Below are 72089 nucleotides of genomic sequence, written 5' to 3'. Positions count from 1 at the left end.
ATGAAGTTAAATTATTAGAAAGAGGTGAAAGTGGGTGGGAAAGTATTAAACCAATGTGGAACAGCGAGGGTAAAATGTCCCTAATGGGAATTGCACGGAGACCGCCAGACAGAACAATGATGCGTCCTAAAACAACAACGTGTGATAGAAAATGCATGTCAAGTGGGCAATGTTACAATAAGTAAGGAGGGACTTCAATAGGAAGATAGATTGGGAAAATCAGGTTGGTACTGGATTCCAGCTGGGTGATCTTGTAGAGTCCCTGCGAGCTGGTGTTTCAGGGCAGCTGGTCGTTGACCCAAGTAGAGGATTATCTAGTCTGGATTTGGTGTTGAGCAAAGATGCAGAATTGAACAGAGACCTTTAGGGAAAAGAAAACAAAGAACGTCGGAAAAGTGTTTATAACGTGATCGAATTCACCCTGAAAATTGTGAAGGAGAAGCTGAAGTCTTATGTGTCAGTATCACAATGGGGTCAATCGAATTACAGACCCGTGGGACGGGAGTTGACCAGAGCTGTTTGGATAGGAGTCGATCATTGAGGATGAGGTCTCGGGGGGCATGGGGGCACGTGATAATATAGGCTGCAGTCAGCATGCTTCCCTCAGGGGGAAATCTTGCCTGACAAATCTGCTGGAATCGTTTGAAGAATTAACAGGCAGGATAGACAAAGGATAACCGGTCGATGTTGTGTTCGGGAATTTTCAGAAGGCCATGACAAGGTGCCATACATGATACTAAAGTAGGAGGTGTTGAGGATAATGAGGTGGGTTTTCAAAGCTTGCAGGGAGATTTATGCCGGTTAGAAGAATGGGCTGAACGTTTGCAGATGGAGTTTAATGCTGAGAAGTGTGAGGTTCTACATTTTGGCAGGAATAATCCAAATAGAAAATACAGGGTAAATGGTAGGGCATTGAGGGATGCAGTGGAACTGAGAGATCTAGGAATAACAGGGCATAGTTCCCTAAAGGTGGAGTCTCATGTAGATAGGGTGGTGAAGAAGGCTTTTGGAACGCTGGCCTTTATAAATCAAAGCATTGAGTACAGAAGTTGGGATGTAATGTTAAAATTGTACAAGGCATTGGTAAGGACAAATTTGGAATATTGTGTACAGTTCTGGTCACCGAATTATAGGAAAGATATCAATAAATTAGAGAGAGTGCGGAGACGATTTACTAGGATGCTACCTGGGTTTCAGCACTTAAGTTACAGAGAAAGGTTGAACAAGTTAGGTCTCTATTTATTGGAGCATAGAAGGTTGAGGGGGGATTTGATCGAGGTATTTAAAATTTTGAGAGGGATAGATAGAGTTGACGTGAATAGGCTGTTTCCATTGAGAGTAGGGGAGATTCAAACGAGAGGACATGATTTGAGAGTTAGGGGGCATAAGTTTAAGGGAAACACGAGGGGGTATTTCTTTACTCAGAGAGTGATAGCTGTGTGGAATGAGCTTCTTGTAGAAGTAGTAGAGGCCAGTTCAGTTGTGTCATTTAAGGTAAAATTGGATAGGTATATGGACAGGAAAGGAGTGGAGGGTTATGGGCTGAGTGCGGGTAGGTGGGACTAGCTGAGGTTAAGAGTTCGGCACGGACTAGGAGGGCAGGGATGGCCTGTTTCCCTGCTGTGATTGTTATATGGTTATATGGTTAGATGGTTATATAAATGAGGCTGTTTTACAAGCTTCGAGTTAATAGTATTACAGAAAAGATTTAGCATGGATAAAGTAGTGGCAGATTGGCGAAAGCCAAAGCGTGAGCTTTCTCTGCCTGTCTGCCAGTGACCGGTGGTGTTCCCCGGTGGTCCGTGTTGTGGCCGATTATTTTCCTGTCACATGTCAATGATTTGGACGATGGAATTGATTGCCCTCTTGTAAAGTTTGCAGACGGCATGAATACACGTGTGAGGGCCACTTCGCATTGAGGAATTAGAGAAGCAGGTGTCGTAGATCTGTCGTCCACTTTGTTTGAATAAATGGGAGATAAAACAGTGGAGGGAAAACACAAAGTATTGAAGTGCATTTGGACTTGGGAGTCCTTGTGCAAGATCCAGTAAAGGTTAATGATCATGTTGATTTTGTGGTGAGGAGGGAAATGCAAAATTAGCATTCATTTCAAATGGACGAGATCATAAAAACAACGGAGTAATCTTTCAAATTTTTAAGCACCAGTGAGGTATCACCCTGAGTACTGTGAGCAGAGTTAGGCCATTTTTCTTGGAAATTCACTCATATGAGTCTATCATTGAATGATTTTCGTATAAAGAGCATTTGATGGCTTTGCGTCTGTTTTCACTGGAAATCAGAAGAAAGAGGGGCGACCTGAAAGAAAACTATCGAGAGGTGAGAGGCCTTGTTGGAGTCTACGTGGAGAGGACTATGGCCTCAGACTAACCATCCTCCTAACTTCTAAAAAAACAACACAGAGTGGATGTGGAGAGAAAGCTTCCTATAGTGGGGGAGTCTAGGACCAGTGGACACAGAAAGAGTGGATGTGGAGAGGAGTTTTCCGATAATGGGGGAGTCTAGGACCAGACGACACAGTTAGAGTGGATGTGGAGAGGATGTTTCCTGTAGAGGGGGAGTCTAGGACCAGACGACACAGATAGAGTGGATGTGGATAGGATGTTTCCTGTAGAGGGGGAGTCCAGGACCAGAGAACACAAATTCTGTGGATGTGGAGAGGATGTTTCCAATAGTGGGGAACCTGGGAACGGACGACAAAGAGAAAGGAGATGTAGAGAGTATATTTCCTATAGTGGGGGTCTAGGAGCAGGGGACACAGATAGAGTGGATGTCGAGATGGTGTTTCCTATATTGGGGGGGTCTAGGTCCAGAGGACACAGAGAGAGTGGACGTGGAGAGGATGTTTACTACAGTGAGGGAGACTCGGAATAGAGGACACAGATGAAGTGGATGTGGAGAGGGTGTTTCCTATAGTGGGGGAGTCTAGGACCAGAGCACACAGATAGAGTGGTTATCAAGAGGATGTTTCCTATAGTGGGGGAGACTAGGACGAGAGGACGCAGATAGAGTGGATGTGGAGAGGATGTTTCCTATAGTGGGGGAGTCTAGGACCAGAGGACACAAATAGAGTGGATGTGGAGAGGGTGTTTCCTATAGTGGGGGTGTCTAGGACCAGAAGACACAGATAGAGTGGATGTGGAGAGGATGTTTCCTATAGTGGGGGAGTCTAGGCCCAGAGGACTCAGATAGAGTGGATGTGAAGAGGATGTTTCCGATCGTGGATTAATATGTATCTATAGTTTCCTATAGAGAGGATGATTCCTGTGGTGGGATAGTCAACGTCAAGGTGACACAGCTGAAAATAGAGAAACCTCATTTCTGAACGGAGCTGAAACGGTATTTCTTCAGAAGAGTTAGCAAATCCGTGGAATTTTTTGCCAGAAGCAGGGGTGGAGACCAAGTCTTTAAGTTTATTTCACTCAGAGGTTGATAGATTTTCTATTGGTCTGGGCATCAAGGAATACGGGGAGAAGGCGGTGTGAGCATTCATTTCATGTGGACGGGATTGTAAAAGCAAAGACGTGACCTTTCAACTGTTTAAGCACCAGTGAGGCCTCGCCTGGAGTATTGTGAGCAGATTTGGGTCACTGTTCTTGGAAAGGATGTGTTGAAACTGAAGGGCTTCAAAGGAAGTTCACTCACATGAGTCTATTGTTTTCATATGACGAGCATTTGATGCTTTGGGTCTGTATTCACTGGAATCAGAAGAATGAGGGGTGAACTGATAACAGTTTCCTTCCTCTCAGCTCTTCTGGCTTCCAGTGAATACAGGCTCAGAGACATTAAAGGCTCATATTATGACAATTCCTTCAATCCTGGAATCATTTTCGTTAAAACCCTTTGAGCCCTCTCCAATTTCAGCACATCCATTCTCGGGTAAGGGGCCAAAAACTGCTCACAATACTCCAAGCGAGGCCTCGCCAGTGCTTTATAAACTTTCAATATCACATGGTTACTTTTGTAGTCTTGTCCTTTTGAAATGAATGCTAACATCGCATTTTCCTTCCTCACAACAGACTCAACCTCTAAATTAACCTTCAGACAATCCTACACAAAGGACTGACAAGTCCCTTTGCACGTAATTATTTTTTGTTGTTTTTTCTCCATTTAAAATATAATCAGTGTTGGACATATATACAGTGTACAGTGATACTGGCGGTAAACGTTCAGTCGATGTGGTGCTCACGGTAATCGTAACGTCAGAGCTAACTGTCCTGCTTTTCATTAACCACGAATAGGAAGACTGTCACCCTCTTGCCGTGTAATCCAAACTGTCATTCTGTTCTATTGAGTCAGCGTTATTCGATGTGTATTAGGCGTAGATACGGCTTCTGTAAAAACAGGACGTGTACGGCTTCTGTAAAAATACCACAGATCATGAATCACGTGTAACGTAATGTGCTGAAATGATGGCTCCAAGGAGATATATTCTGCTTAAAGCAAATTCCTACAGATGCACAGATCAGAGATAAAACTTCAGAATGCTGTCAATATTCTGGTCGCTTCACTGCAGGAAGGATGTGGAAGCCATAGAAAGGGTGCAGAGGAGATTTACAAGGTTGTTTCCTGGATTAGGGAGCATGCCTAATGAAAACAGGTTCAGTGAACTCGGCCTTTTCTCCTTGGAGGGACGGAGTATGAGAGGTGACCTGATAGAGGTGTACAAGATGACGAGAAGTATTGATTGTGTGGATAGTCAGAGGCATTTTCCCAGGGCTGAAATGGTTGTCATAGTAGGACACAGTTTTAAGGTGCCGGGGAGAACGGACAGAGGAGATGTCGGGGTAAGTCCATTGGGCAGAGAGTGCTGAGTGCGTGGAATGGGCTGCCGGCAACGATGGTGGAGGCGGATACGATAGGGACTATAAAGAGACTTTTGGATAGGTAATTGGAGATTAGAAAAATGGAGGATATATGTAAGCCTAGTAATTTCTACGGCAGGGAGATGTTCGGCACAGACTTGTGGACCGAAGGGCCTGTATTGTGCTGTGGGTTTTCTATGTTTCTATACTGTCATAGACATGTGGGCGGTACTGGGGAGGGGAACATCGTTAAACTTTCCGCTAGATGATTTAGAACTAATAATTTCCAGCTGACTTGAGAAACAGTCCGTTTTCAACAAAAGAGTAAAATACAGCACAAGTGATTACTTGATGGCCTTGAAGACGGAACTGAGATCCGGCACGGGCAAGTGCGAGCAGCCTGCAAACAGAAATGGCGATACACAGCCACGCACAACAGTGAGAACTGAACAGTCCGAGAGCAGGTCTGGCAGAGTTCACTGGAGTCCAGGTTCTGCGACCACCGTAAAGGTTGTATAGTATTCTTTCACCACAGGAATAAAATGAAACTTATAGTCCGATATCACAGGACTCCGTCTCACTTACCAGTGACACGCAGAGTGACGGTCGCTGATGTCATGGAGCCGCTGTTCGGAACCATATTCACACGGTATTCCCCGCTGTCAGCGCTGTTCACCGACTTCAGCAGAAGCGACCGGTTGGAGGTGAATAACTCTGCCCGCGATGTGTACTCAGGATCTAGAATCTCGGTCTGACCGATCCACTGGGCGATTATTATCCCATTTAAAGTCCAGCTTCCACTGCTGTCGTTGCCCGACGGCCGGACTGAAAGAAGCGCCTCACCTCCAGCGGTGACATTTATCTGGCTGTGCTTAACGATAATAGTAAACTGCTGGGACTCACCTGAGAAAGAGAAAATCATATGAGGGAAAAGCGACAGACGCGGAAAGACTTGGGAACTGCACTTAACTCAATCTGTACAGATACCAGGGATCTGTTCTTAGCTTAGTAAGGTCGATAATTATAACCTGATCTTCATGCCTCCTACCACCCGCCACTCTGATGGTTATCCGCCACTGAGGGTTGGAGAGAGTGACCCTCACCCGCCGTTACGTGGAGACAAAGAACGAGAGCTGCGAAGGCCAGTCCCGACATCCCGAGAGAGCAGCGCCGATCTCTGTTACACTCGGAGACTGAGCCGCACTTCCTGGTTTGCGGGTCAGATATCTGGATTCTGACGTCACAAGCGGCAGCGCTGATTGGATCAGAGAGTCTGTACTTTGCTCGAATCTACATCAAATCCTGTGTGTTGTTCTACAACTATCTGCTGCTGTGTGGAATCCGATAATGATCTCAAAGAGAGTTTCTCTCATCCACCGACATGAAGAGAAAGGGAGAGAGTAAAGTGAACGTCATCCACGCGATCCCGAGAGAGCGGCGCCTGTCTCTGTTACATTCGGAGAGTGAGCCTCATTTCCTGGTCTACATGAGAGATCCCGAGAGCCCGTTATCTGAAAAGCCGGAGCTGACTGGAGCGCAGAGCGAGAGGGCGGAGAATGAACGAACCTAAAATGCTAGAGAAGCAGAAGGGTATTCGGCCCTCGATACTCTGGTGTTGTCCTGTACCAGATCATGTGGCATTTTCCTCAAAACAACTTCCCTCCTGGATAGGTAGACTGTGTGAGTACTGTTGCCACAATAATCTTGCAGACGGAGACAGCAAGACCAAGGATGTGACTGTGAACGCCGCGAAGGAGAAGTCGGGAGATCACTCACCAGTCCTCATTGAAGGGTCGGCGGTGGTGAGGGTGAGCAGGTTTAAGCTCCTTCTGAGAGAATCTCTGCTTGGCCTCACACAGTTATACATTCACAAAGAAAGGCACGTCAGCGGCTGTATTCCATCAGGTGATAGAAACATAGAAACAGAGAAAGCCCACAGCACAATAAAGACCCTTCGGCCCACAAAGCTTGAAGAGATCTGGTATGGGTATGTCCCCAAAAACTGGGAAATGTTCGCACATGCAAGGCGGAGAGTATTCTGACTGTTTCCATCACCGTCTGGTGTGCAGGCTGCAATGCACAGGATCGACACAGATTGCAGAGGCTTGTGTACAACAATCACATTCATCACAGTGCAAGTCTCTTCATAATCGAGAAAATCTTCAAAAGGTGGTTCCTCAGGAATACCAGGTCCACAATTAAGGGCGATCACCGTCAGGTATATGCTCTTGTCTCATTACTAACATTCGGGATATACACCCTTCCTGTTAGTACAATCCGGAATATGCTCCGGTCCAATTACTACCATCCGGGATATTTGTGTCCATACCACAATCCGGAAGGAGGTACATGACCTGGAAGACCCACGCTCAGAGATTTTCTAAATCTTCTGCAATCAGATGTGTGAGATTTGTGTGAGATTTAGAGAAACTGAGTAACCACCTGTATCCCGCATAAATACATTTGCACAATGTGCATCGGGTGCAGCTCCCGAGGAAGCATGTTAAGGAACGGGAGCTGCTGTTCCATGAGCTTCGATACACAGGGGCCAATGAGGAAGTGATAGGTAGAAGCTACAGGGAGGGAGCCACCCAGAGATGAAGAGGGCAGTATCACGGGTGACCGTCAGGAGAAGCAAAGGAGATTGACAGCCCTAGCTTTGTCCCCTTGTGGCCGTACCCCTCAATAACATGTGTACCGCTTCAGGTGCATTTGGTGTGTTGCCGGGCGTGGACATTACCCGCAGGAAGTACATGATGAAGGTACTGAGATAGGGGAATCAAGGGATATGGGGACAAGGCAGGGACTGGGTATTGATAGTGAATGATCAGCCATGATCTCAGAATGGCGGTGCAGACTCGAGGGGCCGAATGGTCTACTTCTGCACCTATTGTCTATTGTCTGAGAAGGGCTCTGTGGCCCAGAGGGGATGGTGAAAGGGGAGGGCAATAGCGATTGGGGATCGTCAATTAGAGGATCGGAACGCAGATTCAGTGGACATGGAAGAGACACCCAGTTGCGCTGCGAATCCATGGTTTATCATGAAGGAGCCGCCGCTGCTCTGTTCTTATCTGATGCAGCCTATCGGTCTGCCTGGAGGACTGAGAACCCTTTGGACTGGAGAGCGACATTCAGAGTGTGGCAGTGAGCCGTTTTCGTGAAAGAGGACTCAGAAATCATTTGTTTCCCTTCGAAACAACAATCTTGCCCCTAGGCCCTGCGCTCTGCTCTCTAATGAATGTACATTAGCCAGGAAGACGCGATGGAACAGTGGTCGTGTTCCCGTAGCTTCACACTGGCCAGATACCCGCCGCACCCCGTCCTCCCCTGGTCGACCTCGTTTCTCTGGCAGAATTCCGCTCACTTTCTGGTGCAGTACTTGCATTGCTGGGAGTCATCTTTGACGAGGCGTTACTGTTTATGTGGAGTTCGCATGATCGCTGGTGCCTGTACAGAATTCATGTGTTTTTTTTTGTGCTTCAATGACAGAAGACTGCGGGATAACAGCTCAGAAAATATACATCTTGTAGATTTGTGCCTGCCGGAAATTGTCTCTGTATATCGCCAGTGGCATTTGAATTATTATAATTGCTCTTTGCAATGTTTTCAAATCCAACTGGGCGAGGGTAACGAGACAGAAAAGATCCTGGAGACAGAAGGAGACGAGGTGCGAGATCAGACTGCTAGTTTTGAGCGGCTCAGGGACCGTGTGACCATTGCTCCCATTCTGAGCTCGTCTCCGCATTCCGACACTGCCCCCTTGTGGTGACACTGTGCCACCTGCTTTCTGTGCTGTTTCTCTTTCAACTTTGCCAATGGAAGTACAACCGTCACTGTATTGCCACCGGCGTCAGTTATCACAGTGTGCAGTTGTGCCTCTTCTTTTGTCATACCCAGTCACTGAAATTCCTGCGTGAAGCTGCCTTATACAGAAATACCTTTCTCATACGTCGGGAATAATATTTGGGGGATGAATGAGAGACACCTCTGCATTATCGCGTCTTTAAATTGATTCCCCTTGTTCAGAAAAGGTAATGGGGATAGTCCAGGTAATTATATACCAGTGAGCCTTACGTCTGTGGTGGGAAAGCTATTGGAAAAGATTCTTAGAGATAGGATCTATGGGCATTTAGAGAATCATGGTCTGATCAGGGACAGTCAGCATGGCGTTCAGAATGTCAGACCGTGCCTAACAAGCCTGATAGAGATCGTTGAGGAGGTGACCATGCATATAGCTGAGGGTAGTGCAGTGGATGTGATCTACATGGATTTTAGTAAAGCATTTGACAAGGTGCCACATGGTAGGCTTATTCAGAAAGTCAAAAGGGATGGGATCCAGGGAAGTTTGGCCAGGTGGATTCAGAATTGGCTTACCTGCAGAAGACAGAGGTTCGTGTGGAGGGAGTACAATCGGATTGGAGGGTTGTGACTAGTGGTGTCCCACAAGGAACTGTTCTGGTACCTCTACTTTTTGTGATTTTTATTAACGACCTGGATGTGGGGGTAGAAGGGTGGGTTGGAATGTTTGCAGATGACACAAAGGTTGGTGGTGTTGTAGATAGTGTAGAGGATTGTCGAAGATTGCAGAGAGACATTGATAGTATGCAGAAGTGGGTTGGGAAGTGGCAGATTGAGTTCAACCCGGAGAAGCGTGAGGTGGTACACTTTGGAAGGATAAACTCCAAAGCAGAGTACAAAGTAAATGGCAGGATACTTGGTAGTGTGGAGGATCAGAGGGATCTGGGGGTACATGTCCACAGATCCCTGAAAGTTGCCTCCCAGGTAGATAGGGTAGTTCAGAAAGCTTATGGGGTGATAGCTTTCATAAGTCGAGGGATAGAGTTTAAGAGTCGCGATGTAATGATTCAGCTCTATAAAACTCCAGTTAGGCCACACTTGGAGTACTCTGTCCAGTTCTGGTCGCCTCACTATAGGAAGGATGTGGAAGCATTGGAAAGGGTACAGAGGAGATTTACCAGGATGCTTCCTGGTTCAGAGAGTATGGATTATGATCAGAGATTAAGGGAGCAAGGGCTTTACTCTTTGGAGAGAAGGAGGATGAAAGTAGACATGATAGAGATGTGCACGGTATTAAGAGGAATAGACAAAGTGGACATCCATCGCCTCTTCCCCACGGCACCACTGCTCAGAACAAGAGAACATGGATTTAAGGTAAGAGGAGGGAAGTTCAAAGAGGATATTAGAAGAAGATGTTTCACTCAGAGAGTGGATGGTGCGTGGAATGCACAGCCTGGGTCAGTGGTGGAGGCAGATACACTGGTGAAGTTTAAGAGACCACTGGACAGGTATATGGAGGAATATTAGTTAGGGGGTTATATGGGGGGCAGGGTCTAAGGGTCGGCACAACATTCTGGGCCGGAGGGCCTGTAATCTGCTGCATTGTCCTATGCTCCATGTTCTATGTCTGATAGATCTCCACCCCGCTGTTTATCAAGCATCTTCAATATAATCAAAAAAATCTTTACTTCCACCGGCCACCGAGATGGGATCCAAACAATTACAATCTACCCGAACAGAATAAAAGAAACAGATATATATGGATGTATTCACCTGAAGTGACGTATTTTAAAAATGGTGCAGGCTAATGCTGTACAGCCCTCGCATGAAACGTGTATTGCTGATTCTGGAACAGTTCTTAATCTTAATATAAGGTGTGGAAAAATCCCAGCATGTAAACACAACCTCAGGGATACAAACACCAGCATGGCGAGAAGAAGTTTATCACTGAGCTAATGAATTCTTGATCACTGATCCAACCCGCAGGCTATAGTCTGGTTGAAAATGAAAAGCCGGAAAAATATTAACAATGTTCTATTTCCTTGTGGGCATATTTCCAAGTAATGGCCTTCGCCCTTCATTTCAAACAACGAGCAGAGGAATATTTGGCTGGTTTCGGAGTTGTGGGTTAGGAATAAGGTTAATTCCTGATGAAAGGACTCGGCTCGAAATGTCGACTGTTTACTGTTTTGTGCTGTTCTGTGCTTCTTCTGTGTTTTGTGTGTGTTGCTCTGGGTTTCAGAATCAGAAGATCTTCCTAAGTGCAGGACGTCGCCGGTTGCGTTTCTGTGAAACTCAGAGCTCCTTGTCTCTGTGCAAGCGGCAGCCTTGTATGTGGCCAGGTTCCCCCACGTACGCATTTCTCAGAACAGGTTGCGGCCTTTCTGCTGAAATCAGGTTCAACCGGTTGGGCAGTCGCCGCCCACCTGCAGATGTGAGCAAAGATGTTATGTTTAACCATCTCTGTTTTCAGCAGACTCCATGACACAATAGAATATAAAATTTGATGCAAGGCAATTCTTACAGTTGCTTCCCAAATTTCTGCGAGTCTTACGCCATTTTTTCAAATAAATCAGTCGGAGACATTCTCCTTTCTAAACACCATGGTCATTCAGTGTCCGTTCCTCTTATAGAGAGAGTGATAGCGAACGGTGACGGGTCCCTGCCCCTGGCAATTTGAGAGCTGTGCAGACAAGATGGTTTACATGAACTGGAAGGGGTCTAATACACTAGTGGGAAAGTTTGCTTGTGGCGTACGGGATGGGTTGGGGGTTTAAACCGGAGTGGAAGGGGTTGATATTCGGAGAGCCAGAACTGATACTGGAGAGTTTTCGGAGCTGGATGTTGTTTAGATCTTTGGCAAATGGTTGAGCACAGTTCGACTAATGTTCGACTGGGCTGCGGATAGTTCGATGCTAGAAGCATAGTAGAAAAGTTTAGGAGGCACAGGAGGGGGTTTGAACTTGACTTACAGGGGGAGGGGAACAAGAGTGTCAGAGCAGATAGTGAGGTGGAGGAGGATTGTCATGCGAGTACTGCAAGTATAGTGCACGGAGTAAAGTCAGATCTAACATATAGAGAGGCATTCAGCAAAGAGAAGCAAAATAAAGGGTATAAAGGTAGTAATGTAGAAGGGCTAAAGTGTGTGTACTTCAATGCAAGAAGCATCAGCAACAAAGGTGATGAACCGAGAGCTTGGATACGTGCATGGAATTATGATGTAGTGGCCATTACGGAGACTTGGCTGGTACCAGGGCAGGAATGGATTCTCAATATTCCTGGATTTCAGTGCTTTCAAAGGGATAGAGAGGGGGGGGGAAGGGGGAGTACGGGTGTCATTACTGATCAGGGATACTATAACAGCTACAGAAAGGGTGGGCAATGTAGCAGCTTCCTCTTTTGAGTCAGTATGTGTGGAAATCAGGAACAGGACGGGAGCAGTTACAGGACCGGGGTTATTCTACAGGCCCCCTGGAGCGGCAGAGATACCGAGGAGCAGATTTTGGAAAGGTGCAAAAATAAGAGGGTGGTTATCATGGGTGACTTTAACTTACTTAATATTGATTGGCATCTGATTAGTTCCAATGATTTAGACGGAGCAGAGTTTGTTAAGTGTGTCCAGGGTGGATTGCTGTCACAGTATGTTGACAGGGCGACCTAGGGTAAAGCCATACCAGATCTAGTATTATGTAACGAACCGGGTCAGGTCACAGATCTGTCAGTGGGTGAGCATCTGGGGGACAGTGATCACCGTTCCCTGGCCTTTAGAATTATAATGGAAAAAGGATAGAATCAAACAGGACAGGAACATTTTTAGTTGGGGAAGGGCAAATTATGAGGCTATGTCTAGTGCTTGCGGCTGTGAATTGGGATGATTTTTATTTGCAGGGAAATATACAATGGACATGTGGTCGATGTTTAGAGATCTCTTGCAGGATGTTAAGGATAAACCTGTCCCAGTGAGGAAGATAAAGAATGGTAGGGTGAAGGAACCACAGGTGCAATTGAGGTGGAGAATCTACTCAGATGGAAGAAGGCAGCATACGTCAGGTTTAGGAAGCAAGGATCAGATGACTCTATTGAGGAATATAGGGTAGCTGGAAAGGAGATTAAGAAGGAGCTGAGGAGAGGAACAAGGGGCATGAGAAGGCCTTGGCGAGTAGGGTAAAGAAAAACACCAAGGGATTCATCAATTATGTGAAGAACCAAAGGTTGACAGGTGTGAAGATAGGACCGATTAGAGATAAAGGTGGGAAGATGTGCTTGGAGGCTGTGGAAGTGAGCGAGGCCCTCAATGAATACTTATTTAACCAGATATCCATATAACAATCACAGCACGGAAACAGGACATCTCGGACCTTCCAGTTCGTGCCGAAAGCTTACTCTCACCTACTCCCACCGACCTGCATTCAGCCAATAACCTTCCATTCCTTTCCTGTCCATATACCTATCCAATTTTACTTCAAGTGACAATATAGAACCTGGCCTCTAACTCTTCTACTGGAAGCACGTTACACACAGTTACCACTCTTTGAGTAAAGAAGGTGCCGCTCGTGTTACCCCTAAACTTTTGTCCCTTATTTCTCAACTGATGTCGTCTTCTTTGAATCTCCCCGATTCTTAGTGGAAAAAGCCTATCCACGTCAACTCTATCTATACCCCCATAATTTTAAATACCTTTATCAATAGCCCCCTCAACCTTCTACACTCCAAATAATAAAGACCTTACTTTCTCCAAATTCGGCCTCACCAATTCCTTGTACAATTTTATCATTATATCCCAAATCCTATACTCAATGCAGGAATTTATAAGGCCAGCATACCAAAAGTTTACTCAACACCCTATCCACATGAGATTCCACCTTCATGGAACACTGCCCCATTATACCTAGATCACTCTGTTCGACTGCATTCTTCAATGTCCTACCATTTACCAAGCACGTCCTATTTGGATTATCGACTAACATTCGACTGGGCTGCGGATAGATCGATGCTAGAAGCATAGTAGAAAAGTTTAGGAGGCACAGAAGAGGGTTTGAACTAGATTTGCGGGGGGAGGAGAACCAGAGTGTCAGAGCAGATAGTGAGGTGGAGGAGGATAAAGTTCATGCGAGTACTGCAAGTATAGTGCACAGAGTAAAGTCAGATCTAACTTATAGAGAGGCTTTGAGCAAAGAGAAGCAGAATAAAGGGTACAAAGGTAGTAACGTAGAAGGGCTACAGTGTGTGTACTTCAATGCAAGAAGCTTCAGGAACAAAGGTGATGAACTGTGAGCTTGGATACGTGCATGGAATTATGATGTAGTGGCCATTACAGAGACTTGTCTGGAACCAGGGCAGGAATGGATTCTCAATATTTCTGGATTTCAGTGCGTTAAAAGTGATAGAGGGGGGGAATGGGGGAGGAGTGGTGGCATTACTGGTCAGGGATACTATTACAGATACAGAAAGGGTGGATAATGTAGTAGGATCCTCTCTTGAGTCAGTATGTGTGGAAATCAGGAACACGACGGGAGCAGTTACACGACTGGGGGTATTCTACAGGCACCCTGGTAGCGGCAGAGATACCGAGGAGCAGATTGGGAGGCAGATTTTGGCAAGGTGCAAAAATAACAAGTCATGGGTGACTTTAACTTACTAAATATTGCTTGGCATCTGGTTAGTTCCAATGCTTTAGACGGAGCAGAGTTTGATAAGTGTGTATAGGATGGATTCCTGTCACAGTATTTTGACAGGTCGACCTGGGGTAATGCCACACTAGATCTTGTATTAGGTAACGAACCTGGTCAGGTCACTGATCTGTCAGTGGGTGAACATCTGGGGACAGTGATCTCCGTTCCCTTGGCCATTACCATTATAATGGAAAAGGATAGAATCAAACAGGACAGGAAAATTTTTTAATTGGGGAAGGGCAAATTATGAGGCTATAAGACTAGAAATTACGGGTGTGAATTGGGATGATTTCTTTGCAGGGAAATGTACTATGGACCTTTGATCGATGTTTAGAGATCTCTTGCAGGATGTTAAGGATAAACTTGTCCCAGTGAGGAAGATAAAGAATGGTTGTGTGAAGGAACCACAGGTGCAATTGACGTGGAGAATCTACTCAGATGGAAGAAGGCAGCATACGTGAGGTTTCGGAAGCAAGGATCTGATAAGTCTATTGAGGAATATAGGGAAGCTGGAAAGGAGATTAAGAAGGAGCTGAGGAGAGGAATATGGGGCACGAGAAGGTCTTGGCGAGAAGGGTAAAGATAAACCCAAAGGCATTCTTCAATTATGTGAAGAACCAAAATTTGACAGGAGTGAAGATAGGACCGATTAGAGATAAAGGTGGGAAGATGTGCTTGGAGGCTGTGGAAGTGAGCGAGGCCCTCAATGAATACTTATTTAACCATATATCCAGATAACAATTACAGCACGGAAACAGGCCAACTCGGACCCTTCCAGTCCGTGCCGAAAGCTTACTCTCAGCTATTCCAACAGACCTGCATTCAGCAAATAACCTTCCTTTCCTTTCCTGTCCATATACCTATCCAATTTTACTTCAAGTGACAATATAGAACCTGCCTCTAACTCTTCTACTGGAAGCTCGTTGCACACAGTTACCAAGCTCAGATTAAAGAAGTTGCCCCTCGTGTTACCCCTGAACTTTTGTCCCTTAATTCTCAACTGATGTCGTCTTCTTTGAATCTCCCCGATTCTCAGTGGAAAAAAGCCTATTCACGTCAACTCTATCTATACACCCCATAATTTTAAATACCTTTATCAATAGCCCCCTCAACCTTCTACACTCTAAAGAATAAAGACCTTATTTACTCCAAATTCCAACTTACACCAATGCCTTGTTCAATTGTAACATTACATCCCAATTCCTATACTCAATGCTGCGATTTATAAGGCCAGCATACCTGACGCTTTCGTCACCACCCTATCCACATGAGATTCTACCTTCCGGGAACTATTCCCCATTATTCCTAGATCACTCAGTTCTAAAGTATTCCGCAATGCCCTACCATTTACCATATATGTCCTCTTTGGATTATTCCTACCAAAATGTAGCAACTCACACTTATCAGCATTAAACTCCATCTGCCATCTTTCAGCCCACTCGTCTAACTGGCCTAAATCTCTCTGCAAGCTTTCAAAACCTACTTCATTATCCACAACGCCACCTATCCGAGTACCAGTACTTACTAATCCTAATTTACTGATGGGATGCGAGCAGTAGGGAGGAGTTTGGGCCTCAAATAAAATGTTGAATCAGCCATGATGAACTGGCGGAGCAGACTCAATGAACCAAACAGCCTCACTCTGCTACTCTGTCGTTGGGTCTTATAGCTCTCCCCCCCCCCCCCCGGTGTTTATCAATCATCCAGACCTTCAATATCATCAAAACAATCTGTACTTCCACCGGCCTCCGAGCTGGGATCCAAACAATTACAATCTACCCGAACAGAATAAATGAAACAGATATATATCGATGTATTCACCTGAAGTAACAAATACGTTACTTGTGCAGGATAGGGCTGTAGAGCCGTCGCATGAAACGTTTATTGCTGATTCTAGAACAGTTCTTAAACTTGATATAAGGTGTGGGAAAATCCCAGCATGTGAACACAACCTCAGGGAAACAAACACAAGCATGGCGAGAAGAAGTTTATCACTGAGCTAATGAATTCTTGATCACTGATACAACCCGCAGGCTATAGTCTGGTTGGAAATGAAAAGCCGGAAAAATTATCAACTATGTTCGATTTCCTTGTGGGAATATTTCCAAGTAATGGCCTTCGCCCTTCTTTTCAAACAATGAGCTGAACAATATTTGGCCGGTTTAGGAGTTGTGGGTTAGGAATAATGTTAATTCCTGATGAAAGCTCTCGGCCCGAAATGTCGACTGTTTACTGTTTTGTGCTGTTCTGTGTTTCTTCAGAGTTTTGTGTTTGTTGCTCTGGGTTTCCGAATCAGAAGATCTTCCTAAGTGCAGGTCGTCGCCGGGTGCGTTTCTGTGAAACTCAGAGCTCCTTGTCTCTGTGCAAGCGGCGGCCCTGTATGTTGGCCAGGTTCCCCCACGTACGCATTTCTCAGGACAGGGTGCGGCCTTTCTGCTGAAATCAGGTTCAACCGGTTGGACAGTCGCCGCCCACCTGTAGATGTGAGCAAAGATAGCATGATGTTATGTTTAACCATTTCTGTTTTCAGAAGACTCCGTGACACAATGGAATATAAAATATGATGCAAGGCAATTCTTACAGTTGCTTCCCAACTTTCTGCGAGTCTTACACCATTTCTTCAAATAAATCAGTCGGAGACATTCTCCTTTCTAAACACCATGTTCATTCAGTGTTTTTTCTTGGTCATTCCTTTCTTCTTATAGAGAGAGTGATAGCGAACGGTGACGGGACCCTGCCCCTGGCAATTTGAGAGCTGAGTAGACAAGATGGTTTCCGATGAACTGGAAGGGGTCTAATACCCTAGTGGGAAAGTTTGCTTGTGGTGTACGGGATGGGGTTTGGGGTTTAAACCGGAGTGGAAGGGGGTTGATATTCGGAGAGCCAGAACTGATACTGGAGAGCTGACGCAGCTAGATGTTGTTTAGACCTTTGTCAAATGGTTGAGCACAGTTCGACTAATCTTCGACTGGGATGCGGATAGTTCGATGCCAGAAGCATAGTGGAAAAGTTTAGGAGGCACAGGAGCGGGCTTGAACTAGATTTGCAGGGGGAGGAGAACCAGAGTGTCAGAGCAGATAGTGATGTGGAGGAGGATAAAGTTCATGCGAGTACTGCAAGTGTAGTGCACGGAGTAAAGTCAGATCTAACATATAGAGAGCCTTTGAGCAAAGAGAAGCTGAATAAAGGGTATAAAGTTAGTAAGGTAGAAGGTGTAAAGTGTGTAATTCAATGCAAGAAGCATCAGGAACAAAGGTGATGAGCTGGGATCTTGGATATATACATTATGAGAATAGGTTGAGTGAACTCGGCTTTTAGTCCTTGGAGGATGGAGGATGAGTGGTGACTAGATAGAAGTGTATAAGATGATGAGAGACATTGATCGTGTGGATAGTCAGAGGCTTTTTTCCAGGGCTGAAATGGTTGCCACACGAGGACTTGTTTAAGGTGCTGGAGAGTAGGTACAGCGGAGATGTCAGGGGTAAGTTTTTTACTCAGAGATTGGGGAGTGCGTGAAATGGGCTGCAGGTGGCGGTGGTGGTGACACATCTCTGTGTCTTTTCGGAGACTTTTGGGTCTGTAAATGGAGCTTAGAAAAAATAGAGGGCTACGGGTAAGACCGGCTGAAGGTTATAAGGCTCTTGTTTTATTCGGATGTATTGGGGTGTTACACCTCCGCTTCAGGGGCTCTTCAGTCCCGACACTCAGCTTTTACCCGCGGCTCTGAGCTGTCTGCAGCTGACATTGGCCGGATCGCGGTGCACCGCTTCCACTGTCCAGCGACACCACGTGAGAGCAGTCACATGCCCGGTGACGTAGGGACGTGGCTGTCCTGACTTGCGAACTCAGCTTCGGCGGATGGGATCTGCAGGGAGAACTAACGGCCAGGAATGCGGTGAGGCAATTCCGTGGAGTGCTCAGGACGTGACAAGGCACAGAATACGCCCTGGTCATCCAGTGCGACGAAAGGGAAACGGAACATGTGGCAGTTGTTCGCACCACGGAACCCAGGGTCAACAAACTGCGTCTTACTAGGATGATACGAAAACTCCTCATTAACCACTTACACAGCAATGGAAAGACTGAATGCAAAGTAAAAATATCCCCCTAATACCCCCCTTCTCTCCTCTCTCTCTCTCTCTCTCTCTCTCTCTCTCTCTCTCTCTCTCTCTCTCTCTCTCTCTCTCTCTCTCTCTCTCTCTCTCTCTCTCTCTCTCTCTCTCTCTCTCTCTCTCTCTCTCTCTCTCTCTCTCTCTCTCCACCTGTATACATACTTTGGAACTCAGTGCCGCTCTCTCTCCCCACAGCCCCGAGTCAGGCCCCACTCCTCCGCTCTCACTCCCAGGAGCGGGTAAATCCTCAAGGGAAACGCCACTGCGCACGGTTCCTCCCCTCAGACCTGTGACGGCCCCGAAACAAATGCCACAATGCGCTCACCCCCACATCTCTGTGTCAGGCCTCACGCTAAACGCACGGCGCCTCGTCACTCACTAAAAATAGTCCCTATGTCCACTTTTTCCTCACAGCCCCGAGTCAGCAACCACCCTAAATCTCCCAGCCGTCCATCAGTCGCCAAACAAATCCCACTGTACCGCACTGTGGCCACAGGCGTGTGACAGTTATACCCCTGTCCTTCTCCCTTCCCGCAGCAGCGAGACCGTCTGCAAACTAATCACACTGTCCCACTACCTCCTTTTATCCCGTGTCAGTCTCCGAAATCATCACAGTCCAACACTCTCCTCACGGCCCGTGTCAGTCCCCGAACTAATCACACTGTCCAACTCTCTCCTCACGGCCCGTGTCAGTCCCTGAACTAGTCACACTGTCCAACTCTCTCCTCACGGCCCGTGTCAGTCCCCGAACTAATCACACTGTCCAACTCTCTCCCCAGAGACCCTGTCAGTCCCCGAACGAATCACACTGTCCCACTACCTCCTTTTATCCCGTGTCAGTCTCCGAAATCATCACAGTCCAACACTCTCCTCACGGCCCGTGTCAGTCCCCGAACTAATCACACTGTCCAACTCTCTCCCCAGAGACCCTGTCAGTCCCCGAACTAATCACATTTTCCCACTCTCATCACGGCCCGTCTCAGTCCCTGAACTAATCACACTGCCCAACTCTCTCCTCACGGCCCGTGTCAGTCCCCTGAACTAATCACATTGTCCACTCTCTCCTCACGGCCCGTGTCAGTCACCGAACTAATCACACTGCCCAACTCTCTCCTCACGGCCTGTGTCAGTCCCTGAACTAACCACATTGTCTACTCTCTCCTCAGGGCCCGTGTCAGTCACCGAACTAATCACACTGTCCAACTCTCTCCTCACGGCCCGTGTCAGTCACCGAACTAATCACACTGTCCAACTATCTCCTCACGGCCCGTGTCAGTCCCTGAACTAATCACATTGTCCACTCTCTCCCCACGGCCCGTATCAGTCACCGAACTAATCACACTGCCCAACTTTCTCCTCACGGCCCGTGTCAGTCCCTGAACTAATCACACTGTCCCACTCTCTCCTCACGGCCCGTGTCAGTCCCTGAACTAATCACATTGCCCAACTCTCACCTCAGGGCCCGTGTCAGTCCCCAGAACTAATCACACTGCCCAACTCTCTCCTCACGGCCCGTGTCAGTCCCTGAACTAATCACACTGCCCAACTCTCTCCTCACGGCCCGTGTCAGTCCCTGAACTAATCACAATGTCCCACTCTCTCCTCACGGCCCGTGTCAGTCACCGAACTAATCACACTGCCCAACTCTCTCCTCACGGCCTGTGTCAGTCCCTGAACTAATCACACTGTCCCACTCTCTCCTCACGGCCCGTGTCAGTCCCCGAACTAATCACATTTTCCCACTCTCCTCACGGCCCGTGTCAGTCCCTGAACTAATCACACTGCCCAACTCTCTCCTCACGGCCCGTGTCAGTCCCTGAACTAATCACATTGTCCAACTCTCTCCTCACGGCCCGTGTCAGTCCCTGAACTAATCACATTGTCCAACTATCTCCCCACGGCCCGTGTCAGTCCCTAAACTAATCACACTGTCCCACTCTCTCCTTACGGCCCGTGTCAGTCCCCGAACTAATCACATTTTCCCACTCTCATCACGGCCCGTCTCAGTCCCTGAACTAATCACACTGCCCAACTCTCTCCTCACGGCCCGTGTCAGTCCCTGAACTAATCACACTGCCCAACTCTCTCCTCACGGCCCGTGTCAGTCCCTGAACTAATCACACTGCCCAACTCTCTCCTCACGGCCCGTGTCAGTCCCTGAACTAATCACATTGTCCCACTCTCTCCTCACGGCCCGTGTCAGTCCCTGAACTAACCACATTGTCTACTCTCTCCTCAGGGCCCGTGTCAGTCACCGAACTAATCACACTGTCCAACTATCTCCTCACGGCCCGTGTCAGTCCCTGAACTAATCACATTGTCCACTCTCTCCCACGGCCCGTATCAGTCACCGAACTAATCACACTGCCCAACTTTCTCCTCACGGCCCGTGTCAGTCCCTGAACTAATCACACTGTCCCACTCTCTCCTCACGGCCCGTGTCAGTCCCTGAACTAATCACATTGCCCAACTCTCACCTCAGGGCCCGTGTCAGTCCCCGAACTAATCACACTGCCCAACTCTCTCCTCACGGCCCGTGTCAGTCCCTGAACTAATCACACTGCCCCACTCTCTCCTCACGGCCCGTGTCAGTCACCGAACTATTCACACTGCCCAACTCTCTCCTCTCGGCCCGTGTCAGTCCCTGAACTAATCACACTGCCCAACTCTCTCCTCACGGCCCGTGTCAGTCCCTGAACTAATCACAATGTCCCACTCTCTCCTCACGGCCCGTGTCAGTCACCGAACTAATCACACTGCCCAACTCTCTCCTCACGGCCTGTGTCAGTCCCTGAACTAATCACACTGTCCCACTCTCTCCTCACGGCCCGTGTCAGTCCCCGAACTAATCACATTTTCCCACTCTCCTCACGGCCCGTGTCAGTCCCTGAACTAATCACACTGCCCAACTCTCTCCTCACGGCCCGTGTCAGTCCCTGAACTAACCACATTGTCTACTCTCTCCTCACGGCCCGTGTCAGTCACCGAACTATTCACACTGCCCAACTCTCTCCCCAAGGCCCGTTCCCAGTTCTCCCCGTCTGTCCCTCTTCGTCCCTCTCTCTCTCCTGTCCTTCACACTCTCTTCCCACCCCCTTTTCGCCCCCACTTCCTTCCCACCCGCCGCCTCACCCCTCGCACCACCTGGACCACTCTCTCCCAGCACCGGTCGGGGGTGGATGTGGTGATGAACGGGACAAAATAACTCAACCAGGCAACCAATCAGATCGATGCAGTTTTATTGATCGAAGCTCGTGCAGTTGCGTGGCGGAAGCTTGGCAACGGCCTCAGCGAGCTGTAGCGGGGTTGGGGCGGGAAGGGGTGACGTTCATACCCAGGGGCCCTGCAAACCGTCGGTGAGTGGGCAGGTTGGGGAGGGTGTGCGTGGGGTGTGGACATAGAGGCTGGGATCTGTGCTCCATTATAACCACTAACTAGTTGTCACCGATCGCTCTCAGCGGGTTTGGGTGGTTTAGGGAGGGGCGGAAACACGGCGGATCGGTGAATTCCCTCAGACCAGGGGTACCATCGTATCACTAGCGTTGTGGTTTTCCTCGACCGCCAACAGTTTGGACGGGGAGCCCCAGGGCAGGAACACTTCCAGGTGGAGGAAGTTGGCGGGGATTCCGATGTCCACCTGTGGGTAGATTCAGTCGATGAGACAGGGGTACACACCCACCTCGCTCTTTCTCCAACCTCCGTGAACTAGTGTCTCCCCGACACCCCACTTTATTCCCCAATGTCTCCGCCTCTCTGTCAACCACTGTTTGCCCCACAACCTTCCGCATCTCCGTCACCCTCTCCCACCCTTGCATCCCTCACCATATCCGTCACTCCTCCCTTCCCTACACGCCGGCGGTCTCCGCAACTTACCCCTACAAGCCTTGATCACCTCATCCCTCCCGGGCTCAGCCCTCCCACCCCTACGTCACGTTTCCGTCACCCACTCTCGCCCCTCCACCCCTCCTGTTCTCCCTCCCCTAACTCCATCCCCTTCCCATCACTCCTGTCCTACTCGCACCTCTCCGCGTCTTTGTGACCCCCTCCTGTGTGGGGACATTACCTTGATCAGAAACATCTTCCCCGTCATGATAGTCTGTTCTTGCTTCCGGTAGAGGATCGCAGTATATTTTATCATTGGAACCTGGATCCTCTTCTGCGCAACGTCCTTCACCTGGACAAGCCCAGGACAGAGACATTTGAACCTCCCTGAAGGGCAGCATCGGGTGGTGAGGGGGACGAGGGGATTCAGCAAGGGAGCAGCGGCGCCTTTCCTTTCTCTCCACTTTCTGCACCTCCTGAGTTCTTCCTCCTCCTCTCTCTCATCTTTCTCTCTCTCTTCGCTCCCTCTACCTCCAGTGCCCTTCCTCGACCCATCAACAATTTCCGATCATTTCTCCTGTCCTTGCTTCCCGTCTCTCTCCCTTTCCCCTCTCACTGATTCCCCCGGTTTCTCCCTTGCCCGTATGTTTCCCATCCTTCCACTTACCCTCAGCGCAATTCTCCCGGATGCCCCCCGCTCCCATTTCCCACTCCCTTTTTCCACAAACCCCGTCTCCCCACTCCCCTCTTTCCGTTCTCTGTTCTCCCCCTCTCCCCAATCCTTCCTCCCCTCTCCCGTACACTCCTCTCTCCATCGCCCTCTCCGCTCTCAACTCTCAGCTCCTGAACTCTCACAGCTCCTACTCCCCCTTCACCTCTCCTTCTCCCCGCTTCGTCCCTCTCTCTTCCCTTCACCCCAATCCTGCCCTCCCCCCTCCGCACAATGCATCTTCCTCAAAATCGGGTATTCCAAGCCTGTGGTCCACGGATCACTCAGTTAATGGCAAGGCTCCGTGGTAGAAATAAAAGTTGGGACGCCCTGACCTAAATCGAGTTCCTCTCCTTCCCCTACCGTCTCTCCCCACATTTTCTCTCCACCCCGCCAGCCCTCCCCATTCCACCGTTCCGGCTCTCCATCCTCCCTCGAGGAAGGTAGGTTTAGTGGAGGCGCGGTAGGGAGGGCGCTGGTTCAGTAAGTTGGGCTCCTCACCTCATTGGCATACTCTTGGACCGCCGGGTCGGCTGTCTGGGGACCTGTCCAAGCTGGCATTTTTCTCTCTGTAGACTCGCTCCTTCACTGACTTTCTATTCCTCTCTCTCTCTCTCTCTCTCTCTCTCTCTCTCTCTCTCTCTCTCTCTCTCTCTCTCTCTCTCTCTCTCTCTCTCTCTCTCTCTCTCTCTCTCTCTCTCTCTCTCTCTCTCTCTCTCTCTCTCTCTCTCTCTCTCTCTCTCTCTCTCTCTCTCTCTCTGTCTCTCTCTGTCTCTCTCTCTCTCCCTCTCTCTCTCGCTCTGTCTTCCTTCACTCGGCAAGCCCCGCTTTTAAGGAACTTGCTCCTCCCTCCACGCTGCACCTTCTCTCACCCTTTCCCCTCCATGCCCCTCCCTCCCTCAGCCTCTCCCCTCCATGCCCCTCCCCCGCTCAGTACCTGTGTAGATTGATGGGTTGCACCTGAACTCGATGGGGAGCAATATCCTTGCTGGTAGATTTGTTAGCATGGCTCGGGAGGGTTTAAACTAATTTGCATGGGGAATGGGACCCGGAGCGAGAGAGCAGTGAAAGAAGTGAATGGAGTAAAGCCAAAACAAATATATAGAGAGGCTTTCAGGAAAGAGAAGCAGAATAAAGTGTATAAAGGTAGCAAGGTAGAAGTGCAAAAGTGTGTGTCCTTCAATGCAAGGAGCATGAGGAACAAAGGTGATGAATGAGAGCTTGGATACGTACATGGAATTATGATGTAGTGGCCATTACAGAGACTTGTCTGGCACCAGGGCAGGAATGGATTCTCAATATTCCTGGATTTCAGTGTTTTCAAAGGGATGGGGGGGGAAGGGGAGGAGGGGTGGCATTACTGGTCAGGGATACTATTACAGCTACAGAAAGGGTGGGTAATGTAGCAGGATCCTCATTTGAGTCAGTATGTGTGGAAATCAGTAACAGGACGGGAGCAGTTACACGACTGGGGGTTTTCTACAGGCCCCCTGCTAGCGGCAGAGATACCAAGGAGCAGATTGGGAGGCAGATTTTGGGAAGGTGCAAAAATAAGAGGGTGGTTATCATGGGTGACTTTAACTTACTAAATATTGATTGGCATCTGATTAGTTCCAATGATTTAGACGGAGCAGAGTTTGTATGTGTGTCCAGGATGGATTCCTGTCACAGTATGTTGACAGGGCGACCTCGGGTGATGCCCTACTAGATCTAGTATTAGTTAACGAACCGCGTCAGGTCACAGAACTGTATGTGGGTGAGCATCTGTGGGACAGTGATCACCGTTCCCTGGCCTTTAGCTTTATAATGGGAAAGGATAGAATCAAAAAGGACAGGAACATTTTTAGTTGGGGAAGGGCAAATTATGAGGCTATAAGTCTAGAACTTGCGGCTGTGAATTGGGATGATATTTTTTTACAGGGAAATGTACTAAGGACATGTGGTCGATGTTCAGAGATCGCTTGCAGGATGATAAGGATAAACGTGTTCCAGTGAGGAAGATAAAGATTGGTAGGGTGAAGGAACCACAGGTGCAATTGAGGTGGAGAATCTACTCAGATGGAAGAAGGCAGCATACGTGAGGTTTAGGAAGCAAGGATCAGATGACTCTATTGAGGAATATATCAGCCAAGATGAACTGCCGGAGTAGACTAAATGGACCAAACAGCCTCATTCTGCGACTACATATTTGGGTTTTATAGCTTTCCACCCCGGTGTATATCAAGCACACAGACCTTCAATATAATCAAAAAAATCTTGACTTCCACCGGCCACCGAGATGGGATCCAAACAATTACAAACTACTCGAACAGAATAAATGATACAGATATATATCGAAGTATTCACCTGAAGAAACGTAGTTTGAAAATCGGGCAGAATAGGGCTGTACAGCCCCCGCATGAAACGTTATTTGCTGTTCGGGAACAGTTCTTAATCTTGATATAAGGTGTGGAAAAATCCCAACATGTAAACACAACCTCAGTGATTCAAACACCAGCATGGCGAGAAGAAGTTTATAACTGAGCTACTGATTTCTTGATCACTGATACAAACCGCAGACAACAGTCTGGTTGGAAATGAAAAGCCAGAAAAATATGGTAACAATATTCTATTTCCTTGTGGGTATATTTCCAAGTAATGGCCTTCGCCCTTCATTTCAAACAATGAGCTGAGCAATATTTGGCTGGTTTAGGAGTTGTGGGTTAGGAATAAGGTTAATTCCTGATGAAAGCTCTCGGCCCGAATTGTCGACTGTTTACTGTTTTGTGCTGTTCTGTGTTTCTTCAGAGTTTTGTGAGTGTTGCTCTGGGTTTCCGAATCAGAAGATCTTCCTAAGTGCAGGACGTCGCCGGTTGCGTTTCTGTGAAACTCAGAGCTCCTTGTCTCTGTGCAAGCTGCGGCCCTGAATTTTGGCCAGGTTCCCACACGTACGCATTTCTCAGAACAGGGTGCGGCCTTTCTGCTGAAATCAGTTTCAACCGGTTGGACAGTCGCCGCTCACATGCAGATGTGAGCCAAGATAGCATGATATTATGTTTAACTATTTCTGTTTTCAGCAGACTCCATGACAGAATGGAATATAAAATATGATGCAAGGCAATTCTTACAGTTGCTTCCCAAATTTCTGCGAGTCTTACACCATTTCTTCAAATAAATCAGTCGGAGACATTCTCCCTTCTAAACACCATGATCATTCGGCGTCCGTTCTTCTTATAGAGAGAGTGACAGCGACCGGTGACGGGATCCTGCCCCTGGCAATTTGAGACCTGTGCAGACAAGATGGTTTGTGATGAACTGGAAGGGGTCTAATACCCTAGTGGGTACGTTTGCTTGTGTAGTACTGGATGGGGTTGGGGGTTTAAACCGGAGTGGAAGGGGGTTGATATTCGGAGAGCCAGAACTGATACTGGAGAGTTGTCGCAGCTAGATGTTGTTTAGATCTTTGTCAGATGGTTGAGCACCGTTCGACTAATGTTCGACTGGGCTGCGGATATTTCGATGCTAGAAGCATAGTGGAAACGTTTAGGAGGCACAGGAGGGGGCTTGAACTTGATTTGCAGGGGAGGGTATCAAGAGTGTTAGAGCAGATAGTGAGGTGGAGGAGGATTAAGGTCATGCGAGTACTGCAAGTATAGTGCATGGAGTAAAGTCATATCTAACAAATAGAGAGGCTTTGAGCAAAGCGAAGCAGAATAAACGGTATAAAGGTAGTCATGTAGAAGGGCTAAAGTGTGTGTACTTCAATGCAGGAAGCATCAGGAACAAAGGTGATGAATGAGAGCTTGGATACGTACATGGAAATTATGATGTAGTGGCCATTACAGAGACTTGTCTGGAACCAGCGCAGGAATGGATCCTCAATATTCCTGGATTTCATTGATTTCAAAGGGATGGAGAGGTGGGGAAAGGGGAGGACGGGTGGAATTACTGGTCAGGGATACTATTACAGCTACAAAAAGGGTGGGTAATGTAGCAGGATCCTCTTTTGAGTCAGTATGTGTGGAAATCAGGAACAGGACGGGAGCAGTTACACGACTGGGGGTATTCTACAGGCCCCCTTGTAGCGGCAGAGATACCGAGGAGCAGATTGGGAGGTAGATTTTGGAAAGGTGCAAAAATAAGAGGGTGGTTATCATGGGTGACTTTAACTTACTTAATATTGATTGTCATGTGATTAGTTCCAATTATTAGACGGAACAGTGTTTCGTAAGTGTGTCCAGGATGGATTCCTGTCACAGTATGTTGACAGGGTGACCTAGGGTAATGCCATACTAGATCTAGTATTAGGTAACGAACCGGGTCAGGTCACAGTTCTGTATGTGGGTGAGCATCTGGGGGACAGTGAACACCGTTCCCTGGCCTTTAGCATTATAATGGAAAAGGATAGAATCAAACAAGACAGGATCATTTTTAGTTGGGGAAGGGCAAATTATGAGGCTATAAGTCTAGATCTTGCGTCTGTGAATTGGAGTGATATTTTTTTTGTAGTGAAATGTCCTATGGACATGTGGACGATGTTCAGAAATCTCTTGCAGGATGTTAAGTATAAACCTGTCCCAGTGAGGAAGATAAAGAATGGTAGGGTGAAGGAACCACAGGTGACAATTGAGGTGGAGAATCTACTCAGATGGAAGAAGGCAGCATACGTGAGGTTTAGGAAGCAAGGATCAGATGACTCTATTGAGGAATATAGGGGAGCTGGAAAGGAGCTTAAGAAGGAGCTGAGGAGAGGAACAAGGGGCATGAGAAGGCCTTGGGGAGTAGGGTAAAGATAAACACCAAGGGATTCATCAATTATGTGAAGAACCAAAGGTTGACAGGAGTGAAGATAGGACCGATTAGAGATAAAGGTGGGAAGATGTGCTTGGAGGCTGTGGAAGTGAGCGAGGCCCTCAATGATTACTTATTTAACCATATATCCAGATAACAATTACAGCACGGAAACAGGCCATCTCGGACTTTCCAGTCCCTGCCGAAAGCTTACTCTCACCTCCTCCCACCGACCTGCATTCAGCCCATAACCTTCCTTTCCTTTCCTGTCCATATACCTATCCAATTTTACTTCAAGTGACAATATAGAACCTGCCTCTAACTCCTACAGGAAGCTCGTTACACACAGTTACCACCCTCTGAGTAAAGAAGTTGCCCCTCGCGTTACCCCTAAACTTTTCCCCTTAATTCTCAACTCATGTCGTCTTCTTTGAATCTCCCAGATTCTCAGTAGAAAATAGCCTATCCACGTCAAATCTATCTATACCCACCATAATCTTAAATACCTTTATCAGTACCCCCCTCAACCTTCTAAACTCCAAAGAATAAAGACCTAACTTACTCCAAATTCCAAATTACACCAATGCCTTGTACAATTTTAACATTACATCCCAATTCCCTATACTCATTGCTGTAATTTATAAGGCCAGCATACCAAAAGCTTTCGTCACCACCCTATCCACCAGAGATTCTACCTTCAGGGAACTGTGCCCCATTATTCCTAGATCACACAGTTCTACAGTATTCCTCAATGCCCTACCATTTACCATATATGTCCTATTTGGATTATTCCTACCAAAATGCAGCATCTCACCCTTATCAGCATTAAACTCCATCTTTTAGCCCACTCGTCTAACTGGCCTAAATCTCTCTGCAAGGTTTGAAAACCTTCTTCATTATCCACAACGCCAACTATCCTAGTACCAGTACTTACTAATCCTAATTTACTGACCGGATGCGAGCAGTAGGGAGGAGTTTGGGGCCTCAAAAAGAACGTTGAATCAGCCATGATGATCTGGCGGAGCAGAATCAATGGACCAAACAGCCTCATTCTGCGACAACAACTTTGGGTATTTTAGCTCTCCACCACGGTGGTTAACAAGCATCCAGACCTTGAGTACAATCAAAAAAAATCTTTACTCCACCGGCCACCGAGAAGGGATCAAAACAATTATAATCTACCCGAACAGAATAAAAGAAACAGATATATATCGATGTATTCACCTGAAGAAACGTAGTTTGAAAATCGGGCAGAATAGGGCTGTACAGCCCCCGCAAGAAACGTTATTTGCTGTTCGGGAACAGTTCTTAATCTTGTTATAAGGTGTGGGAAAATCCCAACATGTAAACACAACCTCAGTGATTCAAACACCAGCATGGCGAGAAGAACTTTTTAACTGAGCTACTGATTTCTTGATCACTGATACAAACCGCAGACAACAGTCTGGTTGGAAATGAAAAGCCGGAAAAATATGGTAACAATATTCTATTTCCTTGTGGGTATATTTCCAAGTAATGGACTTCGCCCTTCATTTCAAACAATGAGCTGAGGAATATTTGGCTGGTTCAGAAGTTGTGGGTTAGGGATAAGGTTAGTTCCTGATGAAAGGTCTCGAACCAAAATGTCGACTGTTTACTGTCTTGTGCTGTTCTGTGTTTCTTCAGAGTTTTGTGTGTGTTGCTCTGGGTTTCCGAATCAGAAGATCTTCCTAAGTGCAGGACGTCGCCGGTTGCGTTTCTGTGAAACTCAGAGCTCCTTGTCTCTGTGCAAGCTGCGGCCCTGTATGTTGGCCAGGTTCCCTCACGTACGCATTTCTCAGAACAGAGTGAGGCCTTTCTGCTGAAATCAGGTTCAACCGGTTGGACAGTCGCCGCCCACATGCAGATGTGAGCAAAGATAGCATGAAGTTATGTTTAACCATTTCTGTTTTCAGAAGACTCCATGACACAATGGAATATAAAATATGATGCAAGGCAATTCTTACAGTTGCTCCCCAAATTTCTGCAAGTCTTACGCCATTTCTTCAAATAAATCAGTCGGAGACATTCTCCTTTCTAAACACCATGATCATTCGGTGTCCTTTCTTCTTATAGAGAGAGTGACAGCGACCGGTGACGGGACCCTGCCCCTGGCAATTTGAGACCTGTGCAGACAAGATGGTTTGTGATGAACTGGAAGGGGTCTAATACCCTAGTGGGAACGTTTGCTTGTGGCGTACGGAATGGGGTTGGGGGTTTAAACTGGAGTGGAAGGGGTTGATATCCGGAGAGCCAGAACTGATACTGGAGAGTTGTCGCAGATAGATGTTGTTTAGATCTTTGTCAAATGGTTGAGCACAGTTCGACTAATGTTCGACTGGGCTGCGGATAGATCGATGCTAGAAGCATAGTAGAAAAGTTTAGGAGGCACAGGAGGGGGTTTGAACTAGACTTACAGGGGGAGGGGAACAGGAGCGTTACAGCAGATAGTGAGGTGGAGGAGGATTCAGGTCATGCGAGTACTGCAAGTGTAGTGCACGGAGTAATGTCAGATCTAACATATAGAGAGGCTTTGAGCAAAGAGAAGCAGAATAAAGGGTATAAAGGTAGTAATGTAGAAGGGCTAAAGTGTATGTACTTCAATGCAGGAAGCTTCAGGAACAAAGGTGATGAACTGAGAGCTTGGATACGTACATGGAATTAGGATGTAATGGCCATTACAGAGACTTGTCTGGCACCAGGGCAGGAATGGATTCTCAATATTCCTGGATTTCAGTGCTTTCAAAGGGATAGAGAGGGGGGGGGGGAAGGGGGAGTACGGGTGTCATTACCGATCAGGGATACTATTACAGCTACAGAAAGGGTGGGTAATGTATCAGCTTCCTCTTTTGAGTCAGTATGTGTGGAAATCAGGAACAGGACGGGAGCAGTTACAGGACCGGGGTTATTCTACTGGCCCCCTGGAGCGGCAGAGATACCGAGGAGCAGATTTTGGAAAGGTGCAAAAATAAGAGGGTGGTTATCATGGGTGACTTTAACTTACTTAACATTGATTGGCATCTGATTAGCTCCAATGATTTAGACGGAGCAGAGTTTGTTAAGTGTGTCCAAGGTGGATTGCTGTCTCAGTATGTTGACAGGGCGACCTAGGGTAAAGCCATACCAGATCTAGTATTATGTAACGAACCGGGTCAGGTCACAGATCTGTCAGTGGGTGAGCATCTGGGGGACAGTGATCACCATTCCCTGGCCTTTAGAATTATAATGGAAAAAGGATAGAATCAAACAGGACAGGAACATTTTTAGTTGGGGAAGGGCAAATTATGAGGCTATAAGTCTAGAACTTGCGGCTGTGAATTGGGATGATTGTTTTTGCAGGGAAATATACTATGGACATGTGGTCGATGTTTAGAGATTTCTTGCAGGATGTTAAGTATAAACCTGTCCCAGTGAGGAAGATAAAGAATGGTAGGGTGAAGGAACCACAGGTGACAATTGAGGTGGAGAAACTACTCAGATGGAAGAAGGCAGCACACGTGAGGTTGAGGAAGCAAGGATCAGATGACTCTATTGAGGAATATGGGGTAGCTGGAAAGGAGCTTAAGAAGGAGCTGAGGAGAGGAACAAGGGGCATGAGAAGGCCTTGGCGAGTAGGGTAAAGATAAACACCAAGGCATTCTTCAATTATGTGAAGAACCAAAGGTTGACAGGAGTGAAGATAGGACCGATTAGAGATAAAGGTGGGAAGATGTGCTTGGAGGCTGTGGAAGTGAGCGAGGTCCTCAATGAATACTTATTTAACCATATATCCAGATAACAATCACATCACGGAAACAGGCCATCTCGGACCTTCCAGTCCGTGCCGAAATCTTACTCTCACCTATTCCCACCGACCTGCATTCAGCCAGTAACATACCATTCCTTTCCTGTCCATATACCTATGCAATTGTACTTCAAGTGCAATATAGAACCTGCCTCTAACTCTTCTACTGGATGCACGTTACACACAGTTACCACCCTCTGAGTAAAGATGTTGCCCCTCGTGTTACCCCTAAACTTTTGCCCCTTATTTTTCAACTCATGTGGTCTTCTTTGAATCTCCCCGATTCTCAGTGGCAAAAAGCCTATCCACGTCAACTCTATCTATACCCCCCATAATTTTAAATACATTTATCAATACCCCCTCAACCTTCTACACGCCAAAGAATAAAGACCTAACTTACTCCAAATTCCATCTCACACCAATGCCTTGTACAATTTTAACGTTACATCCCAATTCCTATACTCAGTACTGTGATTTATAAGGCCAGCATACCGAAAGCTTTCCTCACCACCTGAGTTTCTACCTTCAGGGAACTCTGCCCTATTATTCCTAGATCACTGTTCTACAGTATTCCTCAATGCCCTACCATTTACCTTATATGTCCTGTTTGGATTATACCTACCAAAATGCAGCATCTCACCCTATCAGCATTAAGCTCCGTCTGCCATCTTTTAGCCCACTCGTCTAACTGGCCTAAATCTCGCTGCATGCTTTGAAAACCTACTTCATTCTCCACAGCGCCACCTATCTTAGTACCAGTACTTACTAATCCTAATTTACTGACGGGATACGAGCAGTAGGGATGAGTTTGGGCCACAGATAAAACGTTGAATCAGTCATGATGAACTGGCGGAGCAGACTCAATGGACCAAACAGCCTCATTCTGCAACTACATCTTTGGGTTTTATAGCTTTCCACCCCGGTGTTTATCAGGCACCCAGACCTTCAATATAATCAAAAAAAATCTTTACTTCCACCGGCCACCGAGAAGGGATCCAAACAATTACAATCTACCCGAACAGAATAAATGAAACAGATATATATCGAAGTATTCACCTGAAGAAAGGTATTTTGAAAATCGTGCAGAATAGGGCTGTACAGCCCCCGCATGAAACGTTATTTGCTGATCGGGAACAGTTCTTAATCTTGATATAAGGTGTGGGAAAATCCCAACATGTAAACATAACCTCAGTGATTCAAACACCAGCATGGCGAGAAGAACTTTTTAACTGAGCTACTGATTTCTTGAACACTGATAAAACCGCAGACCATAGTCTGGTTGGAAATGAAAAGCCAGAAAAATATGGTAACAATATTCTATTTCCTTGTGGGAATATTTCCAAGTAATGGCCTTCGCCCTTCATTTCAAACAATGAGCTGAGCAATATTTGGCTGGTTCAGAAGTTGTGGGTTAGGGATAAGGTTAGTTCCTGATGAAAGGTCTCGACCCAAAATGTCGACTGTTTACTGTTTTGTGCTGTTCTGTGTTTCTTCAGAGTTTTGTGTGTGTTGCTCAGGGTTTCCGAATCAGAAGATCTTCCTAAGTGCAGGACGTCGGCGGTTGCGTTTCTGTGAAACTCAGAGCTCCTTGTCTCTGTGCAAGCTGCGGCCCTGTATGTTGGCCAGGTTCCCCCACGTGCGCATTTCTCAGAACAGGGTGCGGCCTTTCTGCTGAAATCAGGTTCAAACGGTTGGACAGTCGCCGCCCACATGCAGATGTGAGCAAAGATAGCATGATGTTATGTTTAACCCTTTCTGTTTTCAGCAGACTCCATGACACAATGGAATATAAAGTATGATGCAAGGCAATTCTTGCAGTTGCTTTCTGCGAGTCTTACACCATTTCTTCAAATAAATCAGTCGGAGACAGTCTCCCTTCTAAACACCATGTTCATTCAGTGTCCTTCCACATCCACTCTATATGTATCCTCCGGCCCTAGACTCCCCCACTATAGGAAACATCCTCTCCACGTCCACTCTATCTGTGGCCTCTGGCCTTAGGCTCCCCCACTATAGGAAACATTCTCTCCACATCCACTCTATCAGTGTCCTCTGGTCCTAGACTCCCCCACTATAGGACACATCCTCTCCACATCTATTCTATCTGTGATCTCTGTTCCTAGATTCTCCCACTATAGGAAACATCCTCCCCACATCCAATCTATCTGTGTCCTCTGGTCCTAGACTCCCCTACTATAGGAAGCATCCTCTCCACATCCACTCTATCTGTGTCCTCTGGTCCTAGACTCCTCCACTATAGGAAACATCCTCTCCACATCCACTCTATCTGCGTTCACTGGTCCTTGGCCCCTCAGACGGCTTTGGCACGTTTCTGCCAGAGGAACATAAGAACATAAGCAATATTAACAGGAGTTCGCCATCAGACTCGTAGTGCCTGCCCAGGGCCGCTTCTGGCTCTCAAAATTCCATTTTGGGGCGACTTCGTATTCAGGCTTCGCGACCGTGAGATGATTGAATTCTTTCACAGAAGTTACACTCGAACCCACATCCCGCACCTCCGCTGGCAGACACGCTTCAACACTATCTGAGTGAAGAAGCTCCACACAGCGTGTTATCCTCTGCCTCTCCATTGCCCACCCTTGTCATTTTCTCGAAGAACTCTCGCAGATTTCCGTATTCAGAAACCATGCTGACTTTGACTCCATTGATCTATGGTCTTCTGGAATCCCGAAACATCGTCCTCAATAATGCACTCCAACACGTTCCCAGCGACTGAGGGTAGGCTGGTCCATGTGCCGTACACGCCGGAAAACCTCTCGTTTCTCTCACAGGTTTTCATTCGTAATAGCAATGGCACTTCCTCCTCTGTCCCCTGATCCTCACCGACCACTGGCAGCTAGTGGCCTCCCCAGTGAAGAATGACACAGTGCCCATTAAGTTTGAACATGGAACATAGAACAGTACAGCACAGTACAGGTTTGTCCCGACCCTTAAACCCTGCCTGCAGCATAACCCCCCACCTTCATTTCCTCCATATATCTGCCCAGTAGTCTCTTAAAGTTCACTGGTGTATCTGTCTCCATCACTGACTCAGGCAGTGCATTCCACGCACCAACCACTCTCTGAGTAATCCCATCCCTTAACTCAAAGCCATGTCCTCTTGTACTGAGCAGTGGTGCCCTGCGGAAGAGGCGCTGGCTGTCCACTCTGTCTCTTCCTCATAATATCTTGTATACCTCTATCAGGGGAGAAAAATACCAGAGGTTCGTGGGTTAAGGGTGAAGGGAGAAAAGTTTAAAGGGAACATGGGCGGGAGGGCTTCTTCACTCAGAGAGTAGTGGGAGTGTGGAATGAGCTGCCAGATGAAGTGGTGAATGCGGGCTCACTTTTGACATTTAAGAAGAACTTGGACAGGTATATGGATGAGAGGGGTTTGGAGGGATATGGCCCAGGTGCAGGTCAGTGGAACTAGGCGGAAAAATGGTTCGGCACAGCCAAGTAGGGCCGAAAGGCCTGTTTCTCTGCTGTTATGTTCTACGGTTCTGTGGTTCTATGTCTCCTCTCATCATCCTTCTCTGCAAAGTGTAAAACACTACCTCCATTAATCTCGAGATCATAATCCCATACTCTCTAAACCAGGCATTATCCTGGTAAATCTCCTCTGTACCACCACACACTTCTCTGGGTTGAACTCCATCTGCCACTTCTCAGCCCACTTCTGCATCCTATCAATGACTCTCTGCAATCTTCGACAATCCTCTACACTATCTACAACACCAACAACCTTTGTGTCGTCTGCGAACTTGCCAACCCTCCCTTCTACCCCCACAACCAGGTCGTTAATAAAAATCACGAAAAATAGAGGTACCAGAACAGATCCTTGTGGGACACCACTAGTTACAAACCTCTAATCTGAATGTACTCCCTCCACCACGACACTCTGCCCCCTGCAGGCAAGCCAATTCTGAATCCACCTGGCCAAACTTCCCTGGATCTCACGCCTTCTGACTTGCTGAATAAGCCTACCGTGTGGAACCTTCTCAAATGTCTCACTACTATCCATGTAGATCACATCCACTGATCTTCCCTCATCTGTATGCCTGGTCACTCCCTAAAAGAATTCCCACAGGCCTGTTAGACACGATCTTCCCTTCACAGAGCCATGCTGACGGTCCCATAGATCCTGTCTCTAAGAGTCTTATCCAACAACTTTCCCACCACAGACGTAAGGCTCACTTGTCTATAATTACCTGAACAATCCATACTACCTTTTTTGAACAAGGGGACAGCATTCGCCTCCCTCCAATCCTCACGTACCATTCCCCTGGACAACGAGAACATAAAGATCCTAGCCAGAGGTTAAGCAATCTCTTCCCTTGCCTCGTGGAGCAGCCTGGGGAATATTCCGCCAGGCCCCGGGGACTTATCCGTCCTAATGTATTTTAACAACTCCAACACCTCCTCTCCCTTAATATCAATTAGCTACAGAACATCAACCTCACTCATATTGTCCTCACCGTCAACAGGTTCCCTCTCAGTGGCGAATACCGGAGAAGTATTCATTGAGGACCTTTGGTAGCACAAACAGGAAGGCAGATTACTATCTGAATGGTGTGAAGTTCGGACAAGAAGAAGTACATCGAAATCTAGGTATTCTTGTTCATCAGTCACTGAAAGTAAGCATGCAGGTACAGCAGGCAGTGAAGAAAGCTAATGGCATGCTGGCCTTCTTAACAATGGGAGGTGAGTATAGGAGCAAGGAAGTCCTTCTGCAGCTGTACAGGGCCCTGGTGAGACCACACCTGGAGTATTGTGTGCGGTTCTGGTCTCCAAATGTGAGGAAGGACATTCTTGCTATTGAGGGAGTGGAGCGTAGGTTCACGAGGTTAATTCCCGGAATGGCGGGACTGTCATACGTTGAAAGATTGGAGCGACTGGGCTTGTATACACTGGAATTTAGAAGGATGAGAGGGGATCTGATTGAAACAAAGACCATATGTCACCGCTTTCTATTAATTTCATTTCATGTTTTACGGACAGAAGGACGCCGCCCACTCTGCCTTCCCGCCCGTCCTTCCGATGCAATGTGCACCCTTGGACATAAAGCTCCCAGATATAATTTCCTTTCGGCTGTGATTCCGTGATGCCTACGACATCACACCTGCCAAACTGGAACGGCGTGACAAGTCCATCTACCTTATTCCGAAAAGGGCGACATAACCGAGAGGAAAGAGTGGCAGAGAGAGTGAGGCGGAAGTTAGAATTATACCTATGAGACTGGGTTGGTTAGCGCAGGGGGAAAACGGGACAGGAAGGGCGAAGGGGATTGGCTAAGAGGATGGGGAGGGACAGATCGTGCAGAGGCGTGGAGGGAAGGCATGAGGCGTGGGGAGGCAGGAAGGGGTGGGTCTATAAAAGCAGAGACGGGAGCATTGGAAGACAGACAGAGAAGGAGAGAGAGAGAGAGCCGCTGACGGAAGGGTTGCAGAAAGACACAGAGCAGCTGAAGATGTCAAGCACAGTGCTGAAGGCTGATGATAAAGTGAAGGATATCCTCACAAAGGTGATTTGTCAAACCTCCTGCACTCGCTGTTATTGAGGAGTGGGGGTGCGCGGAAGAGACGGGGGTGATGGGCAACGGGTCTGGGGGATGGGGATAGAGGAGGTTGAGGGAGTGGGGAGAGGGTAGGGCCAGAGAGAGTCACGGGAGAGACAAGGGAAAGACTGGTGGGCTGGCCAGGGGCATGGAGAGAGATAGAGGGGGGGGGGAGAGAGAGAGAGAGAGAGAGAGAGAGAGAGAGAGAGAGAGAGAGAGAGAGAGAGAGAGAGAGAGAGAGAGAGAGAGAGAGAGAGAGAGAGAGAGAGAGAGAGAGAGAGAGAGAGAGGGGGGGGGGAGGGAGGGAGAGAGAGAGCGGAAGTGGGAATGAAGGGGCAGAGACACAGGTGGGAGACGGGGCGAGATAAACGGTGGGTACGAAGGGTGAAAGAGCTTGCCAGAAATAATGGAGTAGAGACAGGACTCGGGGAGAGGGGAGAAGCGGTGAGTGAGGACGAAGTGAGCGACGGCTGGAAGGGAGGAGAGAAGAGAGAAAAGTGCGAGAGAAAAAGAATGGAGGTATGGAGACAGTATGGAGGGAAGGAAGGATGGCGGAGAGGGCGATGTGGTGGAGAGAGGGTAGAGAGGGAGGGAGAGCGACGGGAGAGAGTGAGTGAGTCCGGGAGAGACAGCAAGAGGGAGGGAAGGACAGCGCGACAGAATGAAAGGCGGAGAATGACGAGAGAAAAGGGGCGAGAAAGATGGTAGAGCTGATGAAGGAGAGAGAGAGAGAGAGATCATGGTGTGAAGAACAAAATGAGTCTTGTAGAGTTGAAAGAGTGAGGGTAGAGAGGAGAGGCGACAGATGGGGAGAGGAGGGGAGAAAAGGGAGATGGGGAACGAAAGCTCTGGAAAGCGAGGGTGAGAAAGGACAAGAGAGCGCAGGACAGAGGGGGTGGAGTGGAGAGGAGAGATGTATTGGACAAAGTATAGTGGAGGAGGTAGGCGGAGACGGTCAGATAGTACGGGGCTTCTGCCTTGTCCCACTCCGGTGGTTTAGCAATCCTTTTCGGAGGCTCTGAGAGATTTTCTGCCCTTCCCAGGTGAGGCCTGCAGTGGAGAAGAATTGCAGTCAGAAAGCGACTAGCTTTGAGCCGATAGAGTATCGTGTGTCGGAGGTGATTGGCACCATGTATCTGGTCAAGGTAATGTCTCCGGAGCGGAGCGTCACACTCTTGGGAGAGTGTAGGGGGAGGAGGAACTGACGGAGACGGGGAGTGTTGTAGGGGTAGGACGCGCGCGATGGAGGCGTGGAGGTGCGTAGAGGGGGAAAGAGTAACGAAGACAGGGTGGTGAGTAGGGGGAGGAAGGAATCTCGGATTCGAGAAGGGCTATCGGTGGGGGGGGGAGATTGTGACCAAGCTGCGATGGGGTGTACGGGAGGGGTGAACGAAGACGGAAATGGTATCGGGGTGCGGGGGTGACGTAGATTTGGAGGGGTGCATGGGAGTGAGTGACGAACGCGCCAACGTGTGTAGAGGAGGGAGGGCTTGATGAAAATGTGGAGCGGTACAGGGGAAAGAAGGGCTGACGTAGAGGGAGACGGGTACATGGGAGTGAGTGACGAACGTGTATCGTGTGTAATGAGGGGACGAGTTGACGGAGACCGGGAACCGTATCCCGAACGGAGTGGTTGTCGCAGTGTGAGGGCGTCGGTGAGTTTGGAGCAATGGAGACGGGGATGCGTGTAGGGGAGGGAGGTTGCGACGGACACGCTACGGAGAAATAGGATAGGAGGAGATAACGAAGGTGCCGAAATGTATACGGGAGGAAGGGGTTGACAAAGATGGAGCGAGGTGTCCTGGCGGAATGGGTGACTGTGGGGACGAGGGAGGGTGGAGGACGTGGGGGAGGGTGGTGTGGATGGGCGACAGTACCACCATCTCTCATCACCTTTCCTCCCCTTTCCCCTGAACAGGTCGATACTGGATTCACCCACAATTATCTCCACGTTGAAATCTACGACTCGCCTTGTGGTGGTCCGTTTCTGGTCGCGCAGGCGGAAAACAACATGAGGAACGATCACCTGGTTCCCCTCGTCTGGAGGGAGTGAGGACACCGCACTCGCACCGACCTCGCTCTGCTTCTAACCGCCACGAATCGCCCACCAGCGGCAACCCCTCCACCACCGCCCCCTTCTCCCACATCCCGGCCACACCGCTCGACCGTGCTGTCGGCCTGTAACACCGGGGAATACCAGGACCCCACTCCCGCCAGGTGGTTCAATATCAGCTCACTTGGATCTTCCTGTGCTCCGGCCGAAAGCCCACTCCCCGACCGACCCCCCCCATCGGAGGGCTGATGGGTAGATTACACATCAGTGGCCCCTCCGAGCATCCACTCCCCTCTCCCTGATCACCCTCACCCAAAGGTCAATGGGGTCCCAGTGGTCCCGATACCTCGCCCTCACCCGCATTCTTTCAGCTCGCCGGAGCCCCGAGCGCGGAGGCTGCTCGACTGCAGACGCTTCGCTCCAATAAAAATGCATTGCTTCAATTGACTCTGTGTTTTGCCTCTTTCTGGGGCTGGTGATCATCCCACGGGGAGGGCGGATGTTGCATGTGCGGAGGGGATTCGTGGGATGCCTGGGGAAGCGCGGAAGGGTTTAATGGTGACGGGTTTGGCGGAGGTCTCCACCTGCCGGCCCAAGATCTGATCGGCTGATCATTTCTCTGCTTCGCCTCCTGGTCCGTACCTTCTGAAGCCCCTTCCTCCCTTTCGAATAACAATGTCGGGAAGTGTACGGTCATGCACTTTGGTAGAAGGAATAAACGGGCGGACCTCACTTGGAATGCAGTGTGGAGTTTTGGGCTCCGTATTTAAGAAAGGATGCGCTGACGTTGGAGAGGGTTCAGAGAAGATTCACTGGAATGATTCCGGGAATGAGAGGGTTAACATATGAGGAAAGTTTGACCGCTCTCGGACTGTACTCCTTGGAGTTTAGAAGAATGACGGGGGGGGGGGGAGAACCTCATAGAATCATTTCGAATGAGGAAAGGCACCGACAGAGTGGATGTGACGAAGTTGTTTCCCATGGTGGGGGAGTCTAGGACCAGAGGACACAGATAGGGTGGATGTTGAGAGGATGTTTCCTGTAGTGGGGGAGTCTAGGACCAGAGGACACAGATAGGGTGGATGTGGAGAGGATGTTTCCTGTAGTGGGGGAGTCAAGGACGGGAGGACACAGATAGAGTGGATGTTGTTTCCCATGGTGGGGGAGTCTAGGACGAGAGGACACAGATAGAGTGGATGTTGTTTCCCATGGTGTAGGAGTCTAGGACGAGAGGACACAGATAGAGTAGATGCTGTTGCCATGGTGGGGGAGGCTAGGACGAGAGGACACAGATAGAGTGGATGTTGTTTCCCAGGAGGTCCGAGGAGAATGGCCAGACTAGTTCAAGCTGAGGGGAAGGCGAGAGTAAACACACATTGCACGTAAATCCTGGGAGCGGCAGTTCTGTGGGGAGAAACACCTTTTCAATGGGAGAGGTCCGAGGAGAATGGCCAGAACAGTTCAAGCTGAGAGGAAGGGGAGAGTAAACACACATTGCACGTAAATCCAGGGAGCGGCTGTTCTGTGGGGAGGGGGGAGACACCTTTTCAATGGGAGAGGTCCGAGGAGAATGGCCAGACTAGTTCAAGCTGAGAGGAAGGGGAGAGTAAACACACATTGCACGTAAATCCTGGGAGCGGCAGTTCTGTGGGGGGGGGAAACACCTTTTCAATGGGAGAGGTCCGAGGAGAATGGCCAGACTAGTTCCAGCTGAGAGGAAGGCGAGAGTAAACACACATTGCACGTAAATCCAGGGAGCGGCAGTTCTGTGGGGGGGGGGGGAGACACGTTTTCAATGGGAGAGGTCCGAGGAGAATGGCCAGACTAGTTCAAGCTGAGAGGAAGGCGAGAGTAAACACACATTGCACGTAAATCCAGGGAGCGGCAGTTCTGTGGGGGGGGGGGAACACCTTTTCAATGGGAGAGGTCCGAGGAGAATGGCCAGACTAGTTCAATAGACAATAGACAATAGACAATAGGTGCAGAAGTAGACCATTCGGCCCCTCGAGTCTGCACCGCCATTCTGAGATCATGGCTGATCATGCACTATCAATACCAAGTCCCTGCCTTGTCCCCATATCCCTTGATTCCCCTAGCCATAAGATATCTATCCAGCTCCTTCTTGAAAGCATCCAGAGAATTGGCCTCCACCGTCTTCCGAGGCAGTGCATTCCACACCTCCACAACTCTCTGGGAGAAGAAGCTCTTCCTCAACTCTGTTTCAAATAACTGACCTCTTATTCTCAATCCATGCCCTCTGGTACTGGACTCTCCCAACATCTGGAACATATTTTCTGCCTCAATCCTATCAAATCCTTTAATTATCTTAAACGTTTCAATCAGATCCCCTCTCAATCTCCTCAATTCCAGCGTGTACAAGCCCAATCTCTCCAATCTCTCTGCGTAAGACAGCCCTGCCATCCCAGGAATCAACCTAGTGAATCTACGCTGCACTTCCTCAATCGCCAGAATGTCCTTCCTTAAACCTGGAGACCAAAACTGTACACAATATTCCAGGTGTGGTCTCACCAGGGCCCTGTACAAATGCAAAAGGACATCCTTGCTCTTGTATTCAATTCCCCTTGTAACAAAGGCCACCATTCCATTTGCCCTCTTCACTGCCTGTTGCACTTGCTCATTCACCTTCATTGACTGGTGAACTAGGACTCCTCGGTCTCTTTGCATTTCTCCCTTGCCTAATTCGACACCGTTCAGACAATACTCTGCCCTCTTGTTCCTGCTTCCAAAGTGGATAACTTCACATTTATTCACATTGAATGACATCTGCCAAGTATCTGCCCACTCACCCAGCCTATCCAAGTCTCCCTGTATTCTCCTAACGTCCTCTTCGCATGTCACACTGCCACCCAGTTTAGTATCGTCAGCAAACTTGCTGATATAGTTTTCAATGCCCTCATCTAAATCGTTGACATAAATCATAAAGAGCTGTGGTCCCAATACAGAGCCCTGTGGTACCCCACTAGTCACCTCCAGCCAGTCCGAGAAACACCCATTCACTGCTACCCTTTGCTTTCTATCTGCCAACCAGTTTTCTATCCATGTTGAAACCCTGCCCCCAATGCCATGAGCTCTGATTTTACTCACCAATCTCCTATGTGGAACCTTATCGAATGCCTTCTGAAAATCTAGGTACACAACATCCACTGGCTTACCCTCGTCTAACATCCTTGTTACACCCTCAATAAACTCCAACAGATTAGTCAAGGACATGTCTTTAAGGTGAGGGGAGGGAAGTTCAAGGGGGATATGAGAGGAAGGTTTTTCACTCAAAGACTGGTTGGTGCGTGGAATGCACTGCCTGATTCAGTGGTGGAGGCAGATACACTAATGAAGTTTAAGAGACCACTAGACGTGTATATGGAGAAATTTAAGATGGGTTATAAGGGAGGCAGGGTTTGAGGCTCGGCTCAATATTGTGGGCCTAAGGTCCTGTAATGTGCTGTGCTATTCTATGTTCTATGTGCTAAATATGTTACATCAAGTGTAAAATAAGATTTTGTATCGTGCAGTATTTATGGATTCTGTGGAAATGTTACAGGTGTTGGTAACAGAGCACCACAGAATAAATGCAGAAGGAACTCAGAGTGTCAGGCAGCATTAATGGATGCGTTTCCGTTTTGTGCCGTAACCCTTCTACTGGGCTGGGCAGGGAGCAGGAAGACGCCTGAACAAAATGTTGGGTAGGGGGAGGACAGGCTGGGAGCTGATAGGTGAGGCCTGATGAGTGGGAATGGGAAAGGCTGAAGAAAAAGTGATCAGATTGCAGATGCGAGTGTGCCACAGGAGAATGGGAAGAAGGAGGGGCGCCAGGGGGAGTTGATGGGCAGGTGAAGATAAGAGATAAGAGGCCAGAGTGGACAGCAGAAGAAGAGGGAATTGAACAGAAATACCTGTGGGATAAGCTCATGCGGTTTGGGTCTACTGTCTGGAATATGATGTCTTGTTTCTCAAATAACTGAAAAGGAGATCCGGGATGGATCATCCAGGATTTTATTAAATGCCGAAAGGCCCGATGGACGCCTCCGATCTTATATCCCCTTTGCGAAACAATGACTGAGATCATCTCCAGCCTACCTGTTCATTCCTTGGGAAGTTTTCGTAGTTTTGCGATGCGTTCACGGTCTCTGTGTCCAAGGGGCCTGTGGGAACAAAACGGATTTGTCACAACGGTGCAGAGCGTCGGGAGCCCTTGTTGAACACAGCAGACGTCAACCCGGCCCAGAACAAAACGCCATTAATAGCATGAACTTCCTTCCCACCCATCGCCGGACCCAGGAAGTGAGGGCCGATATTGATCAATATGAAGAGAAATTAAATTGGATGAACTACCATTCCATCTCTCCGCTGATATTGTAATATTGAGCAGAAATTTCCAACTTAAATAAGTGGAAAACCCAACGGCAGAAGTCGCGTAATTCGTGACCATTCGCTCGGATGAAAACCTCCATCTCCCGTGCACGATGAGCTCCTAAAGTTAAATCAGATGTTTAAATTTCCACGGGCTCAGCAATTGAACAGTTAAAAACGGAGTTCACTCACTTGTTCTTCCGGAATTGATGCTGGTATCGAGTTTGGATTGCGGTGGATCTTTGATCCTGAACAGACAGAAACAAAGATCAATACATGAATCCGGCGAAATGTCACTTTCCTGCACTGGTACACCGAATGAGAACGGCTCCTGTAATTCCATTTGATCCTCTCTAGAATTCGCTTTCACTGCACTGGTTATCAGATGCCCGATTCCAGTCACCGCAATGGGTAAAGTGGAGAAAATTGCCCGGGCCTTTTTGACATACTCAGCTTTCCACACAAACATTGCTGAACGCAAACCTCTTTCAGAGAGACGTTCAAATGTCAGACAAACAACTCCGGCGTGAATGCGGAATACTGGTTCGGTCCGCAGATGCCCCTGAATCCGAGCAGAAGCCGTTTCCGCCGAAATTCTCAAACACTAATTAAAGGTAGAAATGAGATTCAGAGAGAAATGCGTTTACCCTCCCGTTTTCCTCGCGATCAACCATCCGCTGACTCCGCCGATCAGGCCCACGCCAATGAAGCCAAGTACAATGCCCACCATCGCGCCAGAGGTGAGGGTACAACTTTCATCTGTTTTTGCTGCTAACACAGAAAACAAACATCAATCTGACATTGCGAAAACACATCTTATTTTTTAGAAATGATGACTGATCCACGCTCTGAATCGTTCCGGAGGCTGTCTCGACATTGAACATTGGTTTGGTCCAATATTCTGACATCATGTCGATGCCATTCGTCTGTAATCGATAAAGACAACATAGAGTTCAACTCACCGCGCAAGGAGATCTGGGAATCACCTGCTTCCGGAGAGGGGTGAACAGGAAAGGTAAAATGAATGAACGCCAATTCAGCTACTGGAAATGGTCATTCAATTTGTCACTAAGATAAAAAAAAAACCCAGTCGCGGCTCTTCCACATTTTCTGACTGTATGACGCCCACGCAGAATGCCTGCCATCCATTACTACTGTGTTCCTTCTGTAACCGATCAACCCACGCAGCCAAGCTTCTCTCGGCCCCGTGAATCCTGACTTTCCGAATGATCTCATCTTTAGGAACCTGGTCCAACACCTCACTGAAATCCTGATACATCACTGCTCTACAGTTGATCTCCGCGAGCTGTGCTTGTGTTTCAACCCACGGTGTTCTCAAACCAGGAATATAATTTACCCGTTCTCACGGAAGTTCTGAATTTAAATTAGTGGGTGCCTTGTGAATGGCGAAGTCATTTTTATTCACTACTTTTTGTTCAATGCTCGTGGTGTCGTTCAGGGGCTTCTTTTAAATCTATTATTACTTTAATCTGATCTGCCATTTACAAGCAAGAGAGAATGTATGGAGTGAGGAGATCGTGAGAGGCAAATGGTTTGGATCTTTGATCATCGGGTTTACACGGAGAAATGAGAGACTCATTCACTCACCTTGTGCGGTAACATGGACAGTGAGGTTACTGCTCCTCTTGGTTACGTCGTTAGTAACCCGACATGTATAACTCCCCACGTTAACCGAGCTCATTGACACAAGGGTGAGTTCCTGCCCTGTCTGCAGGAGATTGTTCCCGTTGTACCATGCATATATACCTCAGGGGACTAAGAGAGCAAAGCAAGTTAATGTCAGGTTTGACACAATATTGGACACAACTGGACGCTCCGGTACAATTCTGACCTTCTCTGGTCCATCTGTAAAATAAAAATAAATATATTGATTAGAGTAATTTCCTGGTTGATCCGGGATATTCTTACATTCTCTGTTCCATCTCTACAAAGAGAACGCATGTTAATAAATGTACTATCCGATACAAAAGAATGCAGTTGACCAACCGTGGACTTACAGTAGACTTGCACGTAGGTCTCTCCAGCGCCACTGCTGATGGAGTTGCTGGCGATACACTTGTACGTCCCTGCGTCGTTTCTGTTCACACGGATTATAGTCAGTTTCGCCCTGTCGGGAGATGTAAATATTCTGCCGTTTTCCTGGATGGGTTGGTCATCCTTGAACCATGTCCGTGTCTGAACAGCGCCCGACGCGTCACAACTCAGTGCGATGGTATCGAGGTTTTCCAGAGGAGCGGAATCATTGGTCACCACATTAACCCCGGTCACTGCCACTGGATCTAAAATTGAATTTCAAATGGAGTTACACTTGTTTTCAGCGACATCATGTTCATATCAATGAACTCAAGATCAACTCAAGATCCCTGTCTCTGTAAATACAACCAAACTGCAAATTGTTTTACACTTGGTTTTCTCTGCACGTTCAGAAAATTTATGTGTCTCCAACTCAATATCGTCGCCATTCCTGTCTCTTATCCTCATGTGTTTCGATATCAGGTCAGATCGCCGATGGAATGAAATCCCGGCAGAGTTTAAAGTTTTACTGTTGTTTTTCGGGGGACTAAGCAACTTGGCTAGAGTTTACTTGTCCTCTTGAACAAATGAGAACAAGCGTGTCTCCCCGTATACTCTGTCTTTACACATCTTATAAGACTTACAAAATTAGTCCTATAATATTGAAGGCAACATTGTATCACGGCGGAAAGGTTACAGCCGGGTGTTTGAAGTCCAAGGATACATATTGTATCGAAAGGACCGGCAGGAGGACAAGCGGGTCGACGTTGCTGTGCTGGTGAAAAATGAAGTTAACTTATTAGAAAGCGGTGAAAGTGGGTCGGAATGTATTAAACCGATGTGCAGAGAGCTGTGGAACAGCGAGGGTAAAAGTCCCTGATGGGAATTGCACAGACACCGCTAAACAGAACAAAGATGCGGCCTAAAACTACAACGTGTGATGGAAAATGCATGTCAAAAGGGCATTGTTACAATAAGTAAGGAGGGATTTCAATAGGAAGATAGATTGGGAAAATCAGGTTGGTGCTGGGCGCTCTTGTAGAGTGCCTGCGAGCTGGTGTTTCAGGGCAGCTGGTGGTTGAGCCCAGTAGAGGATCATCTATTCCGGATTTGGTGTTGAGCAAAGATCCAGAATTGGATAGAGACCTTAAGGGAAATGTAAACAAACAACTACAAGATGTTGTTTATAATAGGATCGAATTCACCCTGAAATTTGTGATGGAGAAGCTGAAGTCACTTGTATCAGTATAGCAATGGGGTAAATTGAATTACAGACTCACGGGACGGGAGTTGGCCAGAACTGTTTGGAAAGGAGTCGATCATTAAGGGTTATGTCTCAGGGTACTTGGAGGCACGTGATAAAATTGGCCGCAGTCAGCATCCCAAAGCGGGAAATCTTGCCTGAACAATCCTTTGGAATTCGTTGAATAATGGATGTGGAGAGGATGCTTCCTATAGTGGGGGAGTCTAGGACCAGAGGATACACATAGAGGGATGTGGAGAGGATGTTTCCTATAGTGGGGGAGTCTAGGACCAGAGGACACAGATAGAGTAGATGTGGAGAGGATGCTTCCTATAGTGGGGGAGTCTAGTACCAGAGGACACACATAGAGGGATGTGGAGAGGATGTTTCTTATAGTGGGAGAGTCTAGGACCAGTGGACACAGATAGAGTAGATGTGGAGAGGATATTTCCTAGAGTGGGGACGTCTAGGACCAGAGGACACAGATAGAGTGGATGTGGAGAGGATGGTTCCTGTAGTGGGGGAGTCTAGGATCAGACGACACAGATAGAGTGGATGTGGAGAGGATGTTTCCTATAGTGGGTGAGTCTAGGACCAGAGGACACAGATAGAGTGGATGTGGAGAGGATGTTTCCTATAGTGGGGGAGTCTAGGACCAGAGGACACAGATAGAGTGGATGTGGAGAGGATGTTTCCTATAGTGGGGGAGTCTAGGACCAGAGGACACAGATAGAGTGGATGTGGAGAGGATGTTTCCTATAGTGGGGGAGTCTAGTACCAGAGGACACACATAGAGGGATGTGGAGAGGATGTTTCTTATAGTGGGAGAGTCTAGTACCAGAGGACACACATAGAGGGATGTGGAGAGGATGTTTCTTATAGTGGGAGAGTCTAGGACCAGTGGACACAGATAGAGTAGATGTGGAGAGGATATTTCCTAGAGTGGGGACGTCTTGGACCAGAGGACACAGATAGAGTGGATGTGGAGAGGATGGTTCCTGTAGTGGGGGAGTCTAGGATCAGACGACACAGATAGAGCGGATGTGGAGAGGATGTTTCCTATAGTGGGTGAGTCTAGGACCAGAGGACACAGATAGAGTGGATGTGGAGAGGATGTTTCCTATAGTGGGGGAGTCTAGGACCAGAGGACACAGATAGAGTGGATGTGGAGAGGATGTTTCCTATAGTGGGGGAGTCTAGGACCAGAGGACACAGATAGAGTGGATGTGGAGAGGATGTTTCCTATAGTGGGGGAGTCTAGTACCAGAGGACACACATGGAGGGATGTGGAGAGGATGTTTCTTATAGTGGGAGAGTCTAGGACCAGTGGACACAGATAGAGTAGATGTGGAGAGGATATTTCCTAGAGTGGGGACGTCTAGGACCAGAGGACACAGATAGAGTGGATGTGGAGAGGATGGTTCCTGTAGTGGGGGAGTCTAGGATCAGACGACACAGATAGAGTGGATGTGGAGAGGATGTTTCCTATAGTGGGTGAGTCTAGGACCAGAGGACACAGATAGAGTGGATGTGGAGAGGATGTTTCCTATAGTGGGGGAGTCTAGGACCAGAGGACACAGATAGAGTGGATGTGGAGAGGAAGTTTCCTACAGTGGGGAGTCTAGGACCAGAGGACACAGATAGAGTGGATGTGAACAGGATGCTACCAAGAGTGGATGATTATGTACCTATAGTTTCCTATAGAGAGGATGATTCCTGTGTTAGGAGAGTCAATGTCAAGGTGACAGAGCTAAAAATAGAGAATCCTCATTTCAGAACGGAGCTGAAAAGGTATTTTTTCAGAAGAGGTTGTAAATCCGTGGAATTGTTTGCCACAAGCAGGGGTTGAGACCAAGTGTTTATGTATAATTAACGCAGAGGTTGATGGATTTTCTATTGGTCAGGGCATCAAGGAATACAGGGAGAAGGCGGTGTTAGCATTCATTTCATGTGGACGGGATTGTAAAAGCAATTATGTGAACTTTCAACTTTTTAAGCACCAGTGAGGCATCAGCTGGAGTATTGTGAGCAGATTTGGGGCACTGTTCTTGGAAAGGATGTGTTAAAACTCAAAGGCTTCAAAGGAAGTTCGCTCACATGAGTCTATTGTTTTCATATGACGAACATTTGATGCTTTGGGTCTGTATTCACAGGAATTCAGAAGAATGAGGGGTGAACTGATAGACAGTTTCCTTCCTCTCAACTCTCAGCACATGCATTATCGGGTAAGGGGCCAAAAACTTCTCACAATACTCCAACTGAGGCCTCACCAGAGCTTTATAAACTTTAAATATTACATGGTGACTTTTATATTCTTGTCCTCTTGAAATGAATGCTAGCATCGCATTTCCCTTCCTCACAACAGACTCAACCTCTAAATTAACCTTTAGACAATCCTACACAGAGGACTGCAGAATGCTGTCAATATTCTGGTCGCCTCACTACAAGAAGGAATTGGAAGCCATCGAAAGGGTTCAGAGGAAATTTACAAGGTTGTTGCCTGGGTTAGGGAGCATGGCTTATGAGAATAGGTTGAGTGAACTCGGCCTCTTCTCCTCGGAGGGGTGGATGATGAGAGGTGACCTGATGCTGTACAAAATGGTGAGATGCATTGATCTTGTGTATAGTCAGAGGCTTTTCCCCAGGGATGAAATGGATGCCACAAGAGGAAACATGTTTAAGCTGCTGGGGAGTACGTACAGAGGAGATATCAGGGGTAAGTTTTTTACTCAGAGAGTGGTGAGTGCGTGGAATGGGCTGCAGGCAAAGTGGTGGAGGTGGGTACGATAGGGGCTTTAAAGAGACTTTTGGATAGGTACGTGGAGCTTAGAAAAATGGAGGTTAAATGTAAGCCTGGCAAATTCTAAGGCAGGGACATGTTCGGTACAAACTTGTGGGCCGAAGGGCCTGTATTGTGCTGTCGGTGTTCTATGTTTCTATACTGTCATAGACATGTGGGCAGCACTGGGGAGGATATACCAGTGAGGCCTCGCCTGGAGTATTCTGAGCAGATTTGGGGCACTGTTCCTGGAAAGGATGTGTTGAAACTGAAGGGCTTCAAAGGAAGTTCACTCACATGAGTCTATTGTTTTCATATGACGAACATTTGATGCTTTGGGTCTGTATTCACTGGAATTCAGAAGAATGAGGGGTGACCTGATAACAGTTTCCTTCCTCTCAGCTCTTCTGGATTCTAGTGAATACAGGCTCAGAGACATTAAAGGCTCATATTATGACAAGTCATTCAATCCTGGAATCATTTCCGTGAATCCCCTTTGAACCCTCACTAATTTTAGCACATGCATTCTCGGGTAAGGGGCCAAAAACTGCTCACAATACTCCAATTGAGGCTTCACCGGAGCTTTATAAACTTTCAATATTATATGGTGACTTTTATATTCTTGTCCTCTTGAAATGAATGCTAGCATCGCATTTCCCTTCCTCACAACAGACTCAACCTCTACATTAACCTTGAGACAATCCTACACAGAGGACTGACAAGTCCCTGTGCACATCATTCTCTTTTGTTGTTTGCCACAAGAGGAAGCAGGTTTAAGCTGCTGGGGAGTACGTACAGAGGAGATGCCAGGGGTAAGTTTTTGTACTCAGAGAGAGGTGATTGCTTGCAATGGGCTGCCGGCAACGTGGTGGAGGCGGATACGATAGGGGCTTTAAAGAGACTTTTGGATAGGCACGTGGAGATTAGAAAAATGAAAGTTATATGTAAGCCGGGCAAATTCTAAGGCAGGGACATGTTCGGTACAAACTTGTGGGCCGAAGGGCCTGTATTGTGCTGTCGGTGTTCTATGTTTCTATACTGTCATAGACATGTGGGCAGCACTGGGGAGGATAGCGTCGTTCAACTTTGAGGTATATGATTAAGAATTAATCAGTTCCAGCTGACTTAAGAAACAGTCCGTTTTCAAAAAAAGAGTAAAATACAGCACAAGTGATTACTTGATGGACTTGAAGACGAAACTGACATCCGGCACGGGCAAGTGCGAGCAGCCTGCAAACAGAAACGGAGATACACAGCCACACACAACAGTGAGAACTGAACAGTCCGAGAGCAGGTCTGGCAGAGTTCACTGGAGTCCAGGTTCTGCGACCACCGGAAAGGTTTTCTTTCACCACAGGAATAAAATGAAAGTTATAGTCCGAGATCGCATGACTCTGTCTCACTTACCAGTGACACGCAGAATGACGGTCGCTGAGGTTTGGGGGCTACTAGCTGGCGACGTACCCCCAACGGCGACATTTATCTCGCTGTGCTCAACGATAATAGTAAACTGCTGGGACTCACCTGAGAAAGAGAAAATCATATGAGGGAAAAGCGACAGACGCGGAAAGACTTGGGATCTGTACTTAACACAATCTGTACAGATATCAGGGATCTGTTGAGAACTCAGTAAGATCGATTATTATAATCTCATCTTCATTTCTTATAACCCGAACTTCATGCCTCCTACTACCCGCCACTCTGATGGTTATCCGACCACCGAGGGTTGGAGAGAGTGACCATCACACGCCGTTATGTGGAGACAAAGAACGAGAGCTGCGAAGGCCAGTCACGACATCCCGAGAGAGCAGCGCCGATCTCTGTTACACTCGGAGACTGAGCCGCACTTCCTGGTTTGCGGGTCAGATAGCTGGATTCTGACGTCACAAGCGTCAACAGGGCAAGGTTACAATAAGTAAGGAGGGATTTCAATAGGAAGATAGATTGGGAAAATCAGGTTGGTGCTGGATTCCAGCTGGGCGATCTTGTAGAGTGCCTGCGAGCTGGGGATTCAAGGCAGCTGATGGTTGAGCCCAGTAGAGGATCATCTATTCCGGATGTGATGTTGAGCAAAGATCCAGAATTGGATAGAGACCTTAAGGGAAATGTAAACAAACAACTACAAGATGTTGTTTATAATAGGATCGAATTCACCCTGAAATTTGTGAAGGAGAAGCTGAAGTCACTTGTATCAGTATAGCAATGGGTTAAATTGAATTACAGACTCACGGGACGGGAGTTGGCCAGAACTGTTTGGAAAGGAGTCGATCATTAAGGGTTATGTCTCAGGGCACTTGGAGGCATGTGATAAAATTGGCTGCAGTCAGCATCCCAAAGCGGGAAATCTTGCCTGAACAATCCTTTGGAATTCTTTGAATAATGGATGTGGAGAGGATGCTTCCTATAGTGGGGTAGTCTAGTACCAGAGGACACACACAGAGTGGATGTGGAGAGGATTTTTCCCATAGTTGGAGAGTCTAGAACCAGTGGACACAGACAGAGTGGATGTGGAGAGGATGTTTCCTACAGTGGGGGAGTCTAGGAACAGTGGACACAGAGAGTGGATGTGGAGAGGATATTTCCTATAGTGGGAGAGTCTAGGACCAGTGGACACAGATAGAGTGGATGTGGAGAGGATGTTTCCTATACTGGGGGAGTCTCGGACCAGAGGACACAGAGTGGATGTGGAGAGGATGTTTCCTATAGTGGTGGAGTCTAGGACCAGAGGACACAGATAGAGTGGATGTGGAGAGGATGTTTCCTATAGTGGGGGCGTCTCGGACCAGAGGACACAGATAGTGTGGATGTGAACAGGATGCTTCCTATAGTGGATGATTATGTACCTATAGTTTCCTATAGAGAGGATGATTCCTGTGGTGGGAGAGTCAATGTCAAGGTGACAGAGCTAAAAATAGAGAATCCTCATTTCAGAACGGAGCTGAAAAGGTATTTCTTCAGCAGAGGTTGTAAATCCGTGGAATTGTTTGCCACAAGCAGGGGTTGAGACCTTGTGTTTATGTATAATTAACGCAGAGGTTGATAGATTTTCTATTGGTCAGGGCATCAAGGAATACAGGGAGAAGGCGGTGTTAGCATTCATTTCATGTGGACGGGATTGTAAAAACAAAGACGTGACCTTTCAACTGTTTAAGCACCAGTGAGGCCTCACCTGGAGTATTGTGAGCAGATTTGGGGCACTGTTCCTGGAAAGGATGTGTTGAAACTGAAAGGATTCAAAGGAAGTTCACTCACATGAGTCTATTGTTCTCATATGACGAGCATTTGATGCTTTGGGTCTGTATTCACTGGAATTCAGAGGAATGAGGGGTGACCTGATAGACAGTTTCCTTCCTCTCATCTCTTCTGGATTCTAGTGAATACAGGCTCAGAGTCATTAAAGGGTCATATTATGACAAGTCATTCAATTCTGGAATCATTTCCGTGAACCCTTTTTGAACCCTCACTAATTTCAGCACATGCATTCTCGGGTAAGGGGCCAAAAACCGCTCACAATACTCCAATTGAGGCTTCACCGGAGCTTTATAAACTTTCAATATTATATGGTGACTTTTATATTCTTGTCCTCTTGAAATGAATGCTAGCATCGCATTTCCCTTCCTCACAAGAGACTCAACCTCTACATTAACCTTGAGACAATCCTACACAGAGGACTGACAAGTCCCTTTGCACATCATTCTCTTTTGTTGTTTGCCACAAGAGGAAGCAGGTTTAAGCTGCTGGGGAGTACGTTCAGAGGAGATGTCAGGGGTAAGTTTTTGTACTCGGAGAGAGGTGATTGCGTGCAATGGGCTGCCGGCAACGTGGTGGAGGCGGATACGATAGGGGCTTTAAAGAGACTTTTGGATAGGTACGTGGAGATTAGAAAAATGTAGGTTGTATGTAAGCCGGGCAAATCCTAAGGCAGGGACATGTTCGGTACAAACTTGTGGGCCGAAGGGCCTGTATTGTGCTGTCGGTGTTCTATGTTTCTATACTGTCATAGACATATGGGCAACACTGGGGAGGATAGCGTCGTTCAACTTTGAGGTATATGATTAAGAATTAATCAGTTCCAGCTGACTTAAGAAACAGTCCGTTTTCAAAAAAAGAGTAAAATACAGCACAAGTGATTACTTGATGGCCTTGAAGACGAAACTGACATCCGGCACGGGCAAGTGCGAGCAGCCTGCAAACAGAAACGGCGATACACAGCCACGCACAACAGTGAGAACTGAACAGTCCGAGAGCAGGTCTGGCAGAGTTCACTGGAGTCCAGGTTCTGCGACCACCGTAAAGGTTTTCTTTCACCATAGGAATAAAATGAAAGTTATAGTCCGAGATCGCATGACTCTGTCTCAATTACCAGTGGCACGTAGATTGACGGTCGCTGAGGTTTGGGGGCTACTAGCTGGCGACGTACCCCCAACGGCGACATTTATCTGGCTGTGCTCAACGATAGTAGTAAACTGCTGGGACTCACCTGAGAAAGAGAAAATCATATGAGGGAAAAGCGACAGACGCGGAAAGACTTGGGATCTGTACTTAACACAATCTGTACAGATACCAGGGATCTGTTGGGAACTCAGTAAGATCGATTATTATAATCTCTTCTTCATTCCTTATAACCTGATCTTCATGCCTCCGACCACCCGCCACTCTGATGGTTATCCGACCACCGAGGGATCGAGAGAGTGACCCTCACCCGCCGTTATGTGGAGACAAAGAACGAGAGCTGCGAAGGCCAGTCCCGACATCCCGAGAGAGCAGCGCCGATCTCTGTTACACTCGGAGACTGAGCCGCACTTCCTGGTTTGCGGGTCAGATATCTGGATTCTGACGTCACAAGCGGCAGCGCTGATTGGATCAGAGAGTCTGTACTTTGCTCGAATCTACATCAAATCCTGTGAGCTGTTCTACAACTATCTGCTGCTGTGTGGAATCCGATAATGATCTCAAAGAGAGTTTCTCTCACCCACCGACATGAAGAGAAAGGGAGAGAGTAAAGTGAACGTCATCCGCGCGCCATTTCCTGGTCTCCATGAGAGATCCCGAGAGCCCGTTATCTGAAAAGCCGGAGCTGACTGTAGCGCAGAGCGAAAGGGCGGAGAATGAACGAACCTAAAACGCTAGAGAAGCAGAAGGCTATTCGGCCCTCGATACTCTGGTGTTGTCCTCTACCAGATCATGTGGAAATTTCCTCAAAACTACCTCCCTCCGGGATAGGTAGACTGGGTGAGTGTTGTCGCCGCAATAATCTTGAACACAGAGACAGCAAGACCAAGAATGTGACTGTGAACTCCGCGAAGGAGTTGTCGGGAGATCACACACCAGTCCTCATTGAAGGGTCGGCGTTGGTGAGAGTGAGCAGGTTTAAGCTCCTTCTGAGAGAATCTCTGCTTGGCCTCACATAGTTATGCATTCACAAATAAAGGCACGTCAGCGGCTGTATTCCATTAGGGGATAGAAACATAGAAACGGAGAAAGCCTACAGCACAATAAAGGCCCTTCGGCCCACAAAGCTTGAAGAGATTTGGTATGGGTATGTCACCAAAAACTGGGAAATGTTCGCACATGCAAGGCGGAGAGTATTCTGACTGTTTCCATCACCGTCTGGTGTGCAGGCTGCAATGCACAGGATCGACACAGATTGCAGAGGCTTGTGTACAACAATCACATTCATCACAGTGCAAACCTCTTCATAATCGAGAAAATCTTCAAAAGGTGGTTCCTCAGGAATACCAGGTCCATAGTTAAGGGTGATTACCGTCAGGTATATGCTCTTGTCCCATTACAACCATTCGGGATATACAACCTTCCTATTAGTACAAAACGGAATATGCTTTCTTCTCATTGCCACCATCCTGAATATATTCCCATGTCGTTATCGCCATCCGGAAGGTAGGTACATGAGCCGGAAGACCCACGCTCAATGAGCTACCAATATCTTCTGCAATCAGTTTTTTTTGAGCGGTACATGGACCCATGAAAGCGAGCTCATAATTCTTTTTTTTATTTGATAGTTAGTTTACTTTTTCATTATTTCATTTACTTACTCGTTCATTCGCTGGTTTACTTACCGAAATGTCATGTACATTGTATGCATATATTACTTATTAATGTACTGAGGACGCGTTCCGCCACTTGGCGGTTATGACAGCAATGACGGGACTTCTCTGAATTGGCCTGCCAGATGTAGAAGGATTCTCCATTGTTGGAACGGCCATTGCTGGAGTGGGGTCAGTGTCATGTACCTTGTGTGAGATTTAGAGAAACTGGGATACCGCCTCTATCCCGCATAAATACATAAACAGACCCGCACAATGTCCATCGGGTGCATGTCCCATGAACGGGAGCTGCTGCTCCATGAGCTTTGACTCACACGGGACAATGAGGTGGTGATAGGCAGATGCTACAGGGAGGGAGCCACCCGAGAGGAAGGCGACAGGATCACAGGTAACCTGCAGGAGAGGCAGAGGGGATAGGCAGCCGGAGCAGTGACCCCTTGTGGCCGTACACCTCAATAGCAGGATGCATTTGGTGGTTTGCTGGGAGTGGAAATTACCAGGAGGAAGGTACTGAGACTGGCTCTGTGGCCCAGAATGGGATGGTGAAAGGGGAGTACAATAGCGATTGGTGATCCTCAGTTAGAGGATCGGAACGCCTATTCAGTGGACATGGAGGAGACACCCAGTTGTGCTCCGAATCCATGGTTTATCATGAAGGAGTCGCCGCTGCTCTGTTCTTATCTGAAGCAGCCTATCGGTCTGCCTGATGGACTGATAACCCTTTGGTTTGGAGCGCGACATTCACAGTATGGCAGTGAGCCGTCTCAGTGAAAGACAGGACTCAGAAATCCTCTGTGTCCCTTCGAAACAGCAATCTTGTACTTAGGCCCTGTGCTCTAATCTCTAATGAATGTACATTGGCCAGGAAAATGCGGTGGAACAGTGGTCGTGTTCCCGTAGCTTCATTCTGGTCTGATACCCACCGCACCCCGTCCTCCCCTGGTCAATCTCGCTTCTCTGGCGGAATTACGCTCACTTCCAGGTGCAGTACTTGCATGGCTGGGAGTTTATCTTTGACGACTCGTTGCTGTTCACGTGGACTTCATATGATCGCCGGTGCATGTATAGAATTCGCGTGTCTTTTTTTGTGCTTAATTGGCCGAAGACTGCTGCGATAAAAGTTAAGGAAATGTACATCTTGTAGATTAGTGAGCTGCCGGAAATTGTCGCCCTATATCGCCAGTAGTGCAACGTTTTTAAATCGGACGGGCGATGTTAAGGACACAGAAAAGATACTCGAGATTGAATCTGACTACAAAGTTGGGCGGCTCAGTGACGCGCGTGACCAATGCACCCATTCTGAACTCATGTCTGTATCTTCCACACTGCCCCCTCGTGGTGACAGCGTCCTGCCTGACTTCTGCACTGACGCTCTTTCAACTTTGCCAGTGAAATTCCGGCCGTCACTGTGTTGCCGCCGGCGTCTTTTATCGCCGTGTGCAGTTGTGTTTCTCCTTTTGTCATGCGCAGTCACTGAAATTTTTCGAAGTGAAGCTGCCTAATACAGCAATACCCGTCGCATATGTAGGAAATAATATTGGGGCTATAAATGAGAGACATCTCTGCATTATCGCGCCTTTACATTTGATCTGCAACGGGTAGCATGTCTTTCGCTTGTTAGTTGCTGTTGTGTTAATGCTGATCTTTAAGGGGACGTTTTGCAAAAACAGTCGCTGTTCCCGCTGATACACTGAACAAAAGCTACTTTGCAAAAATAGTGATTAAATGTCATTTGTTTTGTTAATGCTGATATTCAGGAGGATTTTGTTGGGCAATGTGGGGAACACCGTTACTTTGGCATGCAACTGTGAGATGCTCTGAAGACAAAGATCCTTGTGGGTTTATAACAAGTACTTTGGATAATGAAAGTACATAACATTTTTGCAACCTCGCAGTGCCTGAAGGACATCACACATGGAATCCAGAGCACATCACACTCAGGTTTCGCATTTCCCCCTCCCCCTCCTACTTTCAAATCTCTTAGTACCTTTCCTTTCAGTCAGTCCTGACGAAGGGTCTCGGCCCGAAACGTCTACAACGCTTCTCTCTATAGATGCTGCCTGGCCTGCAGGGTTCCACCAGCATTTTGCGTGTGTTGGCTGAAGAGCTTGTTTCTTTGCTGTAAATCACAAAACAAAACAGGTGAGCTTTACCTGCAGTCTGTTCTGCGCCACCTGGAACCTCCTGTACAGATCAAACACTCCGGCCCCCTGTTACCGAGCCTAATTACTCTCACCCCTGACTCAGTCTTGCATTACTCACACACCCACAGTGTCTTTCCGCTCAAAGTGCGCATCAGCTCTGCTTTTCACCCTCCAGGGGTCCCATGATTTACCCTGGCTTTACTGTCAAGTTACATCTCCACCTCCCCTTGTTGCCACTGTCCATCACCTCTCAACCCCTGCCGTGGTCTCCATGTTTACACATCTGACGTCACCCCATCTTCCAATCAGCCGCGTTTAACTGGACACCTCTGTCACGTGTCAGCTCCCATCGCAACCTCCACTCTCGACACTTTATATAAATATCGCCCTCTTTATCATTCAGAAGTTGACAGTGGAGAATTCTTTGATACTTTTTCTTACACCATTTCGACTCTCTGCCCGTCGCAACTGCCCATCAAAACCTCTTACTTGATTCACTTATCCTCCACCAGATCTTGCACCAGCCGACTTTGTAATCTATCTCACCGCCCACGTTGCAGGGTCTAGACACGACCCGTGACGGCTCATTACCCCCCACAGATATTGCATGACCGCTGAGTTCTCAGCATTTTTTGTGTCTTGCTCCAGATGTCCAGAATTTTCACACTGTCTCTCCTGTCCTTTCCAATAATGCATTTTGTGCGTGACCTGCTGTAGTCTTAATTTCTCAGGTGCATGTTCTGTTTCCTCAATAGCAGACCGCTGCAAATTCCCCAAGCTAGAGGTCAAACTTACCCCGCCTCATTTCTCCGTTTCTCCTTCTTCCGCTTTCATGAAATAGCGAAGTCTCCTTCACCGCGCTCTGTAGCAAATTCGGTAATACATAAGGAATTGGAGAAGAGTACAACCAAAGGCTCAGTACACTCTATTGTCAGACCTTGTGAAACTTCCTGTTGCAGATGGTCAGATCCAAGAGTCGAGCTTATAAACATATGTCAGTATCATTTAGACTCTGCTTTCTCTCCGCACCTGTTCCCTCACAAAGTTCCGCCTTCCTCACAAGTACAAAACAATATGCGCCAACCTCCTCAGCTATTTGCCTTCTTCCTCAATTTACTTCTGGCCGCTCTTTTACAAAGAACCGAATTTTAACCCTTGACAATCTTTTCTAAATATACCCAATTGCAAACCTTGCTTTTGTTGAAGGCAAGCAGAGTTTATATCGGTTAGGAATCTTTAGAACATTAGCTGTGGGGAGATTTTTTTCAGGGTGGTCTCTCTCAAACTGGAACATGGAAACACTCTGAGTAAACAAGTTCTGGTTTACATCCAAGAGTCGTGCTTATAAATAGATGTTAATTTCCTTCAGAGTCTGCTTTCTCTCCGCACCTGTTCTCCCACAAGTGCAAAACAGTATTCGCCAACTTCCTCTGCCATTTGCTTTCTTCCTCAATTTACCTCTGTGAGCTCGTTAAACCTTGACAATGTCTTCTAAATATTCATATTTGCAAAGCTGCCTCTCATTGAATGCAAGCACTGATTACACGGATTGGGCATCTCAGAACAGATTTTTTTTTTGTTTCAGTGTGGTGTCTCTTCGACGGGAGCATAGAAACCCCACGTAATCGAGTTCTGGTTCACGTCTCCAATTCACTTCTGCAAGCTGCCAAAGGTATGGCAGTTACGGTGTCAGTTATCACAGAGTGCAGTCGTGTCCGTCCGTTTCTGATGCCCACCAACTGTAAGTCTGAGGTTGCAGTCACTTCGGCCGAGATCTCCTGAAGCAGGGGAACAGGCTCTATCTGCCGACTGGCCGACCTGAGTTCACTTTGGAAATGTAAGTGCGTTAACTTCAACAGTCCGCCCGATATCCTTTATGGATTAAAGTAACTCATTAAAGAAATTGCAACTCGTATAAACGTGTTTTGGGAACAATTAACTGATGAGCATTTGTCAGCTGTAGTTAGGATTTGCCAATAATGACGTCACGACAGTGAACCACGTGGTGACTTGCGGGGACTTGGTTGGACAAGAGCACAGATGTACAGGTCCTGATTGCACTGCAGACAGGGTTCACGGCCCTCAGCACAGGGAGTCAGTCAGAAAGAAGGAATAAGTTCCTTAGACCGTCTGTTGCCAATCTTTTTTATTTTAATTTCTGACGAAGAGATAGTGGGTTTGAAATTCAGACGATATTTAGGTCGGATAGTTTGAAAGAACTCTGGACACTAAGGGGAGAGGTTGGAAAATGGCATCAAAGCTTCTGGCCAATCCGGAACTTCTGGCGTGGTTTCTGAGTGATGGGTTAGTCAGGGTGCGGGGGAAATGGTGATCTGAAGTTTCTGTTCAATATGATCTGACAATGGCCAGTGAACTGCAACCAGCTGCGCTATGGTGGAGCATCTGAGTTGAATAGGATTTAAAATGTTTCCTGATGCAAAATATATAATCCAGGACAGAGTCAATTGATCAGATAGCAACCATGGACGCGCAAAGGGAAGGCGATTCTAACTTGGAGCCATTTTACCCGAGCGCCCTTGACACATCCACGCACCAGCCGGTGACACTGCATGAGAATAACAGCGTTGAAGAGACACGTGTTCAACAACAAAGGAAGCACCTTCTGCAACCCCACCAGATATCCGGGTGTTTATTCAATCACCCATCGAGTGTTGCATTTTGGCAATATCTCAGACACCTCAAAAACGTCATCTTAGTATTAATATTCTACTCACGGTCCCGGTCTGGATCAGAATTTGTTAATTCACTGTGTATTGGTCAACATAATGTGTTATTATATTTCCCAAGACTCCTTGATTACGCTACATTGTTGTTTATTTTACAAACCCGACCGCTAATTCTGCACTTCCCAGTGCCTGGATAATCCCTTCTCCAAGCCCATGTTTGGACCCCCCACACCCGCACCTCCCGCGCTGTCCAAATGCAACTTGTGCCTCTGTGACCGCGGTGTGCGTCGGAGGGCGGGAAAGTGGTTCCTGGCAACTGCTGGCTGTGGAAAAGGGCATCGGGGTGGCCACTCCCGTCAAGGTGGGAAGATGTTCGCACCTCTTCCTCCCTGATTAGGGAGAGAACCTGTGGAATATCGAATACCGGGTGAAAGGCGAAGTCTTCGGGGTCACTGCAAGTCCGTGTCTTTGCTGTTGACCGGTGATCGGTGGGGGTGCCGATGACATTTTTGCCGGTGGGGGCGGAGAGCGGATTGTTGCACGCTGCCGCTTATGAGGGGGTGGGGGGAGAGCTGGGGGAGGGTACCTTGTGGTTCTAATATTTAACTCTCGGTCACCCTTTGTGGGCCGATGGGCCTGCAATGCGCTGTAGGTTTTCTGTGTATCAATGTTTCTATCTCCCAGGGCAAAGTTGAGAGGGCTAATGTTGGTGGAAGCATGAGGGTGGTGAACCCATGAGGGTGACGTCATTGTATGTCGGAGTCTGGATTGAGGTGAGAGAACTCAGCGGCTTCGATACGAAGTGAGTCTCGATCTTCAGTGATATCTCGGAGTGAAGACGTGACACCTGGCAGACATACGGGGGAGACATGGATAACGGTTGTAAATGTAACCCTCACGCAATCGGCTGGTGTATGTCGCGGGGAAATTCCGCCCACCCGCCAAACCGCGCCTCCCGTGTACGTGGATGCTGTGACGTGCTCCTGAGCAAAATCTCGCACACACACTATCAAACCGCACACCAGGTACTTTCACAGAATACCCTGTACATATCTTACTAGAACCAAGTGTTTAATAGCGATACAATCTATATCAAAGAGAAGAAAAGAAAGAAAAGGCGCCAGAACTTATCAGGGTTCAGTGCACAATCGTTGGAGCTCAACCATCGAAGACTGCGGTCCGCTATTCGATCTTCTCCGACCTCCACGACCTGCGCGGCTGGGACCTCCCGCAGTGATCGACCACAGCGCCTCCAGGAGGGTCTGGAGGGATTTATTTCGACGTCAATTTGCCGGATATTTAAAATATCAATTTAAGGGCAAGGCGCATAATATTTCATATTTCCCAGAGGATACAAAACTAAAGAGCGGGTAGAACTCTCCGGTTAAAGTTATGGAGTGCCAAGTCGGTCTTTCTGCCTCAGTAACCGAGGGCCGGTGCTTGTCATCAGGATCGTTCAAAGCCGCTCTTCACAGTAGCAGCTTCACTTGACATCACCACCTATTGTCGAGTGAAACTCCTGACGTTTTGAGAAGTAGATGCGTTTCTCAGAATACAGATCCCCGAGCAGTGCAAGCCTGACTTCACTAAGTTAAGGAAGCTACCCCTTTGTGAATAAAATGCAGCCGCCGGACACAGTGAGCGAACCAATCTTGGAGCCAGTTACCGGGAGTATGAGTAACATAACATTGTAGAAACATAAACCGCTGAAAACACTCAGCAGGTCGGGCAGCATCTGTGGAAAGAGAAGCAGAAGTCGACATTGCGATGCAGGACGGAGAGGCGGGGAACAACAAAGCGGCACTAAAATGTTAAATGAAACTTCACCGGAGCGGGCCGGACATGGGAACGAAGACATTCGTCCAGCAGTTCTGACGGAGGATTTCAACTTGAAATCTTTAATGCTCCTTCTCCACAGGGGCTGCCTGACCGCCTGTGTGTATTCCGGGGTGTCCTTTTTCTTGATATTTCCAACAACCCCAGCGCCTACGTTGTCATAAAATTCAGTCAAATCCAGTTTATTGGTGAAAGGAAAGATCTCTTCAGGTAACTTGTCCTGATGGGTGACCACTGGGAGATCCCGATTTTTCAGGTCCTCGGCAACAGGGTCTCCCAGTCCTTGCCGGGTCTCACCGCTCTCTGTCTGTAAATCAGTCAAGACCGTACACCCCTCTATCCGAACCTCCCGTCCCCTTTACCCTTCCCTGTTTCTGAAGCACCCGGCAAGAACTACACATCACCCCATTTCTGTCCCCTACAACCACCCTGTCTCTGTAAACACCTCCATTGCTGTTCCCATCTGTCTCTGTAACCCTCTCCCGTCCCGAGAACCTTCCCCATCTTTGCAACTGTGTACACTGTTAACGAAAAAATTAAGATTCCCGGGGAGATCTGGACCTTCTGTTGTGAAGATGCATTTTTTACCCGCTTCGTTACTATTTGTGGATGGGACAGAATTACACGTTCGAATCCGATGTGTTTGGGAAATTCTTTTCTGATTTCAGGAATCATCTACCCAGGGTGGAAGTTGAAGTCCCGTGGAAAACAACGTTAAGGTTGAAGTCACTTGTGACGAACAAGGGAATTCCTCAAAGAAGAACATGTATAAATGATAACAAACCCGTCCAGGATAATGACAGGAAGTCTCAATCTTCAGAAAAAGCTGATTTGAACATAACCCATCTTAACAGAAACGACACAGGAAAATATAAATGTACCGTAAGCAATGATTTCACTTGTGACCGCGCTGAGATCTACCTTCAAGTGAACTGTAAGTTTGCAGGTAGATCATTGCGTCAAATTGTCTTCCGGATTACTGATTACAGAAACAATGGTTACAGATGCTGACACTAGAGGGCGCAATGGGACAAGTTATGGACAGGACAGGACTACGCCACCGAGTCTATAATCAACGTTGACCGTAGAAATTATACTTGTCAGGTTGAGTACAAAGTAACCATCAAACACAGCGGCCTTTCTTTTAAGATCACAGTGCCGGGCAAGTGAACGTTTCGGTCAATATTCCACATCCAACCACCGCTTCAACGTCCGAGTAATTTTATTTTGCAACTTTCACGCTATTCTGTTCCGACTACTTTAATCGTCAGAGAGAAAAAAAGCTGCGTTGTCCGGGACGGGGAAGATGGAGCAGATATACCACAGGGCCTTAAGGGACATATTTATAAGTCAAAGAGCCGGGTTTATTTCAAAACCAATTTAGATGCTTATTTAAGTCTACAGAGAATAATGTCTCATGCTTGCCAGAGCATTTTGACTCTTTATTTATATAAAAAAAATGGAGAACCGTGCCGGTTTATCTGCCTCTGTCATAGAAGGCCGTTCTATACCCGTGCTTGTAAACAGGATTGCCCATCGCTTCTCTTGACACCGGCAGCTTCATTTGGAATCACCACCGACTCTGCAGTGAACCAGCTGAAGATTTGAGAAGCAGATCTGTTTCTCAGAGTACAATCCTCCTCGCAGGGCGGACGTGACTTCACGAAGTTAAGGAATCGATCCATTTGTGAACGAAGTTCAGCTGCTGGACGTGCCGAATGAACCAAATTTAAATCAAATTAAATTAAGCCAGCAGTGAAAAAAAAGAGACCGAGAAAATAAATCCGTAGAATTGTGGCCGGGAACTCCTTTTCATAAACGCAATTTCCTAACTTTGTCTACAGAGCCCAGCTGATGCGGTTGTACTGCAGTAGAAAGGAGTGATTCCATTCCTCTTTCAGTGCTATTGGCAGAGCCCGTGTCTCGTGTCAATGTAAACATCAACTCTTACACTCTCAGAAAAAAAACAACGATACCGTTGTGTTCTGCTGTGACGCTAAGGGCTCAAATCAGATAAAACATGGTGAGAAGATATCTAACCGACCTAATATCTTACAGGTACGCAGGTAGATCATTACATTACTTTACATTCAATATTACCGATCACAGAAACAACATACAACCTCTATTTAAGCAGTAGATGGGTCAGGGAATGTCAGGATTCAGCCGCAGAGTCCGGTTGTCACAGATACAGTCACAAGTCTGAAATAAACTTGGATCTGCTCAGTGGTTTGGAGGGTTGTGCCCGTGACGTGCTGGGACGACTGCGCCACCTGCTGGGTGATTTGCCTCTCGAACAGATTGGTCTTCCCACACGATGTCTGACTGCAGACTCTCAGGGCACTTCCCGCAACGCATCCACAGAGGTTTGCCGAGGTATTTCATGACATGCCGGATCTCGTCAGGCTCCTGAGGAATTAAAACAGTTCTCGTGCTTTGCACGCAATTACATCTCTACGGTGGTTGCAGGCCTGGTCTGATGAGAGAGTGGCTCCCAGAAATTTAAAGTCACTGACCCTCTCCACCTCTGATCCTCTGATGATTACTGACTCATGAACCTCTGATTTCTCGAAGTCCGAACATTTATGTAATGATTACGTCGCTTTGTTCGTGACTATCCCTCTGGTGAAAACAATTTACTATCACACATAGAGCTGGACAGTGCAGTAGCAGAGCCTTCGGCCATCGAAAAGAAGTAAATCACATGCCCTCTCCATGACCCGGTGGAACTGACGCCGCGCCCTCCTCTTCATGAGCTGTCATTCATTTGTCATTAGGACCAATACGTCGGTCACAATCGTAATTTGGTCTGCAGCTTCCCAGCTGAAATGATTGGACTGCAGTAGAAAGGAATAATTCCATTCCTCTTTCAGTTCTATTGGCAGAGCCCGGGTCTCGTGTCAATGTAAACATCAACTATTACACTCTCAGATAAAAAAACAACGATACCGTTGTATTCTCCTGTGACGCTAAGGGCTCAATTCAGATGTAACATGGTGGGAAGAAATCTAATCGGGCCAATATCTTATAGGTACGCAGGTAGCTCTTTACATTAGTTTACATTCAATATTACCATTAACAGGAACAGCATACAATCTGTATTTCTGTTGTAGATGGGTCAGGGAATATCAGGATTCAGCCGCAGGGTCCTGTTGTCACAAATACTGTCACAAGTCTGAAATCAACTTGTTCTGTCCAGTAAGTTCCCAATACGACTATAGATGGCGCAAGGGAGCAAATGATCAGCAGACAGGACAGAGGACACCATCGAGTCATTTATCAATGTTGATAAATAAGTGGAAATTATACTTCCCAACACAGCAGACTTTTTGTAAAGATCACTTAACCGTAAATGATGAATTAATTTTACTTTGCAATTTATGCAGATGCAGATACCATGGAAGGTCTGGAGTGATTTATTTAGAAGTCAATTTGACGGAAATTTAATATCTTCATTTTAGTCTACGGCGAACAGTATTTCACTAGCATGGAGAACAAAAGAGCGGGCAGAACTATTCGGTTCAAATTACGGAGAGCCATGTCGGCTTATCTGCTTCGGTACCCGAGGGGCATACTGTGCCCAGGCCTGTGAGCAGGATCGCTCAGTGGTTCTTCACAGTAGCAGCTTCAGTTGACGTCACGACGTAGTGTCGAGTGAAACTCCTGACGTTTTGAGAAGTAGATGCGTTTCTCAGAATACAGAACCCCGAGCAGTGCAAACCTGATTTCACGAAGTTAAGGAAACAAACCCCTTTGTGAATAAAATACAGCCGTTGTCCATATTGAACGAACTAATCTTGGAGCCAATTACCCGGAGTATAAGTCACATAACATTAAGGGGCAGAAACATAATCTGATGGAGACAGTGAGCAGGTCGGGAAGCATCTGTGAACGGAAAACAGAAGTCGACATTGCAATGCAGGACTGGGAGGTTAAATTTTGGACTGTGGAGAGACGGTAGTCTTCACCGCCACCCTCTCCCTTCATGAAAGATGGAGGAGGCATTGCACGGTTTACCCTGCAAAACATTCTTATTCTGAATGAAGATTGTTTTCAGCCCATTCCCCTGTTTGCTCCTGGACTCTCTGGAATTGCCTGCAGGGCCCCGGGCTGGTGACCCTGCTGCGTCACGGGGGCCGGACTAGATTCAGGCACTGCTCGCTAGCAAGGTTTGAACAACAACCCGGTCACCGCTGACGTCACCATGACGGGCCTTTCAGTCTGACCGACCGACTTCGTCTCACTCCACATTCTTATTCTGGTCACTTTTCCCCATCCTTTCTACTCCTGGTGAAGGGTCTCGCCCCACAGCGGTGATAGTCCATAGGTGATGCTGGACCTGCCGAGTTCCTCCAGCGTAGTGTGTTTGATCCTGGGCGTTCGGACGAATAACTTTCGGATTATTTAAGAAGTGGATTCGAAAGTTACAGCGATCCCGGAGTTTCAACTGGCATTATTCATGTGCGGTAAACCAAGTCGCTGACTGTACTTAATCCATCGGGTTAACAGCACGTTCGAAATGATATATTTGCAAGAATGGTCAGAGTGACCATGTGGGTGGGACGTCTGCCGTGCAACTCCGGGTTCAATCCCAACATCCGGTGTGCGTGTGTGTGTGTGTGTGTGTCTGTGGCATAAACGTGCATGCAAACCTTGCTGGGGGATGAATTGTCTGACCTCCAGTTTAATATTTATCACATTCTCATGGAACTGATTCAATGCTTGAGAGTGGGTTGAGATGGACCTGGGCGTGGTGTGAATAATGTACTTAGTAAAAGCTCCAGCCACGATGGGAACACAAGCTATTATTTCCATCGATGTGTAAAACTGTCTGTATTTTACTCACCATGACCTGGAAGGCGGGGAAGTGATCGATGGAGGAGGAACTGGGTTGTTTTGAGAGCATTGCTGGTGTTACGAAGGATGAACAGCTCTGATGGGCAGAAGGGTGCAGAGTTGCCCATGTCCCCCCTCCCCCTCCCCCCGCCCCGGGAGAATCACAAACCGTTACTGTTGCTATGCTGCTCATGAGAGAGAGAGATGGAAATGAAAACATGCAAGAACATCTGCTGCAGATAAGAGAGAGATAAGAGAGGGGAGTGAGACTTGTTGATTCACCGTATTATGATTTCTGAGAGACTTACGGATTTTGAGAGGGTTATTTATCTTACACCATTCTGTTCATTAAAATTCCTCAATGGACAGCCGGAGTGGGCTGGTTTGATGGACACAGCCATTCAAAATTGATTGACAACTGAGACCCCGTGAGTAGGGATAAAAGTGAGGCCTGGGGAGACACCCCTCAGACACACCATTGAGCACTGATTGAGTGTTAGAACCCACGTGAAGGTGTGGGGCATCGGAGACTGAACAAACTGATCGGTCAGTTGAACTCACAGTGTTATAGCAGGGCCGGTGGGGGCTCGTGTGTGTGTCCACTCATGTCAGAGTGACGAGTCCACCACAGGAGAACGGTCTAGCTGAAGGAAAGAGGGGTCATAACTGAATGGCCACAATATCAACGAAACGACGGATCAAGAACGTAAAGGAAGGTTTGCCTGCCTGTAACTGTTACTGCTCTCTCTCTCTCTCTCTCTCTCTCTCTCTCTCTCTCTCTCTCTCTCTCTCTCTCTCTCTCTCTCTCTCTCTCTCTCTCTCTCTCTCTCTCCAACGATTACAACACAACAACCAATATCTACCTCAGCACGTATGAACTGAACTGAACTTTATACTTATATATGAAAATTGATTATCCCCTAGACATCGATAGAGCTTGTCTATTATTGCTTATTATTATTCCCACATTTTTAGGTTTATGACTGCTAACGTGTATTATCTATATATTTGCATTATTGATATTGATTTGCTTATATTATTAATAAACACCTTTGAATATAGTACCACCAGACTGCAACGGATTCTTCTTTCTCCGCTGGTGAGACACCCAGTTACGGGATATGTAACAAATTGTGGGCTCCTCTGGGATTTTATTACAAAATTGGGGGGGGGCAGTGAATCGGGGCTAAAAGTCCCTTATCTGATCTGGTTGCGTGGGTAACTAGACGGGAAACCAGCAGAGATGGAAATAGACAAATTTATAGAAAAGCCGACTTTGAAGGCGCTAGAGGGTGCCAAAAAGGTGGACTTGGTGAATGTTGCGAAACTACTAGATATCCCAGAAGTGAAGTCGTCAATGAGAAAGTGGGAGATACAGAAGGCCATAGACCATCATTGTGTATCCGAGGCTGTGTTCAAGTCTTTGGTATTGGATCTGTTTCCTGAGAGGAAACCAGTTGATGGGGCGGCTCAGTTGGAGATTAAAAAATTAAGGTTGGATGCAGAAAAGAAGAAAATGGAGGATGAGATCCAGCTAAAGGAGTTGGCGAAAAGGGAGAAAGAAAGAGCTGAGTTGGAGGCACGGAAGGAAGAGGAAGAGCTGAGTTGGCTCAGAAGGAGAGGCAGAGGCAAAATGAACTTCGAATAAAACAGATGGTAGCAGACAGGGAAATTGAAAGGAAGAAGCTGGAGTGGGAGGAGGCAGAGAAACAACGGCAGATCGAGAGGGAGAGATGGCAACATATGGGTAGCGGGGCAGACCGGGAGGAGAAGTTTAATGTTGGTAGGGAGTTTAGGTTAGTACATCCGTTCGGGGAGATGGATGTTGATAGGTACTTCTTGCATTTTGAAAAGGTGGCAGTGAATCAGAAGTGGCTCAGAGATAAGTGGGTGGCGTTGTTACAAAATGTATTAAACGGGAAGGTTCAACGGGCATATGCGGCGTTCTCTGAGGGGGCTGCAGAGGGTTATGAGGAAGTAACACAGGCTATCCTTCGGGCCTATGGGCTGGTACCTGAAGCGTATAGACAAAAGTTCAGGGATTTAAAGAAACAGTGGAATCAGAAGTTTACAGAGTTTGCATACAGAAGGGTGTGCTCTTGGGTCGTTGGTGCGCTGCAGAAAGGGTGGAGGAGGATTTCTATCGCTTAAGAGAGTTAATTCTGATCGAAGAATTTAAAGGTTCTGTTTCGGATAATATCCGGCCATATCTGAACGAGAAGAAGAATAAGTCGAAATCGGAATTTGTCAGGTTAGCAGATGCATATGCCTTAACCCAAAAGACAAATTTTCCCCCAAATAAGAGTTACCAGAAAGGCAGTAGGGCCGGTAGAGAAAGCCCACCGGCTAAGGCAGAGAATATGCCGGGAGGTAGCGGTAAAGGTAAGGAAGAGCAAAAGCAGGCTCGCAGGAAAGTTCCTAGCTTCACCTGTTATAATTGTGGAAAAGCTGGTCATATAGCATCTAAGTGTTTTGCTCCGAAGAAGGAGACAGGGAAAGGGAAAACATCAGTCCCGACTGGTTGCATTGAATCGGTCAGCAGATCGATGAGGAAGGCAAATGTAGATAGAGTACGAGAGGGGCGTGAGAAATTTCTTTCAGAAGGGAAAGTGTCTGTGAAAGAGGGAGAAACCCCAGTTCCAGTGAGGATCTGGAGGGATACTGGGGCTGACCAGTCATTGATCGTAAGTAAGCTGATAGATTTCGGTCCCGAAACTGGAGAAGTGGTATTAAGAGACATAGGCAAAGGGACAGAATCTGTACCTTTGCACAGGATCATTTAAAGTGCGACCTGGTATCTGGACCAGTCGAAATTGGGGTGAAGACGGAATTACCGAGAGACGGCGTGGACGTCCTTCTTGGTAATGATTTAGCAGGTGGTGACGTGTGTTCAGCAGTGAAGTTAACAAGCAAGCCTGTGAGTGCTGAGAACCCGCCCAGAGATTCTAAGATCTATCCCGCATGCGCAATCACTCGCAGCATGTCGAGAAAGGCGGCTGAGAAAGAGGACAGTTTAAATGAGTCCAGTGTTGATTTGGCTGAGACGTTTTTTACCGACTCTGTACCAAGAGGGGTTGTGGGATGGTAAAGCGGAGAATAGGGAGGTGAAAGAGAGGAAAGGAGAGGATGTAGACTTAGCCTTAGAAAGGAGAGAATTTATAAAAGAGCAGGGACGTGACGAGGAGCTTGTGGCATTGAGAGAGTCAGTTCTTTCTGAGTCAGAACTGGATAAAGAACCAGAGGGTGACTACCTGAAGGACGGAGTGTTGATGAGGAAGTGGAGGCCGACCACGGTGCCAGTCGATGAGGACTGGGCGGTGGTACACCAGGTGATGGTCCCGTAGGTGTATCGGGATGCAATTTTGCCCTTAGCTCATAAGGAACCTCTGGGTGACATTTGGGAGTAAGGAAGACAGTGCATAGAGTTATGAAAGATTTTTACTGGCCAAATATGAGGAAGGAGATAGCTGACTATTGTAAAAGGTGCCATACGTGTCAGGTGGTAGGAAAGCCAAACTGGTTATCCCTAAGGCTCCTTTCAGACTGATACCCGCTTTTGAGGAGCCCTTTTCCCGAATCATTGTGGATTTTGTGGGTCCTTTGCCTAGAACAGCGAGTGGGCGGCAGTACGTCATGACCATGATGTGTGCTGCTACACGATTTCCAGAGGCTGTGCCCCTGGGGAACATTAGGACGCCTGCGGTGGTGAAGGCCCTCATTAAATTCTTCACCACAGTGGGGCTACCTAAGGAAATACAGTCGGATCAGGGGAGTACATTAACATCCACAGCATTTCAGCAAATGTTGGCTCAGATGGGAGTTAAACAAATTTTAGCCTCTGCATACCATCCGGAATCTCAAGGAGCGTTGGAAAGATTCCACGCTACTTTAAAGACCATGATCAAAACTTACTGTCAGGAAAACACTGGAGACTGGGATGATGCATTACCACTTCTGTTATTTGCAGTGAGGGATCCGGTTCAGGAATCTCTGGGGTTCAGTCCGTTTGAGCTTGTTTTTGGTCACAAGCCCAGAGGACCTTTAATCCTACTTAAAGAGAAATGGTCTAGTCCGAACGTTCAAGTCAATGTGATTCACTACGTTTCGAAATTCCGAGAAAGACTCCATAAGGTATGCGCCCAGGCAAAGCAAAATCGTAAAGACTCCCAAACAAAAATGAAACAATGGTATGATAACCGAGCCCGAATGCAAGAATTTCACATGGGCGATAAGGTTTTGGTCCTGTTCCCTGTAGTTACCAACCCCCTACAGGCAATGTTTCAAGGACCGTATAAAGTGATTAAGAAAATAGACTCGCTGAATTTTGTGATCGAAACACCTGATAGACGAAAGCCAAGCCAGTTGGTTCACGTGAACATGATGAAAGATTACCATGAATCGACCACCGCGGTGGTCGGTGCGGTCACGAAAACCGATGAGGCAGAAAGGAGTGTTCAGGAGGGACCTGAGTGCTTTGAAAAGATAAGCATAGTACCCACCAGACTAGAGAACTCTGTTATTTTAGCCAACCTTGCTGATAAAGTCAATCACTTAGAGCCTGAACAAAGAGAGCAGTTAACACAGCTCAGCAAACGGCATACAGATTTATGTCCAGATGTTCCCAGGAGGTGTAAAGGAACAGAGCATGATGTCATTGTTACCTCGGCCCAAACTATTAAACAATCCCCTTATTGGATGAATTTGGAAAAGAGCAAGCTACTGGAAAATTAAATCTAGCATATGCCAGCTGCTGGTATTATTCGTGAATCTGTTTCTGCATGGGCATCTCCATGTGTGGTCGTACCAAAGCCGGACGGTAATATAAGACTCTGTACCGATTACAGAAAGGTGAATGCTGTCACACAGACAGATGCGTACCCTATCCCTAGGGTGGACGATTGTATTGATAAACTGGGTAAAGCGAGATAAATCACTAAGATTGACTTGCTATTGGTGCGTTCCTTTAACGGACAGGGCTC

General features: G+C 47.4%; 1 long non-coding RNA gene across 1 annotated transcript; it reads right to left on the bottom strand.

Annotated features, from left to right (window-relative positions):
• Window positions 1-43212: 43212 nt before the first annotated feature.
• LOC132387009 (uncharacterized) lies at window positions 43213-44188 on the bottom strand. The gene is made up of 3 exons (XR_009509738.1): window positions 44134-44188; window positions 43679-43734; window positions 43213-43278 (listed from the first exon to the last, which is right to left on the bottom strand). It is a non-coding gene; the product is annotated as an uncharacterized LOC132387009 (long non-coding RNA).
• Between the last annotated feature and the right edge of the window lie 27901 nt (window positions 44189-72089).

The sequence above is a fragment of the Hypanus sabinus genome, unplaced genomic scaffold (assembly GCF_030144855.1).
Source record: "Hypanus sabinus isolate sHypSab1 unplaced genomic scaffold, sHypSab1.hap1 scaffold_1477, whole genome shotgun sequence".
In the NCBI taxonomy this organism is placed as follows: domain Eukaryota; kingdom Metazoa; phylum Chordata; class Chondrichthyes; order Myliobatiformes; family Dasyatidae; genus Hypanus; species Hypanus sabinus.
This window is presented reverse-complemented; position numbering and strand designations above follow the sequence as displayed.